We start from the raw sequence: 72,089 nt of genomic DNA, 5'->3' as shown, positions 1-72,089 counted from the left end.
GTAGATGGATTTGTAACTGACAAAGATGCATGGTATGCTTCGTGGGGTAAGTTTATGTTTTGAATAAACCAGTAGATAAGGGAGCACATGCTAACCAAAATCCCAAAAATTGTTATAATTGGGTGGTCGTAAGTATAAGATTTCACATACGAAACTTGCCATCAAGTATTTGTGTAGGTAGGCGATTAACTATGTAAACTACCAAATAGAATGCATATACCCAAAAGGAAGGAAGAATGTTTGCATTAAAAAACATCGCCAACCTAGTTTCGATAATGTTCAGTGTTTGCGTTCCACCTTGCCATTTTGTTGTGGCGTATATAGACAAGACAAACTATGGAGTGTCCCATTTTCTTCAAATAAAGATCGAGTTTTATGATTGAAAAATTTGGTTCCATCATCAATTTGAAAGATTAATTTTACAAAAGAATTGAGTTTGAACAAGTTTCATAAAAACCATCAAGATGTTGTAAAATTCCGATTTAAATCTCAACGAATAGAGCCAACAAAACCGAGAATGTGATGGGTTTTGGTCATAAGACATCCTATGTGCTCATACAAACCCTAATGCTCGGATCTAGGTTTCTCTATTGTACATGCTTTCAATCCAAGACTATAAACCCTAATTCTAACATATGGAAATCGACATTAACATATAATTAGGTTTAAGAACATACCTTGATTGTTATGTAGCAATAACAATCCCAATTCCTCCTTGAATTTGCTTTGGAAGGCTTAGAGTCACAAGTGTCACTCCTCTAATGGCTTACAAACACCATAAGCAAGTGGAGAAGGTATAAAGGGAGAGGTGAGAGATTAGAATTCGTATCTAGGACCTCTTGGGAAGGGATACACGAATTCATGACCCTAGGGGTGTTTATATAGGTGTAGAGATAGGGTTTCAGTCATTATCCTTATCTAGTTGATTCTCCATTAAGCAACCAATAAGATAATCCTTGAATCCTTATCATACTCGAATTCTAAGGCTTTCCAACCTTTAATTCGTCCACCATATAAATAAGATAATCCTTACCTTATTTTGTAACTATCACATAATTACAAATCAGCCCCTCTAGTTTAATTAATTACATTTGATCACAAAACTAATTCTTAATTAATTATTAACCAATATTAATTAAACAAATATGATTTCTCCTTTAATATATTATTACTATAACATATTAATAAATCATATTATCCTCTCTCTCTTTATTCATTTCTCCAATCAAGTTGCTTTGGTGAAGGCAACCCAAAAGGACCATGCACCATCGGGTCAAGTACATACCAAAATAGTTATGGACTTAGACACTAATCCAACAGTCTCCCACTTGGATAAGTCTAACAACTATTTTGCGTATGACTTCAGATCCTGATCTGCAATCGTAGCTTTCCAAAGCCGCTGTCAACTCTGATCATATCAGATACGCGTGTCCTTAGATAAGGGATCATATATTCCTCCATTCTAGATATCGTATGAGATATGATTTCAAATCATTCTCTTTGTACTATATCTCGATTTCCGATTTATGACGACAGACTAATTGAACAAATCAAATTAGCCCTAGCCCGGCCGAGCATTTACGTATGTCATCACTAAACCATCGAGGGGCCCAAAGATATCGCTTTTATCCTACTTTGGATAAAAGGAACGGATAAACTTTGATACAATGCTTGCTTGCACTCACTAACCAAATCACACACAACAATATGTTTTATAACACCAATTTACTAGTGCGTTTACATATTATCAATGTGCAACCGATTAGCAAGATACAACTCACACATCTCGGTTTCAAGAATATAAGATGTTATCGTCTCACTAATCACTCGAGATAGTGATCTAAATGAGCGTGGGTTTAATCCAATGCTCAAATCATATTCATAAGCACTCATGAACGTTGCAGCAAACATTTGCTTATGTCTAATACTCTTTTAGACAATCCACACACCAATTCATGACAGTCTTCATTCATATCTACTTCCAACATATGAACGACCGTGGCCCGTTTGAATAATTCGATTATTCTTAATAAACTCAATTATTCTGGAAGTCAAAACATGCAAGGTGAAACACAAGAATAATACTAATCCCATATGGCCTCAAACCTTTGAGTATAAACAAAACACGTTTTATTTATCACCATATCGATTACTCATTATTTGTCATTTCGGGTAATCAACTTTTTACTTGAATTATTACACTTGTCCCATGCTCGTAGCATGCACACAATGTTTACCTATGGTTCTTACTTTTGTGAAATAGACAAATTGAACACATTTCCAATCATTCTCATTTTACAACTCCAAATCCATTTTCTTAAGTGTAATAATATCAAATTCTTGTTACTTATAAAATATACTAGATTCTAAGACTTTATGCAACGATCCTTTTGTAATGTCACTGCACCAAAGTCTCAAAGACTATTGCCAATGATATTACAAATTCCTCTATCGGAGATTGTTACAATACAATTCCTTAGATATGATGCCTCTCACTCAAAGTACATTTCTTTGAACATCCTTTTGCATAAAAGTTTCTAATCTAGACATAGATTTTCAATATTTACTTCCCAATATGGACACGCTTCCATATTTTCCGTATGACAACTAATTTCTTAATAGAATCTTATCTATTCGTAATGATGTCGATATTGTCCATCCAATATGGAATCATTTCCATAATTTCCAATACTATACTTCCAACTACTCACAAGCGACCAATTCTCATCGAACTTCGAATCGTCCTTTGATAGTTGTTTAATTATTTTAGTCCAAACCAATTCTAGTCCCTTTTCCCTCTAAATGCACTAGACATTTGGAAAATCTTAGAATGGTCAAACATTAAATCATTTGCAATCGATCCTATACTCGAAGCGTATGGGACACGACGCACAATGTTTTATTTGCTATGTTCTCAAAATTCGAATTGTGAAGAGGAATGCCGTAATCATAATCGAAATTTTAAGAACACACTATGTACCCTTGACTAAATTTATTAACATTCCACCACCTAATCCTTTAGATTTGAAATGAAGCATAATATTCTCTCCCTTAATTATAGCAAAACAACCTTTCAACTCTTACAACTTTGCAAAGTATGACTCTTGTTTTCTATAATTAATATTGCCAACTATGCAATACTTGCCTTAATAATCATACAATCATAACATTTATGCTCCCACTATCATGATTATTATTATAAAACATAACACTTATGCTCCCACTAGCTTCGACATGTATTCATAAACATCTTAACTTTCAGAAAAACAATACTTATTGAATTTCTTAAGTTCATGTTTCTAATACTTAGTGCTTTGATAATCTTTTATCAAGACTTCTTGAACTTATACACTTTTGCCTTAGATAGTTCATATGTGTGTCTTAACAATTAAGACTAATTGCCAAACCTCACAATTCAAATTATGGAAAGGGATGCCGTAACCATGATCGAATTCGAGAATGCAATTTTACAATCACTATCTTTAAAATCTTTCTTAGTGAAAGCATTTTCTCACAATCATTTTCATGAAGGAGGAAATCTTATGACACTTAGATTTAAACGGTGTATGTGTTCCTATCCATGTGAATTTGTTAAAAACCAAAGTTTACGACAAATTCAAACTCATATGGATCGAACTTTCTTAATCTTGATTTCTTGCCTTATGGTAGCACAGCTGCCCACCACGTCTTCCAAGTAGTTAAGTAGCTCACCTTTTCCTATCAATGTACTTTCCATTGATCAAGGTCCTTGCCTTTTATGCATTCAAATGAGAACTCATAGGACTCACATGCATAATTAACTCGATTGGATTGGCACAGAAACAAAATAATGTCTTCACGATAGGTTGTAAACCTCAACTCGTGTGCTAGTGATGATCGATAAGGCTTATTTGATTTGTTCTTGAACCTTTTCAAGACTATTAAGACTCCCACTGACTCCTTGACATATACGATTCTCTTATCAAAACATTTTTTGATAAACAAATATTCAAGAGTTAGTGTAGCTTATATCAAAACAAAACACTTCATAATTTTGGTCTTAGTTGGTCTTTGTCTTATCCAAGACATCACAACTTTCCACAATTGATGAATGTTATAAACCTTCTTAATACTATTCACTCAATGTCACAATCTTGACTTTAAGACTTGTTTTGGAACGAAGTATGATTGACTTCTTGATTTGACCATTTCTTCAATCTTTGATTCCTCTTCTTGGACATACAATTGTACCAAGACTCATTAGAGGATCAATTGAGATATGGTTCTTAAAGCATAAAAGCTACTCTCCCTTCTTCTTAGAATGGAGAAACTCTTATCTTTCTGCCTACTTGATTCTTCTTATTCGTTTTGCTATTGATCTAAACCCTTTAATCAATTCAAAATTACACTTAATCTTGTAAGTATAATCATATTTACTAAACCTTTAGTAAATCATGACGAATATCTTTGTTACTCTTATGGTGAACTTGATCAACACACAACTTTGTGTACTCGATCTCCTAGTCCTTCACTTGACACTTTGTCAATGAATTAGTCTAATTTCTAAAATATGAAATTTCTCATTCATCGTGCAACCAAGTTGCATGATTCCAAGTTTCTGTCCGATTGAAACTTGGGCGATGAGAAACTCTCCCTATTTGGTAAATTCTTGATATTTCCATAAATAACATAACTAAGAATCATATCCATTCGTTGTAGAAATATGCAAACATCAATTTTCACATAACGATTTCATTGCAAGGAAGTAAACAAATAAATAAATAAGTCAAACAAAATTTATTTTATTTATAAAAGCAGCGGAAAAACATTTGTCCTTACAATGCAAAATCTATTGAAAACTATGTAAACGAAAATTTCTAACAACTCTATCATAACTATCTAAGCTCAAAATCCAATCTTCAAGTCCATGCGATCGAGATCCATCACTTGTGATTAGATTCATCTTGCTCTCTTATCAAGCTTCCTATCTTTTCACCGATCCTTCAAAACATTCAAATGCAATCTTCTCACATCATGTATTAAGAATCAATGAATAGGAACTTAATGGAGTTAGATAGTGGATTCTTACCTAAAGCGTAGTCATACTTTTGACTCTCCCATCTCTTAGATCTCTTAGGTAAATAGGGCAACTTCGTCTCCAATGCCCCTTCTCTTGGCAATAAAACTCTTTTGGAACAACACATGGAAGTACTTCAGACATCGCCTTTTTCTTATGATCAAACTTTTCGATCATTGCATGTCTTTCATTGCCATTGTCCATATCCATAGAGGTCTTGAAGGCAGATTCACCAATCAACTTTGCTTTTCTATTGCGCCAAACCATTGCTGATTTAGCAGCAATAAGCATATAGGTGAGATCTATAAGGGTCACGTCGTAGCTCATCATATAGTACTCTCTTACGAACTCATTATACGAGTTAGGAAGTGACTGAAGAATCCAATCAACAGCCATCGCTTCACCGACAACGGATCCCATCATTCTTAATCTATCAATGTGTGACTTCATCCCTAAGACGTGTGCACACACCGACTTGCCCTCTTTATGTTTACTTGCCAAAAGGGCTTGAGTGATATTGAACCTTTCAATTTTACAATCTTGTGGGTTAGGGAGAATAATTGGAGGAGGAGGAGGAAGTGAAGCATGATTTCTTATTCCTCGATCGAATCGTGGAATATCATCTTCATGTGGAATGCTTGTTCCACGGGATTTGAGAAGACCATAGTTGTCGAACTTTGACATCAGGAGAAAACGAATTCAAGTTAGTTGATTGATTGAGTCCTTGGTAAATCACCCAAATGAAATTCCAAAGCTAGGACCCAACACAATATCCTACAACTCAGGAGAGGGATGCCGTAACCCAAATTGCAGAACATTTGAAGGTAAGTGAATGACGATTCACTAGTTTCCACCATAAAAACAAAAAAGAAATTTAAGTTTTAAATCTATGAAAACTCCTAGATCCTTTGAGATTCATTGAACATTTCAATGGCATGTTTAAATCTCGATATGCCCCTCTAGTTTGTGACTGGGATGCCGAGGATCACAAAGCGGGTGTGAATAACCATGCAAACTACATGGTGCCCTCACATGTTACAATCACCTATTCGATGTGCCGGTAAACCACACACGCTCCACCGAACTATGACAAACATTGAGTCACCCTTTGCTACTTTTGCTTAGAACCATTTAGTGTGCCGGTAAACCACACACGCTCCACTAACGTCTTCGCAAGGGCACAAAGTGTAATTTCATGGAATTGCATCAATTCACTTTTGCCTAAGTAACTAAGATTAGGAATTTGAAAACATTTAGTTACTTTGTATTTCATTATACTTATAATGGAAGGTTTCGTCCTATCCTACCCGTTCAGCTAACGACCCTCCACTAGTCAAGAGTGCGGTGGGTAAGAGTGGATACCCATTCAATCGCCATTTTATAGGCAATTTCCTTAAACACCCCTTATAGACCAGCTTCGTGAATGAGGCCTACTAACGGTAAGACTGACTTTTACTCATACATATATATAATGTTAGACTTTTAATGTTTATATATAGTATAGGGTGTATTTTATACTTTTAAAATATTATATGGTTAATTTTAACAATTACACTTTTAATTCAATTAAAAAAGTTAACCTAAACCTTTATGGATTTATTAAATCTCTTTTAATTATACCCCTTAATTAATTAATAAAACCATAAGGGTGTGATTTGAACTTTTCAAAACATTACTAGGGTTTTAGAATTTAACATTTCTAATTAAACCTTTAATCAACTTTTAAATTCCAAAACTTGAGGGTAAGTTTTGAAACCTTTTTCAAAACATTAGGGTTTTAACTATTTAAATTTCAAAACTCCAAAACTTTTGGGTTCAAATTTAAACTATAAAACCTAAAGGGGAAAATATGAAACCTTTCACAACAACAAGGATCAAATAACAAATAATTTTAAATTAACATTTAATCACATAATTATCCATATTTGATTTATTTAATGATTTCTTGCAAAACAATTTATCAATTTACTCAAGATAATTAATCAATTATCTTATAAGGAAACAATTATCTTATTAATTGATAATTATCTTTAATTAGATCAAGAATATAGTCATATATATCATAAAATCGGATTTATATTGATCTAATATGATAAGGTAACTATCCTAATACAAAAACAGCAAGAAGTCCCGAGATAAGCATTATCTGACGAGTTGACTCGTCGAGTTAGGCATGGACTCGTCGAGTCTGCATGGACTCAGCGAGTTCAGCCATGGACTCGGCGAGTCCAGCCTCCACAATCCAAAAAATCTAATTTTTTTCAGTTATACAATGCATCAATACAATTGAAACCAAGCTAGTCTCTGATACCACTGATGGGTTTTGGTCATAAGACATCCTATGTGCTCATACAAACCCTAATGCTCGGATCTAGGTTTCTCTATTGTACATGCTTTCAATCCAAGACTATAAACCCTAATTCTAACATATGGAAATCGACATTAACATATAATTAGGTTTAAGAACATACCTTGATTGTTATGTAGCAATAACAATCCCAATTCCTCCTTGAATTTGCTTTGGAAGGCTTAGAGTCACAAGTGTCACTCCTCTAATGGCTTACAAACACCATAAGCAAGTGGAGAAGGTATAAAGGGAGAGGTGAGAGATTAGAATTCGTATCTAGGACCTCTTGGGAAGGGATACACGAATTCATGACCCTAGGGGTGTTTATATAGGTGTAGAGATAGGGTTTCAGTCATTATCCTTATCTAGTTGATTATCCATTAAGCAACCAATAAGATAATCCTTGAATCCTTATCATACTCGAATTCTAAGGCTTTCCAACCTTTAATTCGTCCACCATATAAATAAGATAATCCTTACCTTATTTTGTAACTATCACATAATTACAAATCAGCCCCTCTAGTTTAATTAATTACATTTGATCACAAAACTAATTCTTAATTAATTATTGACCAATATTAATTAAACAAATATGATTTCTCCTTTAATATATTATTACTATAACATATTAATAAATCATATTATCCTCTCTCTCTTTATTCATTTCTCCAATCAAGTTGCTTTGGTGAAGGCAACCCAAAAGGACCATGCACCATCGGGTCAAGTACATACCAAAATAGTTATGGACTTAGACACTAATCCAACAGAATGGTCATCAACAAAATACAACATAACACAAGTAATTACCAACGGACATAACCGGAGAGGGTCCCCATAGATCATAATGAATAAGGTCAAGTGAATTCAATGCATATTTATTACAAAGATCAAATGGTAAACAGTGACTTTTAGCTAGATGATAAGGCAAACAAGTATCTGGTTTAGGTAAAAGAGTAGAAACATATAAAGAGCCAAGTTTTTGTAACTTAAAAATAGTGTCAAAATGAACATGTCCCAGGCGGGAATGGCAAACTTCAAAAGATTCCTTAGCTCTTCGAGATGAGGCAACAAGAGCACGATGACCTGTTTATAAGACATAAAAACCATTCTCACATCGTCCCTGGGTCAGACTCAGTTTTGTTTGACAATTTTGAATGTAGAAAGAAGGGTAAGATAATAAGACATCCATATGATTCTCTTTGGTTAATTTGGTAATGAAAAATATATTCTTTGTGAGATTGGGCGCAACCAGAATGTTATTTAACTTGATGTTATCAAAAATGAAAGATTGGCCTTTGTGAGTGATGGGGCGAGTGTTACCGTTGCGGAATGTGACCAAATTGTTGCATGAGGTGGGTGAGGGATTCTTAACAGTTTGAGTAGATGGAGTCATGTGATATGTGGCCCCTGAATCCTCATATCAATTGGGACCGGAGGACGAAAATGTCATTGAGATAAAAATGCACTAGCCAATTTGTCATCAGGGGGAATGACCGTGGGAATGTACTCAACAACAAATGATGCCAGACGAGGACATGCATTGGCGTAGTGACCATCTTGGCGATAAAGTTGACAATGTGGAGGGAGGCTACCGATGTTGTAGAAGGAGATGAGGGACGGTATGTTTGAATCGAGAAAGCCACCGGTGTTGTAGAAGTGCTATAAAGGGCATGAATGAAAAACTCATGGCTTTTATCCCCATCCAAGAGATCGAAAAAGGCTGGAGTAGGTTGAGACGAGCGGATGACAGTGGAGAATGTCTCAAAAGATAGTCCAACATTGCAGAGAAAGTAGTGAATTTGATCATTGATGTCAACCAGATAAGCAGCGACGGCTAACTGATTGAATAGAGTTTTAAAATGACGACCATAATCAATAATGGTTTTTGAATCTTTTAAAATTAGGCCAAGTTGATCGCGAAGATTGTGTACCCGTTCAATGGATGAGTTTCCATAACCAATCTCCAATGCAACCCAAATCTAACAAACAGTTGAAAGACCTATGATAACCGTGACAACCTCTTCAGATAAGTTAGTGTTTATGGTAATAATGGTGCGATGATTAGCGGCAATCCAAGCGATATATGTGGGATTTTCGATTGTTTTTTCATTATTGGTGACAGGGGTTGTGGATGAACCATCTACATGGGAGATGAAACTTTGATATGTTAGGAGATGGATCATTTGTATTTTCCATAGTAAATAGGTTGAGGGGAAAAGTTTCAGATGGATCAAGTGAGCAAGGGAGTGGGGAAGGGTGTTATCAGTAGTGGAGGAGGAGGCAGACATGGATGTTGAGGAAGGAAAAAGAAAGAAGTAAGGAATGGGCGTGAGGGGTGATCGATAGGCTCTGATACCATAAAACTCTTGGAGAAAAGTATATTCTACTCCACTGAGCAAATGATACAGACAAATAAATAGGAATTTCTGTCAGAAATTTAGGTTATAGAAAGGCTTGGAAATTCTGAGAATTGTGGTATCACTTTCAGATTAAAGTGTTTGGGTGGTACTCCCAATCTTTAATCGAATAAGACTCAGAAATTGAGAGTAAGAACAGAAAATCTGGTTGTTATGAATTTCATGTGTGCCATCAAATGAAGAACAAAATTAGTTAAGTACCTTTTTCATCAGAAAACTGTCACCAGATAGTTATATGTCTGAAACCAGCTCGACCCTAGCCAGGGGCTCTGCCCCTTGGACCTTGCTCCCAGGAGCGCTGCCATCGAACCCCCGTTCGTTCAGGGGCTTCGCCCCTAAATGACAGTCTACTTTTAATCTTAATAAACTTAAACAAATATGCACTCCGCATCTTTCTTACTTGTTTAATATTCATAAATATAGATTTTGATCAACAAGTCAACTCATTACACTTAAATACAATTAGTGAAACAAATCACGAACAATTTCCAAAATATATGAATGGTCTAAAATAACAACCAATAATAAACATAGGTAAATGAAAGGTAGAGTAATAATCTTATTATCGTGAGCTTATCCACCCCATACACTTGCATCTCAAACTTTCTAATTCTTTAAGCATCTTTTCTGGAACTTTAGAAGTTGACATAAAAAATATACCAATGCTACTGAGAAAAGATTTCAACATAGCAGTACGTCAGGTTTTTACCTTGCAGATTGAAATCAAAATATATTAATACTCAAATCATCAATTAATTGATACATCAATGCCAATAATTCACATCCAAACATGACATTCTAATTATACCTCTGCCTCGATTTTTTGATGATTACAACTATTTGATACAACTTCAAATTACTTGATATATTTCAAAAAGAAAAGTTCAATTACTATTTGATTAGGCCTCCATATGGTTTTTCCAAATATTCCCCATTCTTAAGATTCTTCACTGAATTCACAACATTGATGTTATTTTCTACCGATTTATTAATAATTACAAATTAACCTATACCATCAGTTTATAATTGTTCCCCACAGATTTATTACTAATTACAAAACATTAAAAAAAAAAAAAAAAAAAAAAAAAAAAAACTCTTAAATATATTTTAATAGAAACAAACTACAAAATACAAAACACATGATATAATTATTCTCTAGAAGTGCATTACGAAATATAAAAGATGATATAATTCTGCTTTCGATTTGCCATATCAAATGTTTAATATACCAATTCTAATTTCAAAACACAAATTTTTCTTGTTAAAACTTCAAAGAATCGTAAATGAAATCATTAATAGAAAAATCCCATTGATTACTACTCCCTTAAAAATACAGAATCAACCAATATTCTTTCCTCGAGCCCATGCCCAAAATCCTAAAATTCTAAAACCCTAAAACCAAACCCAAACCTAAAATCAAACCAACCCAACCCCCCAAAGCAGTAGAAGCCACGCCTGAAGTCGCCGGAGCCGGTGCGTGCATTTTCGGTCTATCAGTACCTTGTAGCATGGCTGATGGCATCGGAGCCGATGCTGTTTTGGGAGGAGCCGGTGTTGTTGGGGGGAGGGTGGCCGACGCTGGGGTGGGAGGAGCGGCAGTGGAGTGCACGATGTGAGTCCGGTGACTCTCCGCCATGACAACGATCCACAACTTTTCACCGTTCTCGCATTTACCTTCATGGCCGCTGATGAAAAAGAAGGGACCTGATCTTGTAAACTTGAAGACGGAATAACCATCGTTTAGGGTTTCTTTGGGGTCAGTTTTGTTGCAGTTGTGGTAAGCCTCTTCGTTTACGACCAAAACCGAATCCATCCCTTTCTTGTACTTGAAAACTGAAACACAACAAACAAAACACAAACATCGATCCATTAAACTTATCTTGAGACGATTTGATTTTCAGTCATGCAAACATATAATTAAAGAGAGATTTGGTAGTTACGAAGTGAGTCATTGACTTGAAAGCGGTTTCTTTCAGCCCAATGGTTGTAGCTCTCACGAGGATCAATAACCCAACCATTTTTGCCACCAACATGGAACGTGTAGCCATAACATGACTCGAAGAACCCTGCGGATATGATGAACAGCAAACCGAAGCTTGTAAGCAGATTCATTTGATGTTCCATAGATGAGAATTCTACTATGTGTGTTTGTGTGTTTGGGAGATGGAAATGAAGAAATGGCGTATTTATAATAGATACGCAAGTAAAGTTACCGTTGGAATGCATGGTAATCGCTTGGTTGGAGCTGAGTTGGAGGCCACGATTATCATACCGCATATCATGTTGGTAAAACTGTAACGGTTATTGTAATTCAAATTCAGGATTTTCCTTAACAATCAGGATCGAGTTATTTACATATATACATACAAATACAATATCAATCTATAGATAAAAGATTCACCAACTTATCATATTAAATAAACTTTTAACACTGCACTTGCTCATATATACATATCCAGTCTTCGTTCCAAAACATGTTTTACTCACTGTTGAAGTGTCTGTCGAGCCAAAATTCTTCATATATCTAGCGTTTTAAGGTTGATCTGAATTAATCAATTAACAGTTTAATTAACTGAAAAACAGCACACGTTAAGGAAATGAAACTAACAAGTAACAATCATATATTCTAATCTAATTCAAAAAAAAATGGTACATGTTAATTTGTTAATTAAATCATTGTGCTTACAAAATTAGTACCAACATGCCAAATGGTATGGTGAGATGTTCAACCTTAAAGAACTTGAGGGATCAAGTCCGGTACAAGACATATGTGGAATTAAGCAATAGATCATTAAAAAGTGTGAACTAAAGTTTAAAAAAAAAAAAAAAAAAAAAAAAAAAAAAAAAAAAAACCTCACAAAAAGAGTTCCACTCTAATCATATTTTACTTGGTTTGATCATTTAATTTTGTGAATATGATACGTAGACGACCATCACTCACTCTCTATCTCGAAGCTGCTATCTTTAGGAGTGATCCCGAAGTTCCGAGCCCGATTCAACCCTACATCAAAGGTTTTGCATGACTATGGTGAGTTCACGGCTCCTATTTTACTGTTTTAAATGTTTTATGCGGGTTGGGGGGGGGGGGGGGGGGGGATGAGAGGGCCAAATGAAGGACAAGTATCCTCACTTGTTCGAAGGAAACCTGACGAAAAGATAAAATTACGGGACGAAATTTCCTAAACAGGGGGAGACGTTGTGACAACCGAGAGGTTTCCATCACTGATCACCATTACAGGAAAGAGTAGGAAAATAGATATAATAGCTTAATATTGTAATATTTGATTTTTGAGATAATAAGAATGAGACGTGTCATTACATGTATTTCACAAAACGTTCATTTAGCTCAAATATTAACGTCCGAAAAGTTGGAACGTTTTCTAAGCTGGTTAACGTGCTTGGATAGTACTCGTTAACATGATCTCAATGATATAAGATTCGTAAAAATCTGACTCCAAAGGAAAGAGTTTTGGATTTTATAAAAACAGAAATCAACCGTGTAACTAAAATTAATTACGTGAAAACGGTATTTATAGATTGGTTAAGTTTTGACTAAAGTGCAAAAAAGAGTTTCGTAGTACTCATCAAGATATAAACTATAGAAAAATTTTTTTTGCAAAAAACGGGATCCGTATGAAAGAGATAATTTTTGTAAAATCATTTATTTTTACCTTCGTTAGGCACGAAAATGAAAGTCAAAACTAACCAAAACAATTTAAAAGAGAGTTGTAGTACCCTTTGAGATCATAACATAAATATAGAGAGGTCTTATATCGAAGGTCACAAAAAGTTATGATTTTTGTAAAATCTTTTCATGCGCGTTAGGTGTGCATCTCCGCACGTCGTGCACCTGACACCAGATTCGAGTAGATTGCGAGAGACGCGACTGAGTGGAGAAGTGACAGGTGGCAACTTCCTGTGGAGCCACAAAGAACACACGCGACGCTCACAAATCTTAATCCGGCGTGCACCTCTAAAACTCGACTATTTAAAAAAAAAAAAAAAAAAAAAAAAGAAGGCAGTGACATTCCATTTCTACACATCTTCTCTCTTCTCTTTCACTCTCTAGAAGTTGCTACCTTTAGATGTTAGAATGGTCAAATACCTATGATAACGTAGTATCTAGAAGTTATGCTGGTCAAATATATGGATATGCCATTACTAGTTGTTACTCTATCCAAATATCTTGTTTTCGAATAATCATGATTAGGCTATATATATATATATATATATATATATATATATATATATATATATATATATATATATATATATATATATATATATATATATATATATATATGACAAAACTTCAAAAATGGTCCCTTTGGTTTTCGAAAATATCAAGTTTAGTCCCTAAGTTCAAAAAACCTCACAGATGGTCAATGTGGTTTCAAAACTTTTAATGTTTAGTCCTTCCGTCTAACTCCGTCAGTTTTCTACCGTTAAGTGAGGGGTGTTTTCATCATTTCAATACCTAGGGACCATTTATGAGGTTTTCTCTATTTAAAAAAAAAATGAAAAAAATTATAATTATTTAATTAAAGGGCTCCTCTCTCTCTCTCAATAATAATAATAATAATAATTTTTATCCCTAAATATTCTTTCATCTTCTCTGCAGAGAAATCCCACACAGAGACCAACAACAGCCGCATCAACCAAGTTGGAGCAACGGATGTTGTTCAAATCCGATAAAAACTTGTGGGTTTGGATACGATTGAAGAAAAAATGAACAATCTAAGAAAATTGTGAAAAAGGATTGTAATGTCGAAGTCTTTTGGGATGTATCAAGACCTGCGTTTGTGGAAATGGAGCCCATCACTGATGTTGATCATTTGGATCTCATTTTAGACAACGCAAACCAAGGGATTGTAAAGTACGATAGGATTCCCAAGCTTCAGGTAAACTTTCCTGTTCTTCTCGCTAATTTACTATGCTACAAATGTAGTCAATGAAATCAGTAGCAACTCCCTCTGTTCATTTTTATATTCCAATCCGTTTTTTGATTTCTGTTCATCACTCAGATTCCCCTTTACAAATCTTTTGTTTTTTGTGGAATCAGTTCGTCTTCCCGTTCAAAACACATTTGTGGGGGTTCTTTTTTTGTGGGTTTTCAATCCATTTAGTTTGGGATAATATCTCCAAGTAAACTAAGGAAGAAGCTAATGGGGGTAGAGGAGTTTGAATCAGGAGGAACAAACATCCAACTCCTATCTCTCAATGAAATTTCAAGACTAGAAGTGTTATTGAATCGCAAAACCGAAATGATTAGTGGGTATTTGTGTTCTCAAAAATCAATCAGTTTCCTTCCTATCGGTTTGTGTTCTTGAAGCTCTGGGCATAACAGATAGTAATTCAACCTGAAAACAGACTCCATTTGTTCATCCATTAACAGTTTGTTAAATACGTTTCGTGGTTGCAATTTCAATTCATCTGTTGAGATTGTAAATGGAAAATGGAATCCCCTAAACGATTTGATACTATTGTGGTGTTAAAGAAGGAAAATAGTCTTAACCTGATAAATCCTTGTGAACCCATCAAAGTTTTTGATGAAGATGATGATATATGAAACAGATTGAATAAGGTTTTGAAAGAATGGTGATCAGATTATGTTTTTTACCTGATACCCAATTGGAGATTAAGCATCTCGATCTAATTCTATGACGTCCTTATACAACATTTATGGAGATTCCAATTTTGTTCAAACTGTGTTTGTTGGTGTGAAATGTATGTGGTTTTTTTAATGAAGAAGATGATCGTATGTGTGAGTGTGTGTGTGAGAGAGAGAGGGTCGTTGGGTTGGGCCCTTTAATTAAATAATTATATTTTTTTTCTTGAAAACCTCATAAATGGTCCCTGGGTATTGAAATGATGAAAATTCCCCTCACTTAACGGTAGAAAACTGACGGAGTTAGACGGAAAGACTAAACATTAAAAGTTTTGAAACCACAGGGACCATCTGTGAGGTTTTTTGATCTTGGGGACTAAACTTGATATTTTCGAAAACCACAGGGACCATTTTTGAAGTTTTGTCTATATATATATATATATATATATATATATATATATATATATATATATATATATATATATATATATATATATATATATATATATATATATATATATATATATGAGGTTAAAAGTTATAATTATCAAATATAAGATAAAAGATTTATATCGTGATAGTTTTAGGAAATCCGTAGGAATGATAAAGATAAATGATAAATGATAAATGATAAATGTCTTAGGTCAATGCGTTAGTGAGTTGTTGATATTCATCCAAAGACCTTGATTAAATTCGACATTCTCTGATACTTATAATCGTTAATTTAACAAGAGGTAGGAATATATGTATAGATCTATATGGGGTCTGACAAGCCCACCTACAATTGAGAGCTACAATCCCGACATGAAAACTTTCTTATTATTCACTATTCGACGTCCAATGAAACATCGTGTCGTGGAAAATTATTAGTCAAACAGCGTCGATTATAGGGGCTCATGGTAATAAATTAGAACACCTTAGAGATCCGACTACCATTAAGGATGCCTTAGAGTGGTAAATCAAATACCTTAGGATTGTTAGATATCCTATGTAGATAGTAAATTAGGATTAATAAATATATCCTGAAAATATAAAAAGATAGGATCGTTAGATATCCTGAAAAGATAGTAAGCTAGGGTTGATAAAACACTTTAGGAAATGTTTTTCTAAAAAGAAAAATAATTCTTAAATTAATACAACCAAATAAAAGTCAAAACTATAAAAGTTGTGCACTCACCAACATTGTGTTGATGTTTTCCAAAAATACATGTATTCTAATGGAGATGAGTGTAAAGGACAGCCGTGTCAAGGAAGAGGAAGTCTTCAACGAAGCTACGGGAGTTTAGTTCCGTTAGTTTATCGTTTCTAATAATGTTTAGGTTGCGTGCTTGACTTTAAAACAATATAATCACAAAATAATTTATAGTAAATAAAGTAATGTTTGTGATATGCTTTTTGTGTTATGTTTTATATATATATATATATATATATATATATATATATATATATATATATATATATATATATATATATATATATATATATATATATATATATATATATATAGGTCCAATCTACCCTCGTCCGCACTGCCTAGCGTTTCCACCACCGGCCAGGGGTGTGACAGGAAGGTCCAATCAGCTTAAACCCAAATCGGTCTTAGCCTACAACTAACCCTTTAAATTAAAAGTCTTATACATTTAGCCTAACATCTCAATCCTTTAAGGTCCAAATCTCATCTTTAAAATCTTGAGAGATTCTCTTGATTAAATTGAAGTCCGTCATTGTGAAATAAAAAACATTCTGAAACCGGATGTTACAGGTGTCCAACTACAACAATGATTTTTAACATAATCTTATGGCAAGTTCGGTCTCGAAGAGACCCGAAAGGTTGGGGAAAAGGGTTGCATCCTCTTGTAGGGTCCTGGGGTAACACCTTTTGCTGGTTCCAAGGGAAAGAGCTCTTGACGGTAGTCCCACTACAAAATTTCAGTTTAGAAGTGTAGTGAAAAAGGTACTGAAGAAAAAAAAGCATGTGTTGGTTTGGTTCGAAACAACGCAAATTGCCTAAAGTTTCCGTACAACTCGAGTTGTTTGACAACCCAAGTCGGTGACTGGTGAGCGTGAGTTGGCATGACTCAATACGTAAGATGATGTGACAATCAAGTCATCGGTGAAACACCATTTTCTATACCTAGTGAGTATGAGTTGGCGTGAGTTGGTCTACGGGCAATCACTCGGGAGAGAAGACGTCTCTCTCTCTCTCTCTCTCTCTCTCTCTCTCTCTCTCTCTCTCTCTCTCTCCCTCTCTCTAACACCATTCCTAATGATCTGTGAGTTGATATTTTGGGTGAGGTGACACATCTTCACGTGTAGACCATTCTGAATAGCCTAAGCATTTTAAGTTGTCTGGAAATCTATTTTCTAACCGGAAAGTGTCATTTTCTTCGAGTCTTAATCCTAATTTCAGATGTATGAATACATGTGTATATAATAAACACTTTGTCAAGATTTTGAAACCATATTGAATATCTTGAAACCCATTCATAAGTAGAAACACCCTATTTGCACCTATAATTTCTAACAAATTCAGTATATTGAGTCACATAACTATAACAACATATAACTAGTATGAAAGGAAAGCTTATATTTTTTGCAAAATGGTAAGGGAGACGGGGTGACAAGTCTCACTGTTTAATTATGCATTTTATTCAACAGTCGATGGAGCTACAAATATCATGTCCTACTATACTTATACAACTTACTATACATACATTAGTAACATGACTTCTTTCTATAATTAAAAATCCTATGAAGAGCATCAGCATGTTGTACGGTACAAGTTATGAATGCCTGTTTCCAGCATCATGAATGAGTATGACCACAGGGAAGCTCAAAGCAGTCAACAGGATGTTCAAGCACTGCGTCACATTCCTTCTTGCTCCTCTGAAGAGGCCTCTCCGGCAGACAGTTTCTCCGGTCATCCGCCACAATCCCCACCGACGTCAAATTCCCACAAACACCCTCTTCCTCAAAGAAATAGTTGTACGAAAACGTGAAGTTTACCAAATTAGGCAACTCACAAACACCCAATGGAACCACCCCACTCATCATATTATGCCCTAAATTTAGCTGCTCCAAATGAGCTAATCCTGCAATGCTGTAAGGTATTTCACCCACCAACTTATTCGAGCTCACATCCAACACCCTTAACTTGTAAAGAAACCCCACCTCCTCCGGCAAACACCCCGATATATTCGTGTTAATCAGCAGCAGTTCTTCCATGGTGTTTGCGAAGTTTGCAATGCTTGGCGGGAGACATCCTCCCAAGTTGTTGTTCGCGAAAACCACCACAGAAGCCGTGCTCGATCCCAAATTCGAAGGAATCACAGACGTTAAACGATTGCTGTTGATGAAAATGGCGTCTAGGTTTTTGTTGAAGAGCTCCGGCGGCAATGGCCCTTCGAATTCATTGAAACGGAGGTCGAGAAATTTGAGGCTAGGGAGGGACATGACGACAGAAGGGAAAGGACCCACAAATCGATTGTTACTTAGGTCAAGCTCGAAGAGGAGAGTGAGATTCGATAAAGTGAGAGGGAGGATGCCACAGAAGCGGTTGCTGTTTAGATGGAGTAGCGCAAGGTCAGACAACAAGCCGAGTTCATTAGGGAGGAATCCGGCGATATCTGCGTGGTTTAAATCGATTCCGGCAACCGTCTGGATATTTGTGTCGTTTGGATACGGAGCGCAGTATATTCCTGTGTAACTGCAAACTGAAGGCCCAATCCAATCTGTAGTAGTATTATAAGGGTCGGAGTAAATCACGAGTTTCCATGCTTGAAGTGCTAGGTAAGCTTGTTGGAGTCGTGGGTTTGATGCACTTGAGTCATGGTGATGATGGTGGTGGTCGATGATGGTGGAATGGCGGTGTTTGGCTGTTATGTTGGCGAGGTAAAGAATTATAAAGGAAAACACTGCAGTACTGGTAGTAACTAAAGAGCTTCTCGGCGCCATTTCTTATTCTTGGCAAATGGTAATTATATCATGTTAATTATGTGATATTTATAAGGAGATGTATCCTTAAACAACGTTATTGGGTGACAAAATTATTGACGTTTGAAAAAGTTTGATAGGATAAGAGGATCTTTGTAGGTTAAGAATAAATTGCAAGACAATTTCTAAACAATCGATTGTTAATTTGAAAAATGTAATGATAAGGAGATGACAACCTCCATGTTATCGATCAGTGGTTAAGAGAGAAAGACAGCCACCGTTTGAGATGATGAAAAGGTTAACTTGAATACAAAGGATTAGAGCCCAAAAAGTCAAAAAGCAAATACATGAACATCAAATTTTGTATTCGATGTTTTTTTTTTTCTTGTTTAATGCCATAAATTCCAATCAGCCTATTAAGGGATGGTGGTGGCTACTGGCGGCTGCAACAATGCGATGGTGGTAGAATGTGAGAATTTTGGCGGGAGAGTGATCAGAGGTTCATCTCCAGTCAATTTCTGGAATGCCATTCCGAGTGTATAACCGAGTGCACGCCCGACCGGAACCGCCACAGCATTACCCACTTGACGGTATCTGCAAATCCCACCGGAATCGGAATCAGAATCCCATAAAGATATAAAAAGAAATATTCAATTATTATAAAGAAAAAAAGAGTTTTCACCTTTCATTAACAGTACCACATAGTACATAGAAGTCGGGAAAACCTTGTAACCTTGCATTCTCACGAATAGTAAGGACCCTATCTTGTTCTGGATGTAAAACAGCCTGAAATCAAAAGAAAAATTAAATTAATAACACTAAAAATTGCTTTGTGGGGTATTTTATAATTTAGGGGAAAAAAAAAAGTTACCTCGACACGGAAATTTGGCAAACAGAAAACAGTGGAAACAGTCTCATCCCACCATAAACGTGCAAAAGACCTAATAAATTTTATTGGGAAAAAGTTGATGAAATGCGAGAAAGATAACAACATTCATAAACAATACGATTCTCACCTTGCACTTTTCCTTTCTAATAAATTTATGGCATAATCAGGGACCTGCATAAATAAAAATAATTATAAAAATATGATTTTTGTAGATAGATAGAATGTAGGGAATGTAAGTTTTAAATTACCCAATGTTTTCCAGATGGCATGAGGTCGGCTTCAGGTAACCTGGATACAGTATAATCATCATCAACAATAATGCCAGGGAGATCTTTAAAACTTGCTCCCTAAAAAATAATAAAAATCTTTAGAAAAAAAAAAACTAAACAGATTTAAAAAATAACACCACACCATCATACTAAAAGTAAGTAGCAACCTTTGTTTTTGGGATTCGAGAAACACGCAAATAATCATCCTCGTTTAATTCTTTAGGGCGGTGATCGTGTAGTTTAGGCTTCTGCTTCTCTATACAATGGATGCCCAACATATCTACAAATTGCAATCAAAATTAGCTTTTTCCTTTTCTTTTTATTGTTTCCATTTCATAAAAAACGTTGTTTGATACTTTGATATGTGAATATTATTGGTATAATAATTACATGTGACAAATAAACAAAACATTAAATAAACTCACCTGACTTTGTAGCCCTAATATATTTCTGAAACTCGGTTTCTGGATCACTTCCATACTTCATTTCATCACGAATTTCAGAGTTTGAGACCTGAAAGTATGTTGCTATTTCTTGATTAATAGATCTACTTTCATTCATAGCAAACATCAACAAGTGAGAGAAAGAGTTTATACGGGTGGAAGATCAGATATGGCATCCTTAAGAAGAACACATTCCTCAAGATCCCGTAATTCCCCTTTATCATAAGCAACAACATTACGCTGTAACATAATATAATAGTATAAAACCACATTAGTAAAAAAAAGCACTCAATAACCTTAATTCAATTAACCAGAGTTAGCACCTCAAAACCAGTTGGAGGCCCATACTTGAAGATGGCATCATGAGTCGGAAGTGGAAATGGTGGTAGATTCTGCATTGTAAATACTCATCAAATCATTTTATAATTTTTGGGATTATAGTATTAATAATAAAAAAAAAATACTTGCCACGTCAGCATGAGCGCCCCACAAGAAGACACGCAAGCGGAATTGAGGGAGACCGTAACAACCAGCGGCCATAATCCCAAGGCGGACTTGGTAATGATTGCGAACCAAACAACTAATGGCGTATCTTGCAAGGCAACCATTTGCAAATCTCAAAATGTCACCCACATTTTCCATGAGAATAAATTTTGGCCTCAAAAAGTTTATAGTTTCCATGAATACTACAATTTGATAATTCCTTTCGTCTTCTAAAGGAGATTTGAAATTTCTATGCCGATTGTAACCGCTTATTCCTTGGCATGGTGGGCCACCACAGATGATGTCAACATCACCCTGCAACATCAACACAAGAGATAACTCTTTTTTATAATAAGCGTAATGTTTTATTAATTATAAATAATAATAATAATAATACCGGACGTGGCAATATGTTTGCCTTCATTCCCTTTTGGACAAACTCGTGGATCTTATCCTCGCAGTTGCTAAGAAAACAAAAATAAAAAAATTAATTATGGAAAACATAAGTAGGTGGTAGAAAAATTCAAATAAACTAATATGCCAGTGCCAGTGGTATATATAATATTCAAATAAAGTATTCAAACTTTAAAATAGCGTAGTAATAAAACTATAAGTAAATGACAAATTTGGTCCCTAGGGTATACAGTATACAATTCTTTCAGGTTTGGTCCAGGGGTAAAATGGTCATTTAAAAAGAAAAGTAACAGCTGACCATAGGGACCATATTTGTAATTTACTCAAACATATAAATACATTACCTTAACTCCTGAATTGGCTCCCATGTATCATCACTTGGACCATATCCAGCCCAACGCACCTAAAGATATTGTTTTTAAAAAACTTAATTCCAAATTCAAAATCTAAAAATAGTAATTATATATTATACAACGTTTTTAGCATACCTTAAATTTGAGCTCACGTTTATTTTTACCAAAATCAGAATAACATATATCAACCAATCTTTCAACTTCATATTCATCTTCTGTAACAATATCATCAGGCTTTGAGCTTGAGGGTATGCTGACATCATCAGCTGACTCAGCCAACATGGAATCTTGATCTTGAATTTGATCTTCATCTTCATCTTCATCCTCATTGACTGAATATTTTTTGCAGAGTTTGTCCCACTCCTTTATTAGGTCAAGAAAGTCTTCAGCAGATTCATTTCTAATCTGTAAAACAAGAATCGATAATCAGTAAAATCATACGATTTTAATTTAATGAAAATGATTTTAGAAAAACAAAATGTTACTACTGACTTGTGTCTCTGGATGGTTTAACCTCAAGCTTTCACAAGCATCTTTGTTGGCATCTACAGCCCATTTCTACATATAAATTTCAACACAAATTGGTAAAATAAAACAAAAAAGGGACAGATTAAATTAAATTAAATTAAGTTAAATTAAATGAAGTCATTGTATCTTACTGTTGAAAGATCAACCCCAGATGCCTTTGCTCCAAAACATAATCCTGTTGACATTCCCCCACAACCAGAATACATATCTAATAGTGATAATTCTGATTTTTTAGGTTTTAAATTATTATTTGTTCCATTTATGTTAGTATCATTGATTCCATTACTATGGATTTCCTCCTTAATACATGGAGCATCTGTAACATTCAAAAAAAATGTTAGTCACAAGAAAGTATAAAATGAGATAATGTTGTAATAACTAATAATAATTAATTACCATCTTTTATTGTAGAAAATGTGGAGTAATCTATGTTGTATTTCATGTCATAATAATAATCACATGGTGGAATGGACTTCAAATCTACCTGTGAAATAAAATAGCAAGACATGAATTATGAATATCAGAAGAAGATATTAAAATAAAAATGAAGTATAAGTTTTGAACATACACCAGGTGCTATTTTGACTACTTTGACTTTTGAGACAATGCAATCTAATGGATTGTCATTTTTTAAGGTAGAATAGAACAACCGCTTATTGTCATGAGATGCTGCTTCATCTTTTCCTATTACCTGAAGAAATAAAAATTCATTCATAACACAATAATATGCTGGATATGCTACAAAAATACTAATTTCATACAGATTCTAAAAGCACCCCATTTGGAATAGAGAGCTGTTATTTATAGTCTAAATTAGCCGAAGAATAAAATTAAATACGTGATGTGTCATAGTTTCAATGCATTTGAAAAGTATACAAAACATTCTTACAGTATCTTCAGCTCTGTAAAACCATTGAATTCTGAAAAAATCTTCATTTGAATTTGTCTTAAAAAATTCAAGCATCCTACCAACATGATCATGGCTACCTTCGTCACCCTGAAAGGCACATAAGCACAATAAGCAACTAAGTTCTTAACCACTTTAATATTAGTATACAGGAAGCCATAAAAATGATAAAATTACCTTCACACATGCATAATCACCAAGATCAAAGATGTGTGACTCGATATTAGCTTGTAAATAATGGCATTTCACATTCAAAACCAACTTGTCCTCGTTTCCATTATCATTGCTGCATCATTAAGTAACTAATTAATAAGAAAAACAAGTGTCTGATACTGCATATGAAATTAATTGCACAGTTAGAGTGATTACTTACTTGGTGTTTGGGAAGCGATCTTTGCTTTTGAGTTCCTACATACGACAATTAATTAAATTAATGAATCCAGACATACGACAATTAATCTTAATCGGATTAATAAATCCAGAATTCCAGACATCCGACAGTTAATCGGATTAATTATTACAGTCAAACAAAAGAATACGTTTCAATTACAGAAAAATAACACAAAAATATACCCCACAATCGTAACGCCAAGGCCATCTCCGTCGAGCCTCTTCGTCGGGAACTGGATCGCCGATCAAGAAAGAGACATTATTGGGGAGGGAAGAAAAAGGTTCAGTAGTCCGAGCCTTCTTTTTCTTCGGAATGTTATTAAAGTCAAAAGAACTGTCTGTGCCGCCATTATTACAGTCAATAAGTCTAGGGGACCGTCTGCGTGAAATTTGGCCGGAATGCACAGCCGGGGTATCATGGTTTGCTGTTATAGACGATGGCTGTTGAGGTGACGGCGATAGTGGAGGTTTTGATGGTGGACGGGAATTAGACCCTTCACCACCGGTACCGAAATGCACAGGCGGGGAATCATGGTATGCTGTTACAGAAGATGGCTCCGGAAATAATAGCGAAATTGGAGGTTTTGCGGGTGGATGGGAAGTAGAATCCTCGCCGCCGGTGGCTAAACGCACAACAGGGGTATCTTGGCTTGCTGAGCTTGGGAGAGAAGATGATTTTGGACATAACGGCGATAATGGAGGTTTTGAGGGTAGATGGGAGATAGAACCCTCGTCGCCGGTGCCGGATGTTATAGAAGATGGGTGTGGAGACGGCGGGGATAGTGGAGGTCTTGAGGGTGGATGTGAAGTAGAAGTAGAACCCTCGCCGCCGTCGCCATCAATATTACCAACCATCTCTGGTTGACTCCCTGAGACGGGAAGATGAGAAGGGTATTATGGGAAATAGAGTTTGAATCTGACAAGTGTGAGGATGATTTGGTATACTGAAATCGCCAAATCGGGAAATAAATGGGGGCAACACCGATAAAAATAAAATAAAAATAAAATTTGAGTTACAAAATCTCCTTGATCTACATTCTCACACCTACTTCCCCCGCTCCCCTCTTTTCTTTTCATTTCAAATCTTTCTTTAGATCTCTCTCTCTCCATATCATGAAGTTTGACCATGATGCATTATCATACATCATTATGAACAAAAAAAACCTCCAACTCTTCTTTTAACTCCGACTCTGTTTTTAACTTTCACAAAATCTCATTCACGGACATTTAGAACAAAAGAATTAAGACTAAATTGTCAGAAATGGTCGGTTACGTTGAAAATTATGTTTAAAAATGTTTGAACTAAAACTAGTAGTTTAAATTTTTTATTTTGATGCGAGTGTGGTTTTTTTTTAATATTTAAAATGATGGATTTGTTCTTGATATTTTCTTTTTATATATTTTTTTATTAATTTTATATATTCCAAATTAAAAATAAATAAAATAGAAAAGAATATATATAATCTCTCTCACACACATACCCACCGCTACTATCGGAGGATATGATTACTACCACTGTCGGAAAATATGAACACCAGCACTAGAACATCCTTCGAAAAACCTCGTTTTTCCGACGAATATAAACACCACCACAACCACAACCGATCTGAAAACCCTCATTTTTCCAGCGAACAAGAAACCCCATTTTTTTGATGATTTTCAGATCTTCTGTTGGGGACTCGATTTCCAACGCCGTTGAGGTTATTGAGTTACACATTTGGCGAGCCTCGTCTCGCGCTGTTGAGTTTATTAAGTTACATACGGAGGCTATGACGTACCAAAGAAAACAAAGGACAGCGACGACGTGAAAACCCAAATCTACAATATCAAAGTGGCTCGATCTGAAAACCCTCAAGTTTTTAGAGTTCAGGTATGCGATGATGACATCGACGACATTCCAAATCTGTAAACGTCGTCGTCTTCACAACCAGACTGTGGTTTCGTCTAGAAACTCAAGCCACAAATGTCGCATCCGTCTCTCTCCTTCTCTGGCGAGTCTCGTTTCTCTTAGATCTGACGACTAGTAAGGTTTTCAGATCCGACGAGTTAGGGTTTCCCAAACGACGACTCTTCTTCTTCGTCGTCGAAAACCTTATGTCGTCGTCATCCTTCATCTTTCCAAAAACCCTAATCCATATGAGATAAGGTGGTGGCAAGGGTTTCGGAAGTTAGTGATGGTTTATGTCGAAAATGGGGGTTATGGAAATGGTTTCTAGTGGAGAAGACGAACCAAGAAGGTGACAAGATGGTCCCCGGTGGTAGGAATCGATTAGGGTTTGTTGTAGGTAATATAATGATGGATTTCAGATCTGTCGGAGGTTGGTTGTGGCGGAGACGAGGTAGGCTAAAGGTTGTGGTGTCTGACAACGACGACAGTTGTGGCATCGACGATGACGTCAGCTAGCAGTAGTGGCGTCAGTGTTTTCGGCAAGATGGGTATGGTGGCCGACAATGCTTTTCTGCTACAATAAAAGGGCAAAATGGAGTGTTGTGTAAAAGAGAAAGATGAAGGATATAGTAGTATTGTTATTATTTTTTTATTTTCTTTTTGATTGTTGTAACAAAAGAAAATTTAAAACGCAAATTAAAAGGGGTATATCCGTCATTTTTAAAAATATAAAATATTTTTGGACCAAATTAGCAACAAAATGAAACTTTTGGACTGGTGATGCTAGTCCAAAATTTTTTGGATCAAAGTGACAATTTTCAACATACCACAATTACCATTCTTGCAGTTTAGTCAAGATTTAAACTTACAACTGTATTTATTGTGTATTTTTCCACAATGAATCATTATAAGTAGATGTAATAAGTTTGTTTAGCACCTTTTCGATGGTTTTGGAATGGGTAAGTATCATGAACAATTGTTTTTTTATTGTGTGTCATTTTCATAGAACGTTTGTTGTTGTTTCATAAATATGTTGTTATTTGTTCATACAACAAATTAACAACACGTGAAGAGTACATAACATGATGAAGAATAAAAAACAACACCATTTTCATTGATATAATATGTATGTAGTGATGTTACGATCGTCTTGTAGGGAAGTTTGACAATGTTTTCGAATAATGTGATCTCGAATCAACACTTGTAACAACATTATGAACTCTTAGGCGAACCTTGGAGATCACTCCAACAATTAAGTTAGTTTACATTATAATTGGTCTTTGGAGAATAAAAAGTCTAGTAGGGATAGGAGAGCACCTACTTTAGTGGTTGTGTAACAAAGGGTAAACATAAGTTTAACATTAATAGGTATTCAAAATTAAACCCTAAAGATTTTTATTTGTGGCATATTAAAATAAAGAAAAAATAAACCTAATAACACTATATTGAAGATAATAATTAGGTGACAACTATAAATTAGGAAATGTAGGCATTATTAGCATAATAATATTTTGTGCTTTTTTATATTACAGCATATGATTTAGCTTATTACATTACCTGGTTAACCTTAAATAGTATTTATATTTATAGTCGTATTTGCTTTTCCATTGTATTATACAATTATCTAACAATAATGTAATTTTATTCGTTTTCTCTTTATGGTTTCCTATCAACAATGTAACCCTAGCCATAATCTCTTTATATTGTTATTAATTCTCTCTATATTCTTATTAGTTTACATGGTTAGAGCCATGTTTGCTCCGTCTTTTATGATTGTTTGGAATGTTTTTTCTTATTCGTTTCTATATGTCTTCTGGTTTCATTTGTTTGAATTTGTCATTTTGAGGTGGGGTTTTACAAATTATTTCGTCACTTTTTGGTTTGATTTTTTTGTTTTTCGACGGTTTCGCATCGTGATTTGTTATATCGTGCCGTGAAAATACCTTTTGATCGATATTTTTCGAGGCGAGTATGTGAATCTCGTCGCAATTTTTGCATCTCGCCGCGTGTAACATCCAAAACATATGACTTGAAAATTTCATCTTTTTAAGTTTACTAAATTACAAACATAAGACATCATTAATTTCAAGATCACGAAAACATAAAATAGTTATAGTGAAAAATCAAGACAATTCGTGGAAAAACATTATCGGCGTATAAGTCCCACAATCTCTACTGCGGAATATTATAGTGTGATGCGACGCGATCAAGTCGGTCATTTCCTTTGAGTTGGAAGTACTTGAAACACAAACTAAAGGGGTGTTTGGCTTGTCTTTTGAAAGACCAAAAGAACTTTTTGAAAAAGATAGAAGGAAAAAGATGTTTGGTAAAAGTATTTTAAAAGCTACTTTTAGGATTTTGATATAAGAAAAAATGACTTTTTGAAAAAGTCAAGATTTCCTGACTTTTTGTAACCTTTGGCCTCTCAAAAGATAAGCCAAACACCCTCTAAGACAGTAAGCACAAAGCTTAGTGAGTTTCCCCACCATACCACATACCAATAATAAACATAATGTCAAGCATATCCGGGTGTTGGCCTACCCCTTTGGTCTATTTCAATCGGATACTGCTGATCATATCTGTGTACTCGACCTGCCATGTAGCACCTGGTTCCTGGTACGTAAGTTTTGCCTAAGTAATTGTGTTTTTGGCCGTGGACTCGGCGAGTTGGAGGCCCGACTCGCCTAGTAGAGACTAGACTTTGGGGCGCGGATAAGATGGCGACTCGACGAGTCCATATTAGAGACTTGGCGAGTCTGCGCTGTTTGATGAAACCCTAATTTCCAAGGGCTTGCACCCTATTTAAACACCCATTTACGCCCCAACTCCGCCCCATTCACCCCCAAAAGCTCTCCATACGTTCTAGCTCTTGTTCTCGTGAGTTTGAGGCATTTTAGTGTGTTCTTGAAGATTTTGAGAAGGAAGTGGAGTAGATCAAGAGGAAGGGAAGGAAGCCAAGCATCTTAGTGTCCTCTCAGTGATTTCCTTGAGGTAAAACTCGTTTTCCCCCTTTCTATATGCTTATAACTTCATTAAAGTCTTCCTTGAGCCCTTCCCCAAGCTTGTATGTGCATCATATTTCGTAATAAGTTGATTGGCCTCTAGATCTAGGCTTGGTTAAGCTCCAGGAGCTCAGATCTACTACCTTTATGGACCCATATTGCATGAAGACCTTAGATCTACTCTTTTGGTGCATTTTGAACCCTAAAACCCTCATGGATGAATATCTACACGTAAAGTTGGAAACTTTACGTGTTATTCATGCTCTAGGAACCCAGATCTATGAATGGAATGGACTAGATTCGAGCAAAATCGTGTATATGGCTCTTGCATGAAGCAGACTCGACGAGTCGCTCATCTGACTCGGCGAGTCTAGTCGCGAGTTTCCGAGATTGTCCCTTTTTAGCTGTGTCGAGTTGTGTAGTGAGTCCAGGGTGGACTCGGTGAGTTGGAAGCCAAAACTCACCCATAACGGAACTCGACGAGTCGATGCCCAGACTCGGCGAGTTCAAGGCAATCTCCTTAGATCAAGAACAGACTCGGCGAGTTGTTCATACAACTCGGCGAGTCACAATATAAATTGTTCATCGGATGAAGATGAACTCGGCGAGTAGGATGAAGGACTTGAACATTAGTTTAGAAGGAAAACTCGTCGAGTCAACGCCTAACTCGACGAGTAGAAACAGAATCCAGGTCATTCGTTTGGACATGGACTCGGCGAGTTGGCGAGCCAACTCGGTGAGTCGGGTCAACTGGAAGTTGACTCTGACTTTGACTTAGGGCATGATCAGGGGTAAAATGGTCATTTTACCCAAAGGACAATTAGCAGTTTTTGACTAAGTGTTTGGTGGGAATTACAGTCGGAGGATTTCCGGAGCAGCAGCAGCAGCAGACAGACTATTCCCACACAGATCAGCAGCTACTCCGAGGTGAGTTGCCTTCCAGTAGCGGTGGGTCTAAGGCCACAATGCCGGCCCACCAGTAGGAGATGTATGATAGATGATTGTCTTTGTGATATCATCTAGGTTTGCTACTACTTGATATGTTATATGCTAGCATGATATGTTGTATGTGATAGTAGTAGAGTTCGGTTGTTAGGACCGAAGGGTAGTCAGACACCCCAGATATGTCTGATATTATGTTTGTGTTATGATATATGTGATGGTAGTAGTAGGGTTGAAATAGTCCTCGAGGTTCGGTTGTTAGGATCGAAGGGTAGTCAGCACCCCAGAATAGCTCGACATGGGTAGGTCAGCGCCCCATAATGGCATGACAAGGGTAGGACGGCACCCCAGAATGGCCGCACGGGTAGTCGGCACCCCAGAATGGCCGTACCGGGTAGTCAGGCACCCCAGAATAGCCTGGCAGTATGTATGTTATGTATTGTATGGTATGTGGTACGATGGGGGAACTCACTAAGCTTTGTGCTTACAGTTTACAGTTTTGGTTTCAGGTACCTCTTCGTCGAAGGGGAAGGAGCTGGCACGGTAGCGGCACATCATGCACACACACTGGTTTCCGCATCTATTAGATTTCTCTGGGATTTATACTCTGATGTTTCGATTGGTTGTATGATTTGGCTTTTAAACATGGTTTACGTTGTGATGTAGTTTGATCAAACAATGTTTTTAATTATTAACGTTTTCTAAAGTAATGTTTTAAAAACGAAATTTTTGGAGGTGAAAATTGGGTCGTTACAAGTTGGTATCAGAGCCCTGGTTTGAGGGATTCGGACACACCTTCGGGGGTGTTTGAACTCAAATCGAGGGGATTAAAAGATTTTGGAAAGAGAAAATGTTTTCTAAAAGGCTAAGTAAAAGGGTTTTAAGAAAGAACAAAGTGTGTGATGTGCGCGACCGGCGGAGCTCAAGTAAGTATTCCCCAATGTACCCATACAAGTTTATTTATGCTTATCAATTTCTGTAGTACAACATGCTAGAATAGGACTAAGGATCTAGGAGTGATGCCTTATGTGCCTGCTTTATGTGCTTCAGTATATGAAAGAGTTGCATGCTAGAATTGAGTGGGCAGCAGTAGGGTAGCCTGTTTAGGTTATTCCTAATAGTACGGGTTTAGCATTGTATGCTAGTTTAGTTCTCCTTACGAGGATAGAGTTGCTTGAGATTGTTTGCCTTATGTCCAAATGTTGTTTGCTTTGTGCTATGTGGGCTTTGAATTGATGGGAGTTAACTGTTAGGTGAATACGTTAAAGTCACATGTGATTAGGGTTGAATAATCTCAGAGTGTCGGATTTGACTCTATTGCGTAGCTCTTGTTTGAGTCCTAACCGTGGTAGAGATGAGTCCCTTACTCGAAGGATTATCCGAGCCTCATCACATGTGATTGTATTCAGGTAACAGTTAATTGGCATCACCAAGAGGCCTGCAGCAGCTGAGGACCGGATAGAGTATAGTCAGGGATTTCCCTAGGGCAAGCCTAGGATGAGTATAACAGTGTTCAACCATAGTAGAAGGGATCTGGTGGAGTCGAGGTAGTCCTTGAAAAAGGTACGGATAGATGTGGAAGGTAGTATGGGCCCGTACTACTGGAAGCAGAGGATCCGTACCCGAACCAAGGGAGGCCAAGATGAGACCGGGGAACTTGTGGTAGATGTGATCCTTCAAAAAGTAGTAGTATCACTAACAGTTATTATTTCTATATTACAGAATGGTGGTACTACGATCGAGGCCAGCAGTGGACAATTCAGGTTCGGGATCGGGTTCCGAGCCGGTAGACGAGGGGCTACGTGAGTTCATCACGTCTGAGATTACCAGAGGCATCCTTGAGTCGACCCCCATTATCTTCGGGTCGATCAAGGAAGGGATCATCGAGTTGATGGAGGATCGCCTCAGGGCGTTCAGGAGCGACATGGCATCTGGCCAGTCGGGATCTCGTATGCTGTCCTTTAAGGACTTCAGGGGCAGTGGTGCGCCGGATTTCCATGGGGTGAAGGACCCCATTGTTGCTAGGCGATGGATTGCAGACATTGAGTCTGCACAGTTGACTAACTTCTGCCCCGAGGGGTTGAAGGTGAGGTATGCAGCAGGGTGTTTACGAGACCGAGCTCGAGATTAGTGGGAGTTAGTGGGTGACTCTTTGGGAGCCTCAGCTATCAAGGCTATGACCTGGTCGGACTTTGTGACCAAGTTCAGGGCAGAGTTTAAATCGGCTGTCGAGCTTCAGCAGCTGGCTAGGGAGTTTTTGGACATGAGACAGACGATAGAGACCGTGGTGGAGATCACCGCCAAGTTCCGGGAGAAGGCACTGTTGGTACCCCAGTATGCGGGCGATGAGGACATGAGGAGGACCCGCTACCATGACATGCTCTGGGCTGATATCCAGGAGCACGTTAGTTTTTCAGCCTGCCCCACCCTGGACTCCATGATTGCCAGGGCGAGGGAGAGGGAGATAGATTTGGAGCATATCCCGAAACGGAAGTCAGAGGAGGGACAGATAGGAGGGGCTTCAGGGAAGAAGCCCAAGGGATCAGATGGTAGGCCGAAATGCCAGTCAGGACCGAGCCGCTGTAGGAAATGCGGTAGGCCACACGAGGGGGCGTGCAGGATGGGATCATCAGGCTGCTACAAGTGCGGCAAGACTGGGCACTATAGCAGGGATTACACTGCTCTGACAGCACTTATTCAGACATCGGAGTTGCTGTGTTTCCACTGCAACCAGAGAGGCCACAAGAAGGCCAATTGTCCCCAGTTGACAGCTTCAGCGCTGGTAAAGGCGCCAACTCCAGCGACCCTGCGGATTACAGATGGCCGGCAGGGCAAGGCAGAGGCTCCAGTGGTGAGGAGCCGGACATTTCAGCTGACCACCGAGGAGGCACGCGCAGCACCAGATGTGGTGACGGGTATGATTCTTTCCCTCTCGTTTATTTATATGATGTTATGATATTGATATGTACTCGGTATATGTATATGTGTTAGGATTGTTCCATGTGAACGGTATCCCATTTCAGGTGTTATTGGACTCAGGTGCATCCCGATCGTTTGTGTCCCTTGCACTTAGCAAGAAGTTTCCTGACTCTTCGGGCATGTTGGATTGCCCTTTAGAGGTAGAAATTGTTAATGATCGATCGGTGCGAGCATCGATGGTGTTTCAAGATTGCATCTTGCGTTTGTTCGAGGAGCGCTACTTGGTAGATTTGGTTCCCATTCCGTTGCATGGGAACAAGGTGATTATAGGCATGGATTGGTTGAGACCTAATGGGGCAGTGATAGATTACGCACAGAAGCTAGTGCGAGTCCGGACCCCAGGTGGGGGAGAGTTAGTGATTCATGGCGAGAGGCCACAGTGTGGACCCTCAGTCTGTTCAGCAGCGAGGGCTAGACGATACCTTCAGCAGGGATGCGCAGGTTATGTTGCGTACGTGATGGATACCCGGGAGGCGGGTAAGGCGACAGTGAGCGAGGTTCTAGTGGTGTGAGATTTCGCAGATGTTTTCCCAGAGGAGCTTCCTGGGATACCTCCGGAGTGACAGGTGGAGTTCAGGATTGACCTCATTCCTGGTGCGGCTCTGATAGCCAAGGCACCATATCAGCTGGCTCCTCCTGAGATGCAGGAGTTGTCTACGCAGCTGCAGGAGCTGCTAGACAAGGGATTCATTAGACCAAGCTATTTACCCTGGGGAGCCCCGATTCTGTTTGTGAAGAAGAAGGACGGGTCGCACCGGATGTGTATAGATTACCGGGAGTTGAACAAGGTAACGGTGAAGAACCGTTACTCACTCCTAAGGATTGATGATCTCTTTGACCAGCTTCAGGGAGCATCTTGGTTCTCCAAGATGGATTTGCGTTCGGGTTATCATCAGATGAGGGTCAGGGAGGAGGATACGTAGAAGACCGTGTTTTGGATGCGCTATGGCCACTATGAGTTCGTGGTGATGCCGTTTGGGCTCACCAATGCTCCTGCCGCGTTCATTGACCTCATGAACCGCGTATGCAGACCGATGCTGGATCGGTCTGTGATACTCTTTATCGATGACATTTTGGTTTATTCCAAGATGCAGGAGGAGCATGAGAAGCATCTGAGAGAGGTTTTGGAAACCCTGAGGAGGGAGAGCTTGTATGCCAACTTCTCCAAGTGTGAGTTTTGGTTGCGTGAGGTGCAATTTCTCGGACACCTTGTTAACCAGAATGGGATTCTGGTCGATCCGGCCAAAGTCGAGGCCGTGATGAGATGGGAGGTTCCGAAGTCTCCATCTAAGATTCGGAGTTTCCTAGGATTGGCAGGCTATTATCGGAGGTTCATTCAGGATTTCTCCAAGATAGTCGTACCCCTGACACGACTGACGAAGAAAGTCGTAGTCTTTCGGTGGGGACCCGAGCAGCAGGTAGCGTTTGAGACACTGAGACAGAGATTGTGCGAGGCGCCGATCTTAGCCCTGCCAGAGGGCGTAGAGGATTTTGTGGTTTATTGTGACGCGTCTATTTCAGGGTTGGGCGCGGTATTGATGCAGAGGGGGCATGTCATTGCCTACGCTTCGAGGCAGCTCAAGCCTCACGAGGCGAACTACCTGACGCATGATTTGGAGTTGGGGGTGGTGGTTTTCGCTCTCAAGATTTGGCGGAATTACCTCTACGGGGTTGGGTGTATCATTTACATGGACCACAAGAGTTTGAGGTACCTCATGGATCAGCCGAATCTGAACATGAGGCAGCGTCGGTGGTTAGACGTGGTGAAGGATTATGATTGTGAAATCCTTTACCACCCGGGAAAGGCCAGCGTGGTGGCCGATGCGCTTAGATGCAAGGCGGCGCCGATCAGGGATATTTGCTTGAGGATGACTGTGGTGACTCCCCTATTGGAGCAGATTCGGGAGGCTCAACAGGAGCCTATCAAGGAGGAACATCGGAAGAGCGAGCGTGTGGTGGGTCAGGTTTCCTCCTTTGATTATGATAGCCGAGGACTATTGACACTACACCGCAGGGTGTGGGTGCCGTATCACGGAGGCGTGCACCAGATCTTGATGGAGGAGGCGCACAAGTCCCGATTCTCTATTCATCCCGGGGCGACGAAGATGTATATGGATCTTCATCTAGATTATTGGTGGCCCTGCATGAAGCGGGATGTGGCATGGTATGTCGAGGGTGCTTGGCCTGCAGGAAGGTCAAGGCCGAACATCAGAGACCGCATGGGAAGATGCAACCGTTGGACATCCCGTTGTGGAAATGGGAAGACATCACGATGGATTTTATCACAAAGCTTCCCAGGATTGCGCGTGGAGTAGATTCGATTTGGGTCATCGTGGATCAATTGACCAAGAGCGCCCATTTTATTCCGATCCAAGAGAGCATCTCGGCCGAAAAGTTGGCCGATATCTACATCAGGGAGATAGTAGCGCGGCATGGGGTGCCAGTGTCAGTGATATCAGACCGAGATGTGCGATTCACTTCCAGATTTTGGAAGAAGTTTCATGAAGAGTTGGGCACTCGTTTGCATTTTAGCACCGCCTTTCACCCGCAGACGGATGGTCAGAGCAAGCGGACCATCCAAACTTTGGAGGATATGTTGCGGGCATGTGTATTAGATTTCGGTGGTAGCTGGGATACCTATCTTCCCTTGGCTGAGTTCTCATACAACAACAGCTACCACGCGAGTATTGACCGTCCCCCATTCAAGATGTTGTACGGACGGAGGTGCAGGACCCCGATATGTTGGGGTGAAGTTGGCCAGAGGGTCATGGGGAGCACCGAGGTGGTACTCGAGACGACCGAGAGGATCCAGCAGGTTCGGAGAAGGCTTCAGACTGCTCAGAGTCGGCAGAAAAGTTACGCCGACAAGCGTCGATCTGACTTGGAGTTCCAAGTCGGGGATATGGTTCTCCTGAAGGTGTCGCCTTGGAAAGGCGTCATTCGATTCAGGAAGCGGGGCAAGTTGGGCCCGAGATTTATGGGACCATTCAGGGTTGTAGCCCGGGTGGGCAAGGTGGCGTATAGATTGGATCTGTCGGTCAAGCTCAGCCAGATCCACAACACTTTCCATGTCTCTCAGCTGCGGAAGTGCTTAGTGGATGATTCAGCAGTAGTGTCGTTGCAGGATATTCAGGTTGATGACAACCTGAATTACATTGAGCGCCCAGTCGCAATCCTCGACTGGAAGTCGAAGGATTTGAGGAACAAGATGGTGGAACTAGTGAAGGTGCAATGGCAACACCGCAAGGGTTCGGAGTGGACTTGGGAGCCGGTAGAAGAGATGATGGAGCATTACCTCAAGTTGTTTCAGGATCGAGCGGCAGACATCGAGGATGAAGTCTAAAATAAGTAAGGGGGATTTGTAGCACCTGGTTCCTGGTACGTGAGTTTTGCCTAAGTAATTGTGTTTTTGGCCGTGGACTCGGTGAGTTGGAGGCCCGACTCGCCTAGTAGAGACGAGACTTTGGGGCGCAGATAAGATGCCGACTCAACGAGTCCATATTAGGGACTCGGCGATTCTGCACTGTTCGATGAAACCCTAATTTCCAAGGGCTTGCACCCTATTTAAACACCCATTTGCGCCCCAACTCCGCCCCATTCACCCCAGAAGCTCTCCATACGTTCTAGCTCTTGTTCTCGTGAGTTTGAGGCATTTTGGTGTGTGTTCTTGAAGATTTTAAGAAGGAAGTGGAGTAGATCAAGAGGAAGGGAAGGAAGCCAAGCATCTTAGTGTCCTCTCAGTGATTTCCTTGAGGTAAAACTCGTTTTCCCCCTTTCTATATGCTTATAACTCCATTAAAGTCTTCCTTGAGCCCTTCCCCAAGCTTGTATGTGCATCATATTTCGTAATAAGTTGATTGGCCTCTAGATCTAGGCTTGGTTGAGCTCTAGGAGCTCAGATCTACTACCTTTATGGACCCATATTGCATGAAGACCTTAGATCTACTCTTTTGGTGCATTTTGAACCCTAAAACCCTCATGGATGAATATCTACACGTAAAGTTGGAAACTTTATGTGTTATTCATGCTCTAGGAACCCAGATCTATGAATGGAATGGACTAGATTCGAGCAAAATCGCGTATATGGCTCTTGCATGAAGCAGACTCGGCGAGTCTAGTCGCGAGTCTCCGAGATTGTCCCTTTTTAGCTGTGTCGAGTTGTGTAGTGAGTCCAGGGTGGACTCGGTGAGTTGGAAGCCAAAACTCACCCATAACGGAACTTGACGAGTCGATGCCCAGACTCGGCGAGTTGTTCATACAACTCGGCGAGTCACAATATAAATTGTTCATCGGATGAAGATGAACTCGGCGAGTTGTTCATACAACTTGGCGAGTAGGATGAAGGACTTGAACATTAGTTTGGAAGGAGAACTTGTCGAGTCAACGCCTAACTCGACGAGTAGAAACAGAATCCAGGTCAGTCGTTTGGACATGGACTCGGCGAGTTGGCGAGCCAACTCGGTGAGTCGGGTCAACTGGAAGTTGACTCTGACTTTGACTTAGGGCATGATCAGGGGTAAAATGGTCATTTTACCCAAAGGACAGTTAGCAGTTTTTGACTAAGTGTTTGGTGGGAATTACAGCCGGAGGATTTCCGGAGCAGCAGCAGCAGCAGACAGACTATTCCCACACAGATTAGCAGCTACTCCGAGGTGAGTTGCCTTCCAGTAGCGGTGGGTCTAAGGCCACAATGCCGGCCCACCAGTAGGAGATGTATGATAGATGATTGTCTTTGTGATATCATCTAGGTTTGCTACTACTTGATATGTTATATGCTAGCATGATATGTTGTATGTGATAGTAGTAGAGTTCGGTTGTTAGGACCGAAGGGTAGTCAGACACACCAGATATGTCTGATATTATGTTTGTGTTATGATATATGTGATGGTAGTAGTAGGGGTGAAATAGTCCTCGAGGTTCGGTTGTTAGGATCGAAGGGTAGTCAGCACCCCAGAATAGCTCGACATGGGTAGGTCAGCGCCCCATAATGGCATGACAAGGGTAGGACGGCACCCCAGAATGGCCGCACGGGTAGTCGGCACCCCAGAATGGCCGTACCGGGTAGTCAGGCACCCCAGAATAGCCTGGCAGTATGTATGTTATGTATTGTATGGTATGTGGTACGATGGGGGAACTCACTAAGCTTTGTGCTTACAGTTTACAGTTTTGGTTTCAGGTACCTCTTCGTCGAAGGGGAAGGAGCTGGCACGGTAGCGGCACATCATGCACACACACTGGTTTCCGCATCTATTAGATTTCTCTGGGATTTATACTCTGATGTTTCGATTGGTTGTATGATTTGGCTTTTAAACATGGTTTACGTTGTGATGTAGTTTGATCAAACAATGTTTTTAATTATTAACGTTTTCTAAAGTAATGTTTTAAAAACGAAATTTTTGGAGGTGAAAATTGGGTCGTTACATGCCCCTTTGGTCTAGTTCAACCGGATAATGTTGAGCATATATGGGTGCTCGATTTCCCCCTTCGGCCTATTTCAACCAGATACAGGGTTTATTTTACCCCTATCACTACCACATAATATCTCACATAATTCACAGAATCATCAAATTATCATGCACAATCGATACTTATCACCAAGACAATCATCATTCCAAATCATAACTAATGGGCCCGCCTTGGTGCCTTCGACCCATAAATTCTATGAAAGGAAACCCAACTCAACAATGAATGTCAAAATGTACTCCTTGGACGACTCTGAACTCCTCTCCCTATAGCACAACATACCTCCTAATTAGATATTGGATCTAAATCTATCCCCAAGGCCTAAACCCTTACTCATTACATAAGGCAAAGGTTCCTTTATCCTTGCCCTATTAGGCCTCCATGTAACGCCTGCAGATCCGGGCTAGTCAATTTAGAGACAATAAGCGTCGAGAATTAATTTTTAATAGAATATTATTTAGAATAAATAATATTAACTAAGTTGTAGTATATGTCACAAGGGTTCCGTACATATAAAAAACGCCGAAATCCGAGTTATAACGAATAAGTTATGGCCGGTCGAAATTTTACGGCAAAATCAGCACGACACCGAGAATCGTGAAAAGTGAGTTTGCGATAAAATACTTATTACCCTTTGTTATCTAAAATAAAGTCTTAGTATACATTAAACCGAGGGTGTGCATAAAAATAACGTTAAAATCTGACTTCGTATGAGGAAGTTATGATTTTTCTAAGATTTAACATAGTAGTGCACAACTCGAAATTCGAATTTTAGATCGATCGATTTTTAGCCGATGCAACCTAAATGAGAATTAAAAATCTCATTAATAAGAGTTCAACTATAAAAAGACAGACGAAAACGGAGTCCATATGAAGAAGTTATCAGTTTTACACGGTTGTTTAACAATGTAATATTCTCATACTGTTAAATTTAAAATTGGTCGAGAATTATCTGATGGAGTCAAAAGGAGAGTTGTAGATCTTGTCAATACCTACGCGTGGATATAAAGAACATCGAAAGCAGAGCTCGTATGAGAAAGTTATGAATTTTTTAAAACTGATTGTTTTACTTGTGTCCAATGCCACGTGTCAACACCAGGTGAAGCCTTGGTGCCTACGCAAGGCCACGACGTGGATCTTAAGTCCACGACATGGATTGGCCCCAAACAACCTATAAATAGAGGTGGAAATCATCCATTTTCTTCACACCTTCACCCTTCTTTCTCTCTTAACACTCTCAATCTCTCCCTCCCAATCCCTAGCACCTTCTAAATGCTAGAGGCGAGTCCCTGTAGCGCCAAAAGGCTCCGAGAAGTAGAGCTTTCGGCTAAAAAAGTTCTGCCCCCGTAGAGCCTGGTTCCTAGCCAAACCTCCGGTAAGTGATTTATGCTTACCCTACTTTAAGTATAACTTATGTTTAAGTTCATTATCGTTATTATGAACTTATAAACAAGATTTATCAGTGATTCCAAGTCGTTATACCGATTGGTCTACTTACGGGGATGATATCTAGGCTGTGATTTAGAGAGGTATTTAAAGTGAGATTTCCAAACAGTATACTTCGTATACTAAACGGACCCTACCTCCGATATGATCTTACTTGGTTGTTCATTACTTGATAGATCATGAAAGTAGACTTTAAATTAATGATGAATCTAGACTAATAATTAGCCGCAATAAAGATTAGACTAAAACTTAGCGATAATAATTCTAGGTTTCGTCGAAGGAAAATAGAATCGTTAGAATCGAAGCGTTGCCCGAGTTTGGAATCATCACTTTAACAAGTGAGTGCATAGTCTCTTTCATGAACATGGTTTTAATACAAGTATTGCTTGAAGTATTAAATGTATGTTTATGTGTGAAATATTCGATGTTGCCTGGAATACGTGTTAAAGAGCATACCTTATAATATATATGATGATTTAGGATAAAGAGTAAACCTAAATTAATTATGAGGAATATTGGGAAGTATCTTCTTATGAGTACGAGTGAGATATACACGGAGAATAAAACTTTAAATTATGTCATTGACTCGGGAACATGGATTAGACATAGTCATTCGTCCCTAATCCGAGAGTATGGATTGGGCACAATCATTGTTCATTAATCCAGGAGCATGGATTAAGATATAGACAGTTGTCCTTAGTCCGAGAGTATGGATATGACATAGTTATTTTTCATTAATTCGGGAGTATGGATTTAGACATAAACAATTATCCCTAGTCCGAGAGTATGGAATGGGCACAGTTATTGATCTGAGAGCATGGATTAGATCCGGGAGTATGGATTAAGTAAAGAGATAAAATTTAAGGTCCGAGAGTATAGATAGTTTCGATATGAGGATCGATGGTGTGGGGTAAGAGTTGCTTATATATGGTGAAATTGTATACTTTGTGAGTTATAATATATATATATATATATATATATATATATATATATATATATAGATATATATATGTATATATATATATGATATAACATTGTGGGATTGCAATCCCTATGTACTCACCAGGTTTCCCAACCTGACCCACTTAATTTATTTATATCACATGTGTCGATATAAATCTACATTACACCGAGAGATTAAGAAGATGTAGATAACTAGTGTAAATGAATGTAAGTTCTGTTTATGCTTATGTTTCTGTATTGACGATGACATCCCAAAGTTTTAAAATGAATAAAGTACATCTTTTCAGAAATGCTTTGATAACATATTTATCATGTTTTTCTGTGAACAATTTCCGCAACACTTTTCTTTAAAAGGTTACTCTGATTTGAACATAAATCATAAACAAATCGGTCTTTTCTGACCATAAAAATAGGGATGTTACACTCCTCCTTCCAAGGCCCAAGTTTCAAATTAAAATGTCCAAGTCCATCAAACAAAGCCTTAAGGCCCAATACCATAAATAATAGGCCTAGGCCTAAAGGCCTTAATACACAAGTGGGTTTGAGGCCCAACAAATCCAGGCCCAAAGCCGTAAGGTACAAAAACCACATTTGACCTACTGCATGCGTACATGCGGCGTACTTGGCACGTACGTCCAACGTACGTTGGCCTTGACCAGTTACGAGAGGTTAACCCAGTACGCGCAGCGTATTGGCCCGCCACCTTCGAAACTTCATTGTGACTTAATCAGTTAAGTCCTCATGTCCAGAACATAGATCCAGGCCCTAAAGGACATGCTAAACCATAAAACTATAAACTTTATGTTGTTGCATGCATGGATGGGATTAAGACATGATTTAAGTCCATAAACACACTTTGTGGCCATCTAATACTTGCATGGTTGAGGCTAAACCATCAAGGCCCAATTTTTATGGCTCCAAACACTTCCAAGAGCCCAAAATGACAGCTCATAAGGATTGAAACTTCTAAAACTCAAGAAACCCCAACTATGGAGCCAAAAATGCAACATAAAACACCCCAAAACTAGATCTAAGCATGCAATAGTCAAGGTTAAAGCTTTACAGCTCAAATGAGTCAGAAATGATTTCAAACTTCTGGATCTACAAGTCTTCTTCACGTTCTTACTCCTTTTTAAAACTCCTTCTTCTTCAAAATCACCAAATATCACCAAAAATGCTCAATATTATCTCAAGATACATGCAAAAGGCTTAGAGTTCGAGTTTAGGACTTTAGGGACAACGGAGGATAATGGAATGAAGGTTGGGATGATCTTAAGGTGTTTATATAAGGTGCAAACCCTAAAATTTAGGGTTTGCATCTGGCCAACTTACTCCAAGCTTGTGCATGGGATTCCCCCGCTTCACGCCTCACCTTCGTACGTCGTGCGTACGCTATGTACGCCCAACGTGCGACCCTCCACCCAAAACCAATATATATTTACTCAGTTAAGCAACAAAAGGACATACCTGGCAACTTGAGCATTACACCGCGATTTCTGATATATATGTTTAAGGTTCTATATTTTGTTTGGTTTTATTTGTTTGATTTTGTCGTTTTTTTAGGGTTTCGATTATTTATGGTATTTGTATTTCGTGTCGCGTTTTTGAGTTCTTTGCGCCACAATTTGGGTTTTTTTCGTCAATATCTTGTCGCAGCTGCGAAAGTATCCTTTTTTTTTCATCGATATCTTGTCGTGATTATCATATCGTGCCACACTCATCTGTTCATATCACATTATTGTTTGAAGTTTTGTTTGTTTGGTTGTTGAAGTTATTTGTCTGTATTCTTTAATTGGTATTAGTTTGCTTTTATTACACTTTTCTTTTATTATAATTTCCTTTCAATTGTGAAACCTAATCGAAGGTTTTATTACATTTTTCTTTTGTTGTCGGAGCTCTTAAAAACCTTGGTCGTCAAAATTTTCCTATTCTTGTTATTCTCAATGTTTCCAATTGAATTCATGTGTTTTTTTTTCCATTGCTTTTGAAAGCTTCTTAAAAAAAGTTTTATTATGTTGAATGATTGGTCTAATCTATGTCATCATATTAAACATTTAAAAAAAAACATTTTGTTTTACTTTTACAAGAATGTCATTTTATGTTAAGAGCAATTATAATGTTTTTGTCTTACTTCTTGTTAGGAACATGGTTTGTTTAGGGTTTTAATAGTTTTTTATTTAAGTTTAGTATTACAAAAAATATATATGTTAAGTTTCGTTTCGTATTATTATTAAAAAAAAAGCGATTATTTTTTAAGGTTTGGTAAATTTAGTTGCAAGTTTCACTTCCGCTAGTATCATTGGATCCATATTTGTAACGCCCATGTTTTCAAGCTAGAAATTAATGATGATGTGATAGTCTAGGTTAAACATTTGTAAACCGTTTTGAAATAATAAAATTGTATTATTTGAGTATTATGTGTTTAATTGTGTGACTTAAATGAACTAAGGATAAAAATAAGTGTAAAAATAAAATATTAGATAAGCCCAATATCTATGAAGGAGTTGTAGTAGTCATAAAAAGGGTTCCGGATATATAAAGAATGCTGAAATCCGAGTTATAACGAAGAAGTTATGACTTGTTAAAGTTTCGCGACAGAACCAGCACGAAGCTGTATGACGTAAAATACAAAATTAAGATAGAGCGATATTTAGCCCTAGTGATCTAAACGAATGTTGTAGAGTTCGTTAAAGCAAGAGCGTGCATAAAAAGAATGCCCAAATCTGACATCGTATGAAGAAGTTATGATTTTTCTAAGTTTCAACTTATCAGTAGGCAGCCCGAAACTCAAATTCGAGATCGAGTGATTGTTGGACGAAACAATCTAAACAAGAATCGAAGATCTCGTTGATAGTAGTGCAATGGTGAAAAGACAGACGAAAACGGACGTCAGATGAATAAATTATGAATTTATAACGAAGTTTTCCTATTCCGACCTACTAAAAATAATATAATAAAAATAAAGTCAAAATTTGTCGACGGAGTCTAAATAAGAGTTTTAGAGCATAATTTCACCTACGTGTGAATATAAAAAATGTCGAAAACGGAGATCGTATGCGAGAGTTATGATTTTCAGAAGTTCGAGGCACGCACCCCGAGGAGGGAACGCCCGACGTTCGGATGAGGAACGCCTTGCGTTCGGAAGCTTGGTCTCGGATTGGCGACATCGTCGGTGACTAAGTTGGCATCGGATAAGACCCTCGCCCCCGCTCTTGCGCGCTGCGTACTCCGAAGGAACGCGCTGTGTTCGCAAGGCCAGCCTCCCCTATAAATAAGATGTGAGGCCAGCCATCCATGGTTGCCAAATTTCTTTCTTTCACTCCATATTTCATTGTTTTGCGTGCTAGTCATACCTCCGAAGCCCCGATATCATTCCCGAGCCCTGAAGCAAGTCCCGAAGCCCCAAAGATCCCGAGAACTCCAATTCCCAAGCCGAATCTCTGTCCGCGAGAAGCTAATTTTTGTGAAGATCTTCCAGATCTACCGAAGAATACTACTTCTACAAGTCGTAGTGTTGTCCGATCATCTTCTGATCAAGTGAGTGTGTAGTTACTTTCTTTTAACGCATAAGTATTTTATACGAAATACGTGTTATGTGTATATTTTGTTGTTATATGTGTGAATGTATATTCACTTTCTTCTATCTCATAGATATGATTTATTCTCTATGAAATACGTGTTATGTGTATGTGTCTCATCTGTTGTTTGGAATATGTATCGAATGAGAATGCTATACAGGTTTTAAACTATGTATACAAATATATATTTTTATCTACTAATATGTTGTGTAGAACATGGGTAGATAGTTGATGTGTGATAAACACATGAGAGGCCTCGATGAGATTGTGATCTAGTCATTCAGCAGAATATGGATGATGACCACAGACTCTTTCTAGACTATCCTGTGGAATGCTGGCAGGTTCATAACTTGTAGGTGTTGGTGAGCTTGGGTGTTCATTTGATGTATTCTATCCCCCTCATGGATGCCTTTAGGATATTTATTGTTGAGGAAACCCCTCTGCAGTAATGTCCGTCCCGATGAAAATCCTAGATTAGGTCCCTGGTAATAGTGGTTGCCATAGGGACGTAAAGTGATGATAACAGGAATGGGTAATCGGGTTATTGTTGATTCGTGAATTGAATATAATTATTTATTGTGGGTTGAAAACCATGTATGCTCACCAGGCTCCCAAGTCTGACCCATTCAGTTTCTTTGTATTACAGATAGTGGCGCGAGAGCATAAGTTGGTGAACTTGTGAAGATATTTTGTTTATAGACTAGTAGTTATATGTAACCGTGTAAGGTTTATGTTTTGTTGTTTATGCTTTTGTGTCTGTATCGGAACATGGCATCCCGAGTTTTGATATATAATGAAAATACATTTCTTTAAGAAATTCTTTGGTAAACCTTATTTTTTCATGTATTATTTTGGGGACAACTTCCGCAACTCTTTTAAATCAATGGATTTACTCTGAAATTATTTTAAAAGCATAAATGAAACCGGTTTTTTCTGGCCGAGATTTTTGGGGATGTCACAATATTAGTTTCACCAATATTGGATTTCGTTTTATTCCGATTTGAGTTCTTTTGTTTTTTTCAGTTGTAGCTTCCATTTCAATTTTTTGTTACAAAAGTATTTGATTCAGGTTTGTACTCGTTGGTCATATTTGATTTTGTTATAGTTTTGCTTCGTGTCTCTATTTTATTTATATTTTTATTTTCCATTGGGTTTTGTTTCAATGTTGTTGTTGGTTGGCAAATTGTCAATGTTTATTACTCGAGCATTGTGAGTTTGAGGGAGGGAAAGGGAATAAGGAGGATTGATTGAGTAGATTCGTTTAATAAAATAGAATAAGAAGGATTGGTTACATTAGTTTAGTACAATGCATATTTGCATATTGGGTTTTCTTTGTTTGGTTGTTGTGGTATTATCTCTAGTGTTTGTTTTGTTTTGGTTGCTTTCATGCAGATTGTTTGGTTTTGGCTGTCTTCGTGCAGATTGTTTGGTTTTAGCTTTCTTTATGTAGATTGTTTGTTTTTTTTTGGATGTTTTCTTAGATGAATGTTTGCTAAGGCATACTCATATTCTCGTTTTCATTTCTTTGAAGACAAACTCTTAAGTTTGTTTCCACCGCATTGTGAGTTTGAAGGAAGATATCAACATAATAATATGTGAGGCTCTTTTGTATTAGGCCTTATGTTAGCCCATTAGCCTGGTTAACTCTAGATATATTTTATATTATAGTCTTATTTGTCTTTCATTGTATTGTACAGTTATCTAGCAACAATGTAACCGTAGCCGTTTTCTATCAACAATCTAACTCTAACTGTTTTCTCTTTGTATTATTATTTCTCTGTAAATTCTTATTAGTTTACAGACATTAAATAGGAAGGGGACTTGGATCGTTATCGATTTACCCAATGAAGAGAAAACTCAGTTGGGTAAACGAGTTTATAAATTATCTAATGGCGAAATTACGCGGTATAAAACAAGTTTTGTTACTGAGTATTGCAATCAAAGAGAAGGTTTGAATTTTAATGAAATCTTTACTCGAGTTGCTAAACATGTAACTGTAAGATGCATATTTTGTATGATTGTTAATCTTAACTTTAATTTATATCAACTTGTTAACAATGTTTTTTTATAGATCTCTTAAATAGGATATTTATATGTATTTTTTAAGAGATGATAAACATGTGTAAATTAGTAAAGTCATTTTATGGGTTGTATGGGTTGTAGGAAATGACACCAGAAATGGACTTCATCTTTGATAGAATTTGGTTTTGCGCAAAGCAAAAAATGATTATTCTTTTTTTTTTTTTTTCTAAATTTAGAGGAGGCATTTCTAGATTTTTGTTTGGTATACGTTGATGATATATATAATTTTAAGTGGTAGTTGTAGAAGTGAAGTTTCACTTGTCAAAACGTTTTTAAGAACTATAATTTTAACTGGTAGGGATCGAGATTGTTGCAACAATTAATGTAGTATGAATTTTAAAAATGAAGTAGTTTGGGCACTTATCATATAAATCGGTTAATACTCCTCTTGATCTTAATGTGGTTGTGTTGCACGAGGGAGTTGAAGAAAGTGAATGATTTGTTAAAAAGTTGGTTGGGAACTTGATACTATGCTGACTATTTTGTCATGTATGTACGAGGTTTCTCATAACTCGTCATCCCAGTTAGAGAAAACCCAAAATCACTCTCATCCCTTTCTTCGCAACTTGTATATATTATCTGTCATTTGTTTACTATGAGTTTTGTGTACAGAGTACAGACTGTGTGTGAGAGTTGTATTTTAGGTTTAGTTAATAATATATTGTATAGGTTAGAGTGAGATTTCTGACATGTAAAAGTATCCAAAGATCCTTTACCAATAAAAGATTATTTATTTTCCTTTACCTGTCCGAGTTTGAGATGTAAGAACAGAAACCAAAAGCTTATAAAAATATGAGACGATAGAGGCATCAATTAGGATAATATTTTTTTTTCTATTATGTTTCAAAAATTGGGAGCCACGTATTTTGTAGTTTATGTGACTATTTTTAAATAAGAGTGAAAATGTCAAAATTTTGCGTACTTCCGTTGGTAAGGTAAGATAGCCTAGAGTCGTCCATTTGTGTAGTTGTTGTCACCTGCTCATTCGTTAACAATAAACATAAAATTAAATTAGTGAAAAACAATATCTTTAATCAATCCCACTACAAAAATAAAAATACTTTGACTACAAAATATTAACCTTGTCATCAAGCAATGCTGTTACATTTTACTGACGCGGCTTTCAGCTTCTTCTTCAGCTGCCTCAGACTACAAGTATTATTATTATTATTATTTAAACTCTTAACATCTTCTTTTTCATTCTCTTCAACTACAACAACATGTGGTTTATTTATATCCTTGTTGTCTGAATCCTCAGTCTTAATCCTTACTGATGTTGGAGGTGGGCTATTAAGTAAAGTTGCTTTCAGTTTCTTCTTTAACTGCCTTATACTATTTTTATCAAATACACTCTTAACCTTAGCCTTCTCATCCACATTCATATCCACTACAACTTCTTTTTCAGTCTCTTCAACTATGTTGTCTGAAACCTCATTCATTCCAATAGCATCATCATTTGCATTTGTTGAAAATTGATGGTTTTTTTCTTCTTCAACAAGAGAAACATCAACTACTGATGACTCATGTCTGATTTCAACACCAATCTCCTCCATTAAAGACCCCTGTGCTTCTCCAGCATCAGGGACTTCAAAATCCATGCTCACCTCTTCTTCCTTGTTGGGATTCACAAAATCAACTTCTGAATCTGGTTTTAGATTATCAGCTTCATTCATCACAACATTCACAACCTTCTCAATCTCTGAATTTTCATCCAAAACAACATCATCATGTTTTTCTAGTATGGAATTACCCAAATCATTCACAATCTCTAAGGGTTCACTTGTTGTATCCTTGCTTACAGTGTCTTGGGGGGTTGATTTAGTCACCAAACTCGCGTTTTTTGCAATATCTTCATCTTCACACTCAGTGAGTTGACTCGCCACATCATGGCAAGAAGAAGGTGTCATTGTCAAAGACTTCTCTCTGATATAGGAAACCAATGGAGTTTTCAAGATTTCTTCATCAACAACTATTTTTGCCTTTTTAGCCCTAGGAGATGTAACCTCAATCCTTTCAGGAGATTCAATTGACAACTCAGCTGTTTCAGATCTTGAAGGATTCAAAAACTCTTTAATCCCTTCCACCTGACAGCATAAAAAAAGGGATAATGTCATAAAAAAGGCTTAAGTTTGGCAAAAAAATTCGGTTTTACCCTTCGGCAGATTTTTGGTTAGTTTATGCCGCAAACTTGTTATTTTTTTGTCGGTTTTTCCCTTTTTACCTGTAATAGCATGTTTCCAGGTTACCATAAATTATTTTTTGCGAAAAAACCCTTAAGTTTACAAATATTTTGCAAAAAAACCCTTAAGATTATAAAAGTATAAAATACAAATATATATTAAAATTTTGATAAAACTAAATGGTTTTTAAAAATTTAATTGTCAAAAGTTTATATCAAATTAATATAAGTTTTATGGTACTTATATTATGAAACCAAAACTGAAACATATTTTTAGCTTTACGTACAGTAAATTTTATATTGGTTCGATATAAACTTTTTATATTTAAATTTAAAAAAGTTACATAGTTTTATCAAAATTTGAATATTTTCCTTAATTAATACTTAATCTTTTCAAAGCAAAATTAAAAAACATCTGTTAGCTAATAATTAAATATGTTAAAATAGTTAAATAAATAAATAATATAACATAACTAAATTCAATTAGTTTTTTTATAAGGAAAATAAAAATATTTTATATGTTTAAAAGGTTTGCATTTCAGAAATAATATTGTATCATATTTTTCATAATATAAGTCCAGAAAAATTTATATTAGTTTGATATAAACTTTTGACATTTAAATTTTTAAAAACTATTTAGTTTTATCAAATTTTGAATATATATTTATATTTTATATGTTTATAACCTTAAGGGTTTTTTATGAAAAATATTTGGAAACCTAAGGGTTTTTTCGTAAAAAATAATTCACGGTAACCTGGAAACCTGCTATTACAGGTAAAAAGGGCTAAACCGACAAAAAAGTGACAAGTTTGCGGCATAAACGAACCAAAAATCTGTCGAAGGGTAAAACCGACATTTTCTGCCAAACTTAAGGCTTTTTATGACATTATCCCCATAAAACAAAAACAATAAAACCAATTTTACATGTATTACAAATTACAGATACAGAAATAATATGATAGACATTACCTCATTTAAAGATTCTTGTGGTTCTCCACCTTCACCTTCAAAACTCATGCTCACCTTTTGCTTCTTGGGATTCACAAAATCAACTAATAGTAACAGAGAAAATGTAGATGAGGAAAAATCTCAATTTCAAAGGAAGTAAAAGTAAAAAAAAAAAAAAAAAAACTTTTACATTTTGGTTAAATGAGGTTGATAGATTTTTGGGGATCAAGACTTTTAAATATTTGGAGACAAGAATTTTGAAACATACCCGTATTTCTGGAGATATTCTCCTCTATACCCTCTGCATTCATCACCTCAACAGTATTAAGATTATCTAATTTTGAGGGCTCATTTGGATTGCATATACCTTCTAAACCTGATTTTAGATTGTCCACATGGCCACTTTTCTCCTCAACTTGCTCAAAGACTTCAACTAATTTCACCTTTAAATTGTCTACCTTCTCTTTTCCACTTTCAAATGTAGTGTCCACATGCACAACCTTTTCAATCTTTGAATCTTCATCACTTTTATCCAAAACAATAACATCATGTCTCTCTTGAGATGTTACACCTCCACCTTGAGATGTCTTTGAACCTAACCTTGTGGATCTTCTTGTGCTGTAAGCTCTCTGTACAGAGGTAGTAATATCCTTTTTCACAGTTTCTTTATGAGTTGATTTAGTCACCTTCATCTGGCTATGTGTTTCCACAGGTGTATTTGGCATGCAGTTCTTCTCCTGATTCACTAAACTATCACTTTTTGCAATATCTTCACACTCCTTCAGTTGACTTGACACATCATGGAAAGAAGAAGTTTCTGGATCCTTCTTTTTGGTGCAGGAAACCAATGGAGTTTTCAAGACTTCTTCATTAACATCTATCTTAGCCTTTTTTCGTGTACAAGTTCTAGAGCTTGTGCGAAGAACCCTAGGTGATGTAATCTCAATTCTTTCAGGTGATTCAATTGACAATTCAACAGGTTCTGTTCTTGAAGGATTCAAAAACTCTTCAATCCCTTCAATCTAACAACATGTAACAAAAACAACCATTTCCAAATCAATGCAATGAAATTTTATATGTATTACAGCTCTAGAAAAAAGAAATGGCAGACATTACCTGACTTAAAGACTCTTGTGCTTCTCCATCTTTACCTTCAAAACTCATGCTCACCTTTTGCTTCTTGGGATTCACAGAACCAACTAATAGTAACAGATAAAATGTAGATGAGGAAAATTTTCATTTTGAAAGCAGGTAAAAGTAAAAGACTCACACTTTGGTTAAAATTTATAATGTTGTGATACAGATTGGACAAAGAAATGAGAGTGCATCCATTGTAAGACTGGACTTTAAGTGACATGAGGTTGATGGATTTTTGGGGCTCAAGACTTTTAAATATTTGGAGAGACAAGAATTTTGAAACTTACCCGTATTTCTGGAGATATTATTCTCTATACCCACTGCATTCATCACCTCAGCAACATTATGATTATCCAATTTTGAGGGCTCCAGCTCACTTGGATTGCATATGCCTTCTACACCTGATATTAGATTGTCCACATGGCCACTTTTCTCCTCAAGTTGCTCAAAGACTTCAACTAACTTCACCTTTAAATTGTCCATCTCCTCACAACAATCTACCTTCTCTTTTTCATTTTCAAATGTAGTGTCCACATGCACAACCTTCTCACTCTCTGAATTTTCATCACTTTCATCCAAAACAATAACATCATGTCTCTTTTGTAAGGGCTTACCCAAATTCTCTTTAGATGTTACACCTGCCCTTTGAGATGTCTTTGCACCTAACCTTGTGGATCTTCTTGTGCTGTAAGCTCTCTGTACAGTAGTAGTAGTAGTTTCCTTTTTCACAGTTTCTTTACGAGTTGATTTAGTTACCTTCATCTGGCTATATGTTTCCACAGGTGTATTTGGAATGCAGTTCTTCTCATGATTCACTAAACTCTCATTTTTTGCAATATCTTCACTCTCCTTCAGTTGATTTGCCACATCATGGAAAGAAGTTTCTGGATCCTTCTTTCTGGTGCAGGAAACCAATGGAGTTTTCAGGACTTCATTAAGCTCAATCTTTGCCTTTTTTCGTGTAGAAGTTCTAGAGCTTGTGCGAGGAACCCTAGGTGATGTAATCTCAATTCTTTCAGGCGATTCAATTGACAATTCGACAGTTTCTGTTCTTGAAGAATTCAAAAACTCTTCAATCCCTTCCACCTGATAATGTATTTACAAACAACAGTCTCCAAATCAACACCAAAAAAAATTATATGGTAAGGGTTACAGATTAGATGCGGATGAAATGGAGTTCTAAATACGAAAATGCAGAAACCAAGTATATAAAAATGAAAAACTCGCTATCACAAGATATTTGAAAACATTAGTCATTAAAATACATAAAACGCATGATTCAACTATAAGAACAGAAAAGATGCAGATTCGAATTTGATTGCAATCGATTAACTTACCGTCTTAAGAGATTTGAGAGCATCAACCATGGCAATGCTGGTGATGTTAGCAGGGATTTTGTTGAGCTTACAGAGAGCTTGAAGTTCTCTTCTGTTAAGGGTTTCGAAATCCATGACTAATCTATTAGTGAACTGAGATAAAATTAGGGCTTCAATTTGAAGAAGTTCGATCGAACATGAATGAGAAACTCAAAATGCAACGAGGAGTCGAGGAGGCGCGCAAGCATAGAACGACATTTATATATCAAAGCATCAAACCCTCGTCCGAACTGCGCGTGTTACATTATAGAAAACATAAAAATAAAATACAGTATGTTGATTTTTGTTCGGAATAAAAAAGAAAAAATGTACATCTTTTGAGTATTATATAATTTTTCAAATAGGGCTGTAAAATAAAATTTAAAAATGATAATAAAATGTTGGGTAAATTACACGGATGGTCCTGTGATTTAAGGTAATCTGCATGCTTGGTCCTAAGAACTATTTTTAACTCGAACCGTCCTTAATTGATATTTTTGTAACACGCTTGGTTCCTGTCCGTTCTAAAAAGACTGATTTGCACTTTGTGCTTCATGATTTTGTTTTAGCTTTAATTTTAGATTCATGTAATTTCATATCTATTGTAGAAATCAGTTTGATTTCCGATGATTAAATCCCCCCTGTGGCAGTCTAAATCCATGGGTTCTAATACCGATTCCAATCTTCCCTTAACCATACTTGATTTCTCTATTCTTTCACCCCAAAATGTAGAGACTGTGAAAAAAAAAATTGACAGATCCAAGATCTTTTGTTCCATTTTGGTTTTAGATTTGATTTTCAGGTTTTATTTTGGTTTTGATCTTAATTAAATGTTTTGGTTTGAGATGTATTTTTCTCATTTGTTGTTGAACGATAGGTATTTTCTGTTGAATTCTGGGTGATTTCCATGGTATTGGTAATGATTTTTGGTTTGGATTTCGGTGGAACCTAGTGTTTTCCGATGGAGTCCGGCGTTTTATGGTTGAGGTCGGATTTTTCCGGCGAGTGGAGTCAGATTTTCCAGCAACTAAACATAAGGAGGCAGGGCAGGGGAGGGGAGGAGGGTACGATGGTGTGGGATCTTGAATCAAACAAATATATATTTAATTAATACACTTTTCATATTTAATTAATATATATTATTAATTAACTAATAATTTTAAAAAAGGTAAAAGAAACTAGTAAGGGCAAATCAGTCTTTTTAGAACGGACAGGGACCAAGCGTGTTACAAAAATATCAATTAAGAACGATTCGAGTTAAAAATAGTTCTTAGGGACCAAGCATGCAGATTACCCTAAACCATAGGGACCATCTGTGTAATTTACCCTAAAATGTTTGATTGTGGACTGACAATTTAAATGTAAGAAACCTTATTCGATCAGCAGGTTTTTTTGGTCTTTTTTATGTTTTTTTGAGTGAAATTTTGAAAACATCTTCTAATGCTCCTTGGTGCTTACTATTATTGTTATTGATAATTATAAATTTAGAAAAAAAAAAAAAAAACCCTTATAAATCTGTATTTGGTTATGTTTGAAATTATATAATAATAATATACTTTAGTCAATTTATTTTAAAGAAAAATAATAACAAATAGTATTTCTCGTTTATTACTTTATTTGTTAGGCATGCATTAAATCATTTTTTTTATCTCTGTTACAAACAAATATAAATATAACCATAAGGTAAAATAAAATTGCCAAGAAAATATAATTTCACTAAGCAAAATTTTCTAATTGGACACATGTAAAGTACAACTAGACGAATACGTCATTCATTTTAATTACCAAGAAGATGAACACATATTATGATCATTTGTGTTAAACTTTCCTTCGTTTATTCCATAATCCTCTTAACCGAGTAACTTTTATCCTCTAGCTTTTTCCAGTAGGTTGCCTCTATAGCAGTTACTTTAGCATTTTCGGTTGTTTATATTGGATTCTATGTTCACATAGAAAACTTCTAGCTTTCAGTCCTTAGTTCAAATCTTTACCTTTAGAATAGAATGATCATGCCTATCCCTCTTAGGTTGACTTGCTTTGCTTCGTTTGACTTTGATTTAAATAGAGTCTGAGCTCTGAGTAAGCTTTTGCTTTGATTCACTTGGTATCCTAAAATAAAGGGCTTGAAGTCGAGCTTTTGACTTAAGGCTTTAGTGACAGACTTGAATCACGGAGGGTGACAGATCAAGCAGCTACTTTAGCTGTTGAGAAACTTTTTAGCTCACTGATCCGATGTGATTGAATTCCCTAGGAAAGAAGGCAACTAGTTGAACGTGAAGGGCTGAATGAAAACAAGGGATGTCCAATACAACATTACCATAATGTTAGGGTGTTCATTTACGCATATATTTACATCACATAATCTTAATCTTGTCAACAAAACATTATACATCATACATGTTAGACTTCATATGATGGTATTAAATTTATAATAAAATACATTTTCGTAAACATGCAATTAAATTAAATTTTTTACAAAATTTTTTGAGGTATTTTGCAATAACAAAACTAGATACGGTAGATAAACATGTCAAAAATTTTACATTTAACATTTTTTTACATAAATTGAATAAATTATCAAACTTGAGTGATTTTTGGACAATATAAAACTTTTATGTGTTAAAAGTTGGCTGAACTCGCCTATTTTGTAATCAAATCCAAACTTAACTAGTGGTTATTTTTTGGGTCAAACTAGGAATTTTGACTTCAATCTGATTATGTCTAAGCAAAAAAAAACATTTGAGCTCAAATATGATATTATTCCATTCTAATACTTTTCAAGCCACGTATTTTGCATAACATGTCATAATTTCAATATAAAAACAAAAATGTTGTAGTAGAAACATGATGATGATGATGATGATGATGATGATGATGATGATGATGATGGGGTCAAAATTTTGCATACATTCTTCTTCAATTCTCCATTTCTGTAGTTGTCACACAACTTGCATCCTTGCTTTTTATCGTTAAAGCTTTTAGTTGCTTCTTCAGCTGCCTCAAACTTGTATCATTTAAATTCTTCTTAACATTCTCATCTCCATCACCTTCTTTTTCATTTATGTTTTCTTCATTCTCCTTGTTGTCTGAAGATTTATTGCCTTCTTTCATGAAAGACTCATGTGTTACTTCATCAACATCAACTTCCTCCATTAAAGATTCTTGTGTTTCTCCAAAATCAACTGTAATCACAACATAATAATCACAATCACTCTTATTTCCTTAACAAATTATCAATTTTAGATTGACAAGAATTTGAAAACTTACCCTTATTTTCGGAGATATTCTCATCTATACCCTCTGCAGTCATTACCTCATCGACATTATGATTATCTAACTTCAAGGGCTCTTTTGGAATTTCAGAGTTCAAATTCCCTGAAGAAACAAAAAGATTATATGACTCGATTCATGTAATAAGCATATGTGGAGTTATATCATATAAGAGATATGGAACTTACCATTGTACTCTGATTCTTCATTCTTCATCTCTGAAACAACACAGGGCATGCTTTCAGGTTTCAATATTGAAGGATCACTTGGGTTTTCGGTGTTAAATGAAAGGGCATTATCGTCAATATCATCAGCTTTGACTGTTTGTTCCTCTGCAACCATAAAAGTAGCATCCTGTTCCTTAACTGAAACATTCGGTGCTTCATTGAGATCAATTTTCTCATCTATGATCACCCATTTCTCTTCTGAATCATCATCTTCACATGGTTCTGAATCTGGTTTTAGATCTTCTAAATCCACATTCTCATGTTGCTCAATGATTTCATCTGATTTCACCTTTAAATCGTCTACCTCACCACAACAATCTACTTTCTTCTCTCCACTTTCAAGTGTAGTAGTGTCTACATGCACAACCTCCTTCTCATTCTTTGAATTTTCATCACTTTGATTACCCAAATCCTTCACTTCATCCAAAAACGAATCAAGTTTTATGGGTTCACTTCTTTCCCTGTCTATCACTTCTAGCCCTTCAGATTTCTTTGCAGTCAACCTTGTTGATCTTCTTGTGCTGTAAGCTCTCTGTACAGTAGTGTTAGTAGTAGTAGTAGTAGTAGTAGTCTCCTTCTTCAAAGCTTCTTGATGAGTTGATGTTGTAGTCCCCTTCTTTCTGATGCTGGAAACCATTGGAGTTTTCAGGAATTCGTTGACCTCTCCATCTAATTGCCTCCTCACTCCACGAGAAGTTGCCCTGCTCGCAGTCGCATGCAGAGACTCGGTTTCAGAATTATTAGCCTTTTGCCTAGTGGAAGTCCTACAGGTCGTGCGAGGAACCCTGACTGATGTAGCCTGAATTCTTTCAGGCGATTCATTTGACGATCCAATAGTTTCAGACCTTGAAGGATTCAAAAACTCTTCGATCCCTTCCACCTGATTGAATACAGGAAGCAACAACAGTTTCTAAATCAATATACCGAAACTTTATATGCATATAGTTGCAGAAGGAAATCATGGTAAAAACATTCTGAATTACACAGATAACGATCTTCTTCATAGTTGGGTAATAGAAACAAGGCGCAATCAAACAGATTTTAAATCGAATGCATCTATCTCAATGCGAACACAATACGAAAAAAATTGGATTACATTGAATAACTCTTTCTCACAAAAGATACGATAGCTCATAAAGCTTATAGTTTTAATTTTAACATCTGTACACTAAAAACAATGCTTCGCCATTAGCTGGAATCTGAGATTGGGTTTTTCAATACAAAATATTAATACAATAAGAAGATACATAATCAAATTGGATTGGAATGAATTAACTTACAGTCTCAAGAGATTTGAGAGCATCGACCATAGCAATGTTGGTGACATTAGCAGGGATTTTGTTGAGCTTGCAGAGAGCTTGAAGTTCTCTTCTGTTAAGGGTTTGGAAATCCATGAGTATTGAATTAGTGATCTGAATTAGAAAATTAGGGTTTGAATTGGAAGGACGTGGATCGAGTATGAGTGAGGAACTCAAAATGCGATGAGGAGGCGGTAAGCATAGAGGGATATTTATACGAGCAGCCCTTGTCCGTAGGGCGTCCTGTCGTATGATACCGTTACAGCGGGGAGATTTGAAAATTAAATCATTACTTAATCAGTAGATTACATGAATGGTCCTTGGCGTTTTTTGTTCGTAGCTTTTTTAAACTCAGACCCTTCTTATTTTGTTTTGTTACGATTCTGGTCCCTAATCAATTTAAAATGACAAATTTGTTTACATATATATATATATATATATATATATATATATATATATATATATATATATATATATATATATATATATATATTGAAACGACCCAAAAACACGACCCAGAAATTTTCGTTTTTCCATATAATCAAACCATAATATAAGTATCATAACATAAAACATACGCGATGTATTCCCAAAACATAATAAAATATTATGCGGAAAATTGTATCATACTACATCAATCCAAAACATCAAGAGACATCCCCAGGATAAAAGCTATGCTGCGGTGTGTGCGATGCTGTCACCCCGAGCTCTTCCCTTTGCTTGCGGAAGTACCTGAAACCAAAACTGAAACTGTAAGCACGAAGCTTAGTGAGCTCCCCCAAACTACCACATACCATACAATAACATATAAACACATATTGGGCCTTGCCCACTGCATCGGGCCGAAGCCCGGAAACTGCATCAGACCGAGTCCGGAACTGACTGGGACCTTGTCCCCTGCATCGGACCGAAGTCCGGAACTAACTGCATCGGACCGAAGTCCGGAATTGACTGGGACCTTGTCCCCTGCATCGGACCGAAGTCCGGAACTAACTGCATCGGACCGAAGTCCGGAACTGACTGGCTGAACATGGCATCGCATAACACATCAAATAGCATAACACATATACGACATGCCACATCGGGCCGTGGCCCGGAACACATAATACTTAACACATAAAACATAGCACACAAATCCTGTTCGAACCACGAAGGCATCGAACATACCTACTACTGCATCGGACCTAAATCCGGAAACTACTGCTAACTGAACGGGCCGGCATTGTGGCCTTAGACCCGTTCCTACTGGAAGGAAATTCACCTCGTAAGCTGGCTGCTGAGTGTGTGGCTCGGAAAGCTAACGGCGGCTGCTCCTGAATCTCCTCAGCTACAAGTCCATAAACACACTCAATCAAATACTAAACACTGCGCTTGGGGTAAAATGACTCTTTTACCCTCGGTCAAAGTCAATTCTCTTTTGGGCTGACTCGCCGAGTTGGGCCACCCAACTCGCCGAGTCCTACTCTCACTTTTCACTCTTACTCACTGCTACTCGTCGAGTCTGGCATCGACTCGACGAGTACCCTCTTGATCCAAGAACTCAGACAATCTTCATCCGACTCGCCGAGTCGGATGAACAGACTCGACGGGTTGTTCTTGATCCCAAGAAGATTGCCTTGGACTCGCTGAGTTGTATGAACATACTCGTCGAGTCCCTCCATCACTGAGTCTACTCTCAACTCGCTGAGTCCACTTCCTAACTCACCTCGCCACTCGACACTGATAAAACTGAAGGACTCGGGACTCGCGACCCGACTCGTCGAGTCGTTCTTCCGACTCGCCGAGTCGCCGCCATGCAACAGATTTTTACTTGATTTTGTTTGAATCCAATGCATACAATTGATAGATCTGAGTCCAATAAACTGTTTTACCACGTAAAGTTTCCAACTTTACGTGCACAACCTCATGAATAAGGGAAATAAGGCTAAAAGATGCATAAAATGGGTAGATCTATGGTTATCATGCAATATAACTCCAAAAAGACAGTAGATCTGGGCTCTACAACACCCCAACATTCAGATCCATAGATATATCTACTTAATAAGACGTTCATGCAAGTGTAAGGCTTGGAACAAGCATCAACTAGCTCTTAGGAGAGCTCTAATGGAAGTTTAAAGCATATAACAAGATGGAACTCCGAAAATACCTCAATTAACTCTGATTTGGCCTTGGATCTTTGCACTACAACACTTCTCCTTGCTACTTCCTTCTTCTCCTTCTTCACACCTTCACAAAATGGCACCAAAACACATATAAGCTCCTCAATGGAGGTTTGGGGCTCTATCACTGCGTTCTCAGGGTGAGGGAGGCGAGAATGGGGGCTATAAGGTGGTATAAATAGTGGGCAACCCGGGGATTTTAGGGTTTCACCCAGACAGATGGACTCGCCGAGTCGGGGATATGGACTCGTCGAGTCCCCGGCTCACGCGTGCCCTCAGACGCGACCCTACTCGGCGAGTCAGGCTAGAACTCTCCGAGTCCCTCTTGAAAAACTCACTAAAATTACCGATAAATCAACATACCGGGAACGGGTCGTTACATATATATATATATATATATATATATATATATATATATATATATATATATATATATATAGAGAGAGAGAGAGAGAGAGAAAGAAAGATAGAGAGAGAGAGAGAGTGGTTCAAATGAGAACCAAAAAAGGTTAAGAACCGTAAGAACTTCTAACTTTAGATATTTATAAAGGGTTTAGGGTAACCCTAAACCGTAAACCCTAAACCCTAAACCTTAAACCCTAACCCCTAAACCCTAAACCCTTTATAAACACTCTAAATCCTAAACCCTAAACCTTAAACCCTTTATAAACACCCTAAACCCTAAACCCTTTATAAACATCTAAAATTAGAGGTTCTTACGGTTCTTAACCTTTTTTTGGTTATCATTTGAACCTTTACCTATATATATATATATATATATATATATATATATATATATATATATATATATATATATATATATATATATATATATATATATTTGTTTATTTATTCAAAAATAATTAATAAGATGTGGCCATTTGGTAAAAAATAGTTGAAAAGGATAATAATAATAATAATAATATAAACACATTTTACATGGGTCAGGATTTACTCTTTAAAATTTTGAAATACATCAAGAAAAAATTATGGATGATTTTGTGCAAATTTAGATGTAATTTTGTTTGTTTTTTATGTTCATGACTATCTATTCTCTTTGTACCACACTACTACACATGTTTCTCACATCAATATATATATATATATATATATATATATATATATATATATATATAATACTAAGTTGATAGCTAGAAAAAGTTATGTTTGAAATTCTAGAAATTTCAGAGATTTGTTATGGATTTATCCTTAAAAAATAAAGGTAGAGGAGATCTCAAGAACGATCTTCAGATCATAAGTTAAGCTTCATTGAAAATGAATATTGTTTTCAAGAAAGCCAAATGATTAAAAATAACTTCTTTCAAAAATTAAGAAAACAGATCTTAAAATAAAGAAAGAAAATATATTCAGAAACGTTCGCTCAAGATTTAATATTTTGAATACGTTAAAAAAGAAAAAAAAACGAAATATTTTACTTCGTTAGTACAAAAGAAATGTTTGTCGACATAAAAGATACTACATGATATGTTTATCTACCACTATTAACCAAAGAACAGATAAACAATAACCTAAACGATATTCCCACAAAAATAAGATCTAAAATTAGAATGATCAACATTGGAGCAGTAAAAATTCTAATCAAATCTCAATTTCATGAAGGAATTAATTCTCCAACAAAAATGGCCTTGGTTGATGATAGAATCAATCATTGACAAGATTTGTAACATCCATAAAATTCGAGCCAATTTAAAACTTTTTAAATCATTAAAAACATTCAATTATTACAATTTGTTTTCAAGATAATTTAAACATCAAGTTCCAAAAAATCATAATCATCAATCGAGTAAGTGTACGGTCACGCCTAGATCTGGCAATTTCATACATGACACGAACACGATACGAGTTTTCCGTATATGTGTTTTAGAAATTCGTGTTTCATGTTTATTCGTGTTTGACACGTATTTTAAATTCGTGTTCGTGTCTTACACGTTTCAAATACGAATTTATTTGTTTAGACACATATAAGACACGATAAAATTTGTGTTGACACGTGACACGTATAAACACATATATATTTTAGGGTTAAATTTTATATGTATAAAATACTAGGGACCGATTACATAAAACATAAAATCGTGTTTATTTGCATGTTATTGTCATCCTAGCTAAAAAGACATTAAAATCGTGTTTATTTGTGTATTCGTGTAACATGGTTAAAAAAACGTGTCTATTCGTGTCGTGTCACACGAATTTTTTACGTGCCGTGTTCGTGTTTGACACCCCAAACACGTTTTATAATTCGTGTCGTGTAAATTCGTGTCTGACACGAATACACGACACACAGATACAGATTGCCAGGTCTAGTCACGCTTTCGCCTTCCCGCGGCCATCCGCTGAACTTGAAACAATAAACTGAAATTGTAAGCCCGAAAGCTTAGTGAGTTACCCCAAAATATCAATGTCACACCGATAACCATATCATATAAAAATCTAAGCAAAAGAACAGCCATGCATCTCGAGTCTACAGTTTGACTGGTCCGCCCGCACTGGGCTTTTAGTCCACCTGGTCCACTCTTTAAGTCTACAGTATGACTGAACCACTCACATTGGGACTTCGGTCTATCTGGCCCACTCTCCGAGCCTCGACACATCTGGACCGCCCTCTCGGGGCCTTTAGCCTATTCGGACCGCTCGTCGAGCCTTCGGCCTGACTAAGTGCCCTCCTGGGCCTGCAGTCTATCTGATCCGCCCTAAGTATGTTGGCCTACAACACGAAGCAGGACCCGCCTCAACCCAACCCCCATACCAATCAAACAATCATGTACATGTAAACATCATACGCTAAAATGTATATAACAAATAATCATATTGATCTAACAGATCACTAGCATAGCAATCATCCTATAACCAGGATACCGACCTAATTGGTCACTAACACAACATCATCCTATATACCAGGATACCGACCTAAACTAGGTCACTAACATAATACCATCCTAACTACCAGGATGCAGATCTAGCAAATCAATAAACATATCAAGCAAATATCTGGATACAAATCCAATAAAGGGTCGGCTTTGGTGCCTTAAACCATGTTGATATAGTGAGGATAACTCACCTTGCAATGCCGAACTGAACCACAAAATCACGCTCCCGAAACACTGCCCAAACTCCAACAACTATAACCACCAATGATCCAATTTTATAAATACCCATTTACCAAAAACGCTCAAAAGTCAAACATGGTTAACCCTGGTCAAAGTCCAAGTGAACAATCAAGGTCAACAGTCCATGTTGACCCAACTTGTCGAGTCCAACTACTGACTCGTCGAGTTCCTCCAAAACACAGAAAACTGCAAAATCCCCGAGTCAACTCGTTGAGTTTCCCTATCAACTCGTCTAGTCTACGCATGTCTAAATGCTGGGAAGAACCCTAACTAACTCGTCGAGTTTTCTTACTGACTCGCTGAGTCCATGCAAACCAATAAAGGTAATCTTCAACCGACTCATTGAGTCAACCATGCAACTCGTCGAGTCTCGTTCAATCCATCACTCAATCAAACGACTTTAAGCTGCTCCACAACTCTAAACAGTAGATCAATGCTCCTAGGGTGTTGTTATCACGTAACACTGCTAACTTTATGTGCATGCAAGGTTTTATGAAGCTAAAACACTCATAACTAGCATTAGGAAAAGGTTTTGAACATGAAGGAGGGTTAGGGCTTCATAAAGCTTAAGGCTTTATGTCCGTAAGGCAGTGGGAAGTCAAGATCTGAAACTATGCCCGTGTGACAAGCTCAAATCCGAGAGTGACCCCATCATGCCCTAGAAATGACCATTCTTATACCAAAAAGGGAGATCTAAGCAATGAAATGCAAAGGTGGTAGCTTTATACCTCAATCTTGTTGTCACAACACTGGAAATGTTGGATCTACAAGCTCTTCCTTGTTCCAAGCTCTTAACTCCTCAAGAAATGCTCCAACACACTCTCTTTTGGTCTCATACACTCAAGAATATAGACTAGCTATCTATTTGGGTTTCTATGGACGTGAAGGTGACAAGGGAGGCTGAGGAGGAAAGTTAAGGACCTTTAAATAGGGTGCAAACCCTAAAATTAGGGTTTTCACTTTCCAACACGTACTCGTCGAGTCAGGTCCTCAAACTCGTCGAGTAGGGTCTAAAATCCACGTGGTGGATTTGGTCACTACTCGGCAAGTTGGCCTATATACTCGTCGAGTTGCCTTTGAAACATGACTCTTAGAGCTTTAAACTAATATTGGGAAATTGGGATGTTACAAGATTGTATTCTTGGTGCAGCCAAAGGAAATCTAGCTTACCGAAAATTCATGTTTTCAGTTTATCCTAAAGTTGCCTTAGATCCGAAATCAACGAACTTAAATGAGGTTTTATTTTTTATTCATCACTTTGAAAGAAGTGATCTCATGAATCTAGGAGATAAACCCTTCATAATAACCTACCTCATATGATATGCATTGACAAATAGTTATCATAGCTAGACTATAAAAAAGAAGAATACATAAAAGTTGAAGATGTATTCTAAAAAATAGGACATGTCAAAGATAAAAAAAAAAATTGTGACATAGATCCTTAAGATAACTCTTGGTCTTTAAACATAGCCAGAAACAAAAAAGCTTTAGGAGAAAAGCTACCACTTAGAATCTCAATAAACTCTCTTCATATAGGTGAAATATTCAAATCTTTGGAACATACTCCAAGAAATATACTCAAAAGCATAAGAAATATGTATTTTAGAGTTGATAATTTAAATTAAACGATCAACCAACTAAGGATGTGTTTGGCGCGCCACAGCTAGCTAAAAAGCTAGCTTATTGTTCGAGCTTTTTTAAGTTGTCGTGTTTCGCAAGCCAAAAAGTAGCTTATAAGCTAGCGTTTTAAAGAACTACTTAGACTAACTTTTTAAGATCTTTTTAAAAATTTTCCAAATGTACCCCTTAATTAATTATAAAAACACATTCTTTTAAATGTCCTTTTATGTCATTTCACATTTTCAACTAGTTTTACCAAACATCATTTTTTATCAGCTAGCTTTTTAGCTATTAGCTAGCTTTTTATTTAACAGCTAGCTTGTCAGCTAACAACTAGCTTTTCAGCTAGTACGCTAAACATAGCCTAAGTGAAGTAATCAATGAGTAATATAGACCTTCCTCATATTTAAAAAAGGGTAAATCATTGAGACTTAAAAATCTTGATGATCCTACTAAAAAAAGAATATGCTTTTTCTTCTTTATGAAAAGTAGACGTTCAAACCCTAGCTAACCTTTGTAACAATATAAATCAGATTGTCGCAAGATGATGGTTAAATACACTCAAAATAAATCACTTTTTTGGAATTTAAAAATATATTTCTAAAGATATATCACAAAATAATAAACCTTTCAATCAATTTAAGAAAGATTTATGTCTTGCCCTTTAAAATGGATGAGAAATTAATAACAATTAGTTTGATTTTTTTTTACTTGGTTAGAAAAAATAAACAACATAATAGAAAATTACTCAAAACTACTATAAACTTTTAATAAAATTTCTAAAAACTTCGATGATCTACTAAAAGAAGTTGCCCATAAAGCTGTTGTTACATACCAAATGAAAGATTTTAATCTTAGATTAAAAGAAATGCAAAATCAAATGAAACAACTTATGGGATGAAATCTATGGCTGACATCAAGGAATCACTTAATTAATTAAATGAGAAAGTTGAAAAACTATCTGAAAAGATCAATCAAATGATTAACCAAGGCTTAGTAACTACAAACCAATTAGAAGCCATCGTTGCTAAAATTATTAATGAAACACAAAAAGTACTTCAAAAATGTTCTTGCAACAAAAAAAATTGTTGAAATAATCAATAAAACTACTACGGTTTTAGATGTTAAAACTGAAGATAAAAAGTCATTCAATGGTAAGTACTCGTACCCTAATGATAATGTAGAAACTGAAGAACTAGGATCATAAAGGAATCCTAGTTCTATGTTATGGCCTAAAGACTACTTTAAGTCAACATGATAAATTATTTATCTAGAGTAGAAAAATTCTTCTGGGATAACTATGAAGATGAAGAATTAATAATCAATGGATCAAATGTCTCGATTATTGATCAAGCTCTTAGGTTACTATATCCTGCTGAATCTAAAGAAAATGATACATTAAACTTAGAAATCTATACATTTGAGGAATTTAAACAACTTTTCCACTTCGATGAAATGATTAACATCATAGAAGAAACATTTGACAAAGAAACTTTTGTATATATTTCAGAAGAAGAAGTAGAATCTCCTTCTTATGATATAGAGCCTAACTTTGAGATGAATAAGACCGAACCACATTTGGATCATCCTGGAGAATCTTCTTTTCAAGGTAAAAGAAGAGAAAGACCTAAAACTGAACAAGGTCATAGAACTAGCTCTATGCCAGATCTTCCCACTGGAAATCTAAACCAATTCGGTACAAACATTCTCAATATTGACAACATTTAAACAAATAGAAAAGAACTTATCGACAGATGGACTTCGAAAATAAGTCTAATCATTTAGACTAACAAAGAAAATTATGCAACAAAAGAATTTATCCTTTTATTGTTTGGCCATAAAACATCAGGAATAGTTCAAAATTTATCAAAAGTACAAATTGGATTAGTTATAACTCAATGACTATATTCCAAGACATGCTTGATGCCATCTACATGATGTCCTTTGGTATAGATCTTATAGAAGAAACTGGTATAAGATCTATATGGATTTAACTCACCTTTTAGGGTTAAATGTCTCAATAACTTCTTTTAACTTAACTTGGACAAAAGTTATTTCCTAGGATGAAATCTATTCCACATTCTTGTTGGTATATAGAGGGCGTATGGAAGATTTCTCTGGTAAGTCTTAACTATAAAACAATACATTTTTTGTTGATAATTATAGGTCCGTTTGTTGTAGAAACCTTTATAGGTTTTGGAGTGTTAATCCAATGTTCTTTGGAATAATATATTTACTTGCGATACAAAGACTGACTCATGTATCAGTATAACAATAAGCAATCCATCTTCAATTCACTATTTACGACACTTTGTTGTATAGGATTGAATGCGAAACTTCAAAGGGTCATCATACAAAGTCAGATTTAAGCGTTCCTTATATCTCCAAGATCATCATCACAACTACTTCAACTTTCATTAAGGCTATTATCTTAAATACTATTTTATTTTCAATGTTTATTTTAGTCATGTTTATCAAATTTTCACCTAATATTATATACACATATGATATACATAAATATATATATATATATATATATATATATATATATATATATATATATATATTCATATAAGTTTCTTTCATTGATTCATAAAAAGTTTACAATTATTAACCAACGTTTGTTGCATATGCTACTAATGCTTAACGAGAAACGTGAACGTTACACAAACTCTTGACTGTATCATATGATACTAATGAAAAGTGAACCATACTAACGGTATGATATGATACCAATGGAAGGTGAAGACAAACAAAGATATATTGAAGGTGTAACCTTAGAAAGAGATGTAACTTTAGAAAGATTGTGGATTATTTTGAAGTATGGAACTATCGTTTTTTGTAACATCTATATATAATCTAGTTATATAATAACAATATCAATATGATGGTAAGTGGAAGTTTTTGGTAAATTGTTATGACTTAGATAAGTCATATTATATGTATTTATTATTTTTTTGAAAATTTAAAATCTACATATCTATTGGTCAAAATAAAAAACGTGAAAGTTATTTCCCTTTTTTAATCAAGATAACTTTCTATAGTCAATGTCTCATTACAAAAATCACAATATAATTTTTTTTATTTCTAAAGCACGACGATTTTGTATTTCTTTGAATTGATTTCGAATACCTGAATTCAAATAAATAATCATTTTTTTTAAATGTCTTTCGTGACTATTCATAGACTGACTGATAAATAAATAACCCCAAAGAACACATAAATGACATTTTGCAACACTTTTATAGTCTTGTGAATATATGCAGAACTTGATTGATAACTAGGTTATAACCCGTGTAAACCACGATGGGTACATTTAAAATTATTATATAGACAAAAAATAAGAAACTACATTGCCATAAAAAATGGAACTTAGAAACTATCTTGCTATAAAAGTAATGACACCTTGAAAGAGTGGTATCTTTTGGGCTAATTTTTATAGTAGCGTGAAATTATAAACTTGTTAATAGGCATGGAAGATTTTGACTCGATAATAAGGAAAAAGAAGACTTTGAGCCTTCTCTTTTAGGACTATAAGAATCACAATCACCAGAGCTCAAAAGTACATCAATACTAATTAGTGCCATAAACTTATGTGCATTCTTTTGATCACTGGTAAGCATCTAAGTAAATTGAGGAGAGTTTGAATCAGATGAATCAACATGTTGGATTTTGAGAAGCGATGAAAGGTTCTTATTGACTTATCCCATGAAATGAACATGTTGATGAGAATAAATAATCAGATCAATTTAGAACTCTGCAACACATTATATTCTTCAATCATTAACACAATAGATTTGCAAATGGTGTAACAAAATGTTATTCCATTCCATACTCAATCCTATTGTCCAGTCCTAACAAGCATTTCATCAAACACCCTATACGCATTCATATAAAACACTTACTATCAAATCAAAAAATCACTAACCCATTTTAAACATATAAACCAAACAATCAACATGTGTTGGGAGGAGATTTGTTTTTACACAATTCACAAGTTGAAAACAAATTTGGTTTTAAAATACCAAAAATGATGATGTCGGTTTGGATTATAAGAGTAAGGGAAGCTAGAAAGAAGAATCGATGGCCATTAATCTAAAACCTGTGTAAAAAAAAGCGTTCAAAAAACAATTTCAAGAAAAGCATCAGGTTTCTATCAAAAGTATGGATCAAGAAGAAGAAAAAGACGAAGAGGAATTGAAGCAAAGAATAACACTTACAAAAGATGAGAACGAAGTCTTTTAAATTAGCCATGGCATTTCTTCAACAATAGTTAATGTTTCTTCATTTCTTTGGAAAATAACAATTTATTTGTTTGGAATATCAACAGATGGATCATCATATTATAAAATCACATAAGCAAGTCCTTACCAAATATCCGGATGTTGAAGTGAATTGGTTGCTTAGGTGCTCTAACATTTACACTAATCAATTCATACGAGGAAAACACGCTGCCATTGAAGCCATATACTCAAGTAAAGTAGGGCAGAACCACACCAATTATAAAAAATTATTACATTAAGAGTAAAAACCATTCAAGAAATTATGCTAAATAAAGTATTGAATTAGTTTCTTCCTATCTATTAACATTTAAAAGGAATTAAAAATAAGATATTGTTCAAGCATTTCATCGAGCACTTAGTGTGCATGATCAAACTTGTCACATTTTAACGACATATCATTGTTTTTTTTTCTTTATTCATACTATCATTCAGATTTTTCAATCTATACATTAAATCCAAAGTTTCAAATTTTGAATTAAAAGTCAAAGAAGAAATAGTTGTTATCAAGAAGATTAATGCGAACTTGAAAAATTACAAACCTTGAAATAACCACATCACTAATATTAGAAGCCGCAACAACACCATTCATGTGTATTAGACAAATCAACAACAAATCAAGAAAAACCTATAATGGAAACCATTCAGAGCACGATGATACCTGAGGTTACTTGTAATCACAACCATTAATTGAGAGGAAAAAGAAGATTAGGGTTGAAAAAAAGGAAATAACGAAGAAAGATAAGGGATTGGCGATATTTAAAGATCGATGACATCAAAAGGAAGGAAGGTCTAAAAGATTAATTGGTATGGAATCATGTATTTAAAAATTAATCGATGATGTTTAGGAATGGAAGATTATGAAAACTGAAATTGCACCAAATTCAGCTCCTAACTTATAAGGAAACAAATTTGATTACATATTTTATGTTGAATGATGAATTGGGCGGGAGAAAATAGAGAGAATTGCTGGAGAGATGGACACGTGGAGAAGGCAAGTCTAAAAGATGGACATGTGGCGTTTAAAGGAGGTTTTTATTAAGCATAGAGATATGAAATCATGATGACTTGCCTATATATTTCCATGAACGATATATTTCCATATTTAAAAATTTTCATATATTTGTTTTCACACTTTTCCGTCTCATCAAATCCCATTAATATACATATTTAAAGGACATCACGTTTAGGAATAGAAAGAACATCGCGTTTAGGAATAGTGGCTGTTCCATTCATCTTCTACTATCTGTTTCCCTCTATTGGTCGACACCTATTTTCCACCGTTAGGTCTTCTAATCAGAAGAAGGTGGATGTTTGAATTTATTATAACATGTACAATACATTCAACCAATGAAGAGCTGAATGAAATGTCAAATATGATAGATAATATATATTTTAAATTTAGTTTCTTAAAAACTTATAATTTTCTCTTTATAATTTCTATTAAACCGTTTATTGGGGATTGAACTCCAATATCTTTATTTCTTCTATATTATATTTAATTTTATTTTTTTGAACTTTCATTTAACTCCCATTATAGATGCCTAACACTTTTCATGTTAAAAAACATGATATTTCATGATAATTAAATATATAAAGGTAGTAAGTATATTATTTATAACCTGTGAGAACTACGATTATAAAATTAATTAAACATTCATATTAAGAATAAAAATTACTAATAAGTTATTTTAAATAAATTAATACTTAAGAGATATTTCTTTTATAATCTGTGAGAACCACGATTATAAAATTAAATAAATTATTACTTAAAAGATATTTCAATAGAAGAATAAACTTATTCATTTATTAAAATAAATAAAAGAGAAAGAAAAAGAAGATATTCATGTTTAAGTTAGAATTCAAATCTTGCCAATTTATTAATTAATAGCCGATTTCTATACTTTCCTAAATTGTAGATATGATGAGAAATATTTTGAACAATTAATAATCATATTTAACGTTAATTATTTTGAATAAATGTCAAATAAAAAAGGAAACAAAAATAAATAAAATAACGCCCAATCGACCCGAATCTATGGTCATCCAGCCTTGCCCTTAGCACTCCCCACGCCGCCTTCTACTTAACCATCTTTCTCCCGTCGCCACCACCATCCTCCGCCCCAAACTCCTTCTTCCCTAATATCTAGCAAACGATCTGCTCTGAATCGACGGTCTAGTGATACAGGTATACTCTTCATGCTTAAATATACGTTTTATGTGTGTAATAGTAGTATAAAGACAAACTGTAAACATTTTATGTGCTTCGAGCTCGATATTCGTAGATCTAAATAACTAATTTCTAGGATTGCTGTACTTGAATCGTGCCAGTTTTCATACGTTACTGTTGGTGTTACTGAACTTGCCTTGGTAGAAGAAGTAAGTTTTGGATTTTTTTTCTTTTCTAATTAAATTAAACTAGTTACCTTCCGATTCTAAACTGCCGTTGATTCTAGACGTTCTGTAAGTGATAACCATATGAAACTTTACAGCAACTAACTATAGATTCGATAGGAGAAAAGCTAACACATCATTCGAGTACTTTTGTTTCCATACAGATTGGTTAATCCTTTAATTAGGTGACTACATTACGTTAACAGATTCGTAAATTGAGATATCACTAGTTCTTGGAGCTGATTGTGTAAAACATTTATATAATCGGAGTATATAAATTTTATTTTCAGAAAGCGTTAGGTTAGAAATGAATACAACTGGATGGAGTTTTTTTGTTTGAACGACATCCAGGGAGATGTTTATAAATCTTGTTTCTTTTAAACTGAATCTTTGTGATATTTGTTCATCTTTTGTACAAGAACCTTCTATATATGCTGTCAAGATGTTCTCCAAGGATGATTTTTACCATTTTTTTCTAGGTGTATGCAATAATGGAGATACAGACAACTGAAACTTCAGAGTCTCCAACCTCACGTCCAGTTGTAAGCACAGAGACAAGTGAGACTTTGGAACAATTAACACCACCTGTGATTGCTCATCCTCAGACAACTGAAACATCTGAGCCGCCACCACCACCGCCTCCGGTGACAAACATGCCGGAAAGTGAAGCTTCTTTGCCTGAGGTTACAAACACACAGACAACTGAAAGCCTAGCGGAGACACATACACCATTGATTGAGGTTACAAACACACATGCAACTGAACCCTCAGATGATACTGATTCCACCCCGCCACCTGTCACAAACACACAGTCAACTGAAACCTTGGAGCAGTCGATCCTCCCCCCTTTGACAGAAACAAAGACAACTGAAACTATAGAGCAATCAGTCATACCTCCTGTAGTCACTGATAATAGTCATCATGATAACTTGGTTTCTTCTCCTGAAAACCACCAGTGAGTGTTTCATTACCTTATTTTTTTCACCATAACATTTAACTGTGGTAAACAACTTATATGCCTTTGAATCTTAAACCCCAGGGTTATAGAAACGAGGCAAGAGACTGCTGAAGAAGGAGAGGAAATAAGGAGCATATTAAAAGTCATTGCAGCAACTGGAAAGTTCTGGTATGCTACAAATTTTGTTATCAACCTAATCCTTATATCTCAATTCTCAAAGTCAACAACATTTGTATCTTTATGAATTTTATGATTAGTATTATTAATTTCACATATGTGAACACTACAGTCATGATTGGGAGAAACTGAGAAGCATGTTGTCTCTTCATTTAAAGCAGGTATGTGGAGGTATGCCAATTTACAAACTTAAACAAGTTTTTGATGCAGCATTGACTTGAATATGACAAGTTTTATTATCTTTATACAATTATATGAATTGTTGCTACAGGTTATCTCTGAGTATCCACAAGCAAAAATGACAATAGAGGAACAAAAAGTTTCATTAGGGGAGACGCATGCTGAGTTGGTGAAAAGGTTGGATGATGGTATTTCCACAATCATGTTACCTTTTTATTTTTATTAATTAATAATTTTACATTTTTGTTTTTCACTAATGATGAATTTCCATTTCTTGATTATGTTTTGCAGCTCTTCATAGTTTTGTTGATGGTCCACCGTTTACCCTACAAAGGTTATCCGAGGTGATTATGCTATCATTTGTTATAAAAATTCCGTATAATGAGGATTATGAGAAG

The 72,089-nt window shown here is 36.3% G+C and overlaps 6 protein-coding genes across 7 annotated transcripts in view; 1 reads left to right on the top strand and 5 right to left on the bottom strand.

Annotated features, from left to right (window-relative positions):
* Positions 1-11,104: 11,104 nt before the first annotated feature.
* On the bottom strand, positions 11,105-11,961 carry LOC145033532 (early nodulin-like protein 3). Its single transcript, XM_078982129.1, has 2 exons — positions 11,761-11,961; positions 11,105-11,653 (listed from the first exon to the last, which is right to left on the bottom strand). Exons 1-2 carry the CDS (start codon positions 11,942-11,944, stop codon positions 11,205-11,207), a joined length of 633 nt encoding a protein of 210 aa, XP_078838255.1. The 5' UTR covers positions 11,945-11,961; the 3' UTR covers positions 11,105-11,204.
* Positions 11,962-18,034: 6,073 nt separating this feature from the next.
* On the bottom strand, positions 18,035-19,460 carry LOC145035144 (Leucine-rich repeat (LRR) family protein). Its single transcript, XM_078983736.1, has one exon. It carries the CDS (start codon positions 19,380-19,382, stop codon positions 18,234-18,236), a length of 1,149 nt encoding a protein of 382 aa, XP_078839862.1. The 5' UTR covers positions 19,383-19,460; the 3' UTR covers positions 18,035-18,233.
* A 188-nt stretch (positions 19,461-19,648) lies between these two features.
* Positions 19,649-25,161, bottom strand: LOC145035143 (DNA (cytosine-5)-methyltransferase CMT2-like). Of its 2 annotated transcripts, XM_078983734.1 has the most exons (21): positions 24,221-25,147; positions 24,021-24,055; positions 23,825-23,933; positions 23,630-23,737; positions 23,309-23,431; positions 23,137-23,224; positions 22,872-23,056; positions 22,705-22,770; positions 22,348-22,617; positions 22,204-22,262; positions 21,843-21,909; positions 21,431-21,760; positions 21,286-21,354; positions 21,116-21,202; positions 20,945-21,032; positions 20,687-20,799; positions 20,499-20,597; positions 20,378-20,421; positions 20,233-20,302; positions 20,044-20,147; positions 19,649-19,955 (listed from the first exon to the last, which is right to left on the bottom strand). In XM_078983734.1, exons 1-21 carry the CDS (start codon positions 24,890-24,892, stop codon positions 19,778-19,780), a joined length of 2,964 nt encoding a protein of 987 aa, XP_078839860.1. In that variant the 5' UTR covers positions 24,893-25,147; the 3' UTR covers positions 19,649-19,777. The 2 variants fall into 2 exon arrangements, with proteins under 2 accessions (XP_078839860.1, XP_078839861.1); XM_078983735.1 differs by lacking the exons at positions 19,649-19,955; positions 20,044-20,147; positions 20,233-20,302 and having other exon boundaries at positions 20,499-20,538; positions 24,221-25,161.
* A 21,930-nt stretch (positions 25,162-47,091) lies between these two features.
* On the bottom strand, positions 47,092-52,241 carry LOC145035141 (uncharacterized). Its single transcript, XM_078983731.1, has 7 exons — positions 51,983-52,241; positions 50,933-51,731; positions 50,625-50,707; positions 49,777-50,530; positions 49,530-49,612; positions 47,462-48,464; positions 47,092-47,357 (listed from the first exon to the last, which is right to left on the bottom strand). The coding sequence occupies exons 1-6, from the start codon at positions 52,094-52,096 to the stop codon at positions 47,469-47,471; spliced, it is 2,829 nt and encodes a 942-aa protein (XP_078839857.1). The 5' UTR covers positions 52,097-52,241; the 3' UTR covers positions 47,092-47,357; positions 47,462-47,468.
* Positions 52,242-54,738: 2,497 nt separating this feature from the next.
* Positions 54,739-57,003, bottom strand: LOC145035138 (uncharacterized). The gene is made up of 4 exons (XM_078983730.1): positions 56,778-57,003; positions 55,459-56,377; positions 55,268-55,375; positions 54,739-55,182 (listed from the first exon to the last, which is right to left on the bottom strand). The coding sequence occupies exons 1-4, from the start codon at positions 56,889-56,891 to the stop codon at positions 54,917-54,919; spliced, it is 1,407 nt and encodes a 468-aa protein (XP_078839856.1). The 5' UTR covers positions 56,892-57,003; the 3' UTR covers positions 54,739-54,916.
* A 12,990-nt stretch (positions 57,004-69,993) lies between these two features.
* Positions 69,994-72,089, top strand: part of LOC145035136 (serine/threonine-protein phosphatase 4 regulatory subunit-like protein) — a 2,772-nt gene continuing 676 nt past the window's right edge. The window contains exons 1-6 of the mRNA XM_078983728.1: positions 69,994-70,170; positions 70,856-71,331; positions 71,416-71,502; positions 71,624-71,672; positions 71,783-71,879; positions 71,983-72,035. Of these exons, the coding sequence (XP_078839854.1) occupies positions 70,868-71,331; positions 71,416-71,502; positions 71,624-71,672; positions 71,783-71,879; positions 71,983-72,035 (750 nt within the window). The 5' untranslated portion in view covers positions 69,994-70,170; positions 70,856-70,867. The remainder of the gene's footprint in view (positions 70,171-70,855; positions 71,332-71,415; positions 71,503-71,623; positions 71,673-71,782; positions 71,880-71,982; positions 72,036-72,089) is intronic.

Source organism: Lactuca saligna, chromosome 3, assembly GCF_052625555.1.
Source record: "Lactuca saligna cultivar CGN05327 chromosome 3, ASM5262555v1, whole genome shotgun sequence".
NCBI lineage: Eukaryota > Viridiplantae > Streptophyta > Magnoliopsida > Asterales > Asteraceae > Lactuca > Lactuca saligna.
This window is presented reverse-complemented; position numbering and strand designations above follow the sequence as displayed.

What these genes read in the sequence shown, in the direction of transcription:
- LOC145033532 (XM_078982129.1), bottom strand. Translation starts at nt 11,944, where the DNA reads ATGGAACATCAAATGAATCTGCTTACAAGCTTCGGTTTGCTGTTCATC. An exon ending in TCAAGTCAATGACTCACTTC is followed by an intron (nt 11,654 to 11,760) that starts GTAACTACCAAA and finishes GTTGTGTTTCAG; the next exon opens with TTTTCAAGTACAAGAAAGGG.
- LOC145035144 (XM_078983736.1), bottom strand. Translation starts at nt 19,382, where the DNA reads ATGGCGCCGAGAAGCTCTTTAGTTACTACCAGTACTGCAGTGTTTTCC.
- LOC145035143 (XM_078983734.1), bottom strand. Translation starts at nt 24,892, where the DNA reads ATGGTTGGTAATATTGATGGCGACGGCGGCGAGGGTTCTACTTCTACT. An exon ending in GAGCCAATTCAGGAGTTAAG is followed by an intron (nt 21,910 to 22,203) that starts GTAATGTATTTA and finishes TTGTTTTCTTAG; the next exon opens with CAACTGCGAGGATAAGATCC. An exon ending in GGCCTCCAACTGGTTTTGAG is followed by an intron (nt 21,203 to 21,285) that starts GTGCTAACTCTG and finishes ATTATGTTACAG; the next exon opens with CGTAATGTTGTTGCTTATGA.
- LOC145035141 (XM_078983731.1), bottom strand. Translation starts at nt 52,096, where the DNA reads ATGGATTTCGAAACCCTTAACAGAAGAGAACTTCAAGCTCTCTGTAAG. An exon ending in CTCTCAAATCTCTTAAGACG is followed by an intron (nt 51,732 to 51,982) that starts GTAAGTTAATCG and finishes ATACATTATCAG; the next exon opens with GTGGAAGGGATTGAAGAGTT. An exon ending in CACAAGAATCTTTAAATGAG is followed by an intron (nt 48,465 to 49,529) that starts GTAATGTCTATC and finishes TTATGCTGTCAG; the next exon opens with GTGGAAGGGATTAAAGAGTT.
- LOC145035138 (XM_078983730.1), bottom strand. Translation starts at nt 56,891, where the DNA reads ATGGATTTCCAAACCCTTAACAGAAGAGAACTTCAAGCTCTCTGCAAG. An exon ending in TGAAGAATCAGAGTACAATG is followed by an intron (nt 55,376 to 55,458) that starts GTAAGTTCCATA and finishes TTGTTTCTTCAG; the next exon opens with GGAATTTGAACTCTGAAATT. An exon ending in GAATATCTCCGAAAATAAGG is followed by an intron (nt 55,183 to 55,267) that starts GTAAGTTTTCAA and finishes TTGTGATTACAG; the next exon opens with TTGATTTTGGAGAAACACAA.